The 72089-nt window shown below is 37.3% G+C and overlaps 1 protein-coding gene across 1 annotated transcript; it reads right to left on the reverse strand.

Annotated features, from left to right (window-relative positions):
• Positions 1-15678: 15678 nt before the first annotated feature.
• LOC149840502 (protein VERNALIZATION 1-like) lies at positions 15679-36990 on the reverse strand. Its single transcript, XM_090004456.1, has 7 exons — positions 36918-36990; positions 35757-35818; positions 35572-35671; positions 34910-34951; positions 27342-27383; positions 27167-27256; positions 15679-15856 (listed from the first exon to the last, which is right to left on the reverse strand). The coding sequence occupies exons 2-6, from the start codon at positions 35801-35803 to the stop codon at positions 27176-27178; spliced, it is 312 nt and encodes a 103-aa protein (XP_089860582.1). The 5' UTR covers positions 35804-35818; positions 36918-36990; the 3' UTR covers positions 15679-15856; positions 27167-27175.
• Between the last annotated feature and the right edge of the window lie 35099 nt (positions 36991-72089).

The following is a 72089-nucleotide window of genomic DNA, read 5'->3' on the forward strand; positions in this document are numbered from 1 at the left end:
GATCTGTCAAATCACATAAATTTAAGTGATTTGACATCTTTACCATTCATTGCTTCATCCCACAAGGACCTCATAGTCCTTGTGTAAATTGTGGGCGGTGAGGATGCCGAATCACTTTTATAACTTGACCTGCTCTCGGTCCATAGCATCGGCCTCATAATTAAGTTTTTTGTTTTTATCGAATTTGGCTCTCTCTTGGACCAGGTCCAATCAATTAGACTTGGTCGACAATCAAGCCAAGTCAGACCCTTATATATTTCTGGTAAACTGCGAATGCAAGGCGGTGATGTTTCCATTTCCGTCGTCAATGAACACAAAACTTCACCAAACAAATGTAATATACCCAGTTCTTACACAAGTCTCATGGGAAAAGCCCCAAATCATTGACAATGCAGCTAAATATCTGGGAGGGAAAATGATCTTTAGCGGTGCAGGAAAAATGACCTTTAGTGTCGGTCGGGGCCGCTGCTAAAGGTTATTTTCACAAAAAATAAACATTTGCGCATGATCAGCAGCGGACATTTGTCGGATAACATTGCACAAAATGTTAGTCTACCGTTTTGGGATTTTATATATATATATATATATATATATATATATATATATATATATATAGAGAGAGAGAGAGAGAGAGAGAGAGAGAGAGTATATGATGTTTTGTACCATGATACTTTATGGTACACATTTTTTTTTAAAAGGCAAGCTGGGGTTAGGCAGACCCTACCAGAACAACAACCATCCCATGTGGCAGATGTATTCTACCCTGGGTCTTCAGCTTGAAGCAGGACCCTGTTGGGATGAGTGGCCATTATCCGCTCATCTCGGCATATCCATGAACATGGGCCTGTTCGTGGATATGCCTGGGCAGTTATAAAAACAATTAAAATTTCAAATAAGCCTTTTAATAAAACCGTTTTCAAAATACCCGTTCCAATAATCTAGCTGAACCTATCTGCATAGCTGAGCCCAAAAAGGAAATTCGAGAGATGAAACATTATAAAATCATGCTCAGCACTTGATGTGCGATATACAAAGAGCACAAGCCAAAAAGCCTCTCGAAGCAAATCTTACAAAAGGCTAAAACAACTGATCTTCTTCTTCTCTCTTTTCTCATGTTTTCAAGATCTCTGCTCGGTCCCTCTGCTGCTTCGCTCATCTGTTGCGCACTCCGTCCATCAGTGGTATCAAAGCGGGTTCAGATCCTTAAAGTCTGCGGCATCCTTCTACTTCCGCCTATCAAAACCTGCAAGGAAAGCGTGACAGGTTTGTCGTGCTTCAGAAAGCCCGTTATTTTTTTTTTAACTGTAAACTTGCACAATCACAGAATTTTTTTTTTCTCTTGCTTGAGGGACTCTAAGAGAAGAGACCCGAAACTGGAAAACATCAATGTGGCTCCGGCATGGCTCGAACTGTGCTGTTTATTTTTTTTTTCAGCTTGATTTTTGTGCTGCCTTTGCCTATCTAAAAATAATCATATCTGTGAGAATAGTTTTTTTTTCATCTGTAGAAATCTACAATAAGAATATGAATAAAAAAAAAGAGGAAAAAAGAGAGAAAAACAATCCTCCGTTGATTTGTCACCGATTTTCTTTTCCGGCGACCGCTGCTATTTTATCAGTGCCCCTGACCTTTGACCAACCTTTTTCTGTTTTTCTCTCTCACCTCGTCTGAATCTGTAACCGATAGGGAAGACATCCACCGACGTTCCTGAAAAAGGAAATCAAAACAAAAACACCGGAAAACTTATCTGAGAAAACACCAGAAAACAAAGAGAACACCAAAAGTCGGCAGTCCGATCGTCGTTCTGGTTTGGGTCTTCTCTCAGAGATAGATCTGAGCCAGGAGCACCGACCCAAACACACGGCAAGGTTTTTCTGCTAGAATCCCTGGCCGAAAATGTGAAAGCACCTCTCGGCATCTCCGACGAACCCTCGAGAGAAGAGAGAGAAAAGTCGACTGAAAAATATTTTTTTCAGTCGACTTTAGAGTATTTATACCTTGGGGTGAGAAATTACCCAGAGCCCCTTCCTTTTTGCTGGTTATTCAGAAACATTGTTACTAAAAATTTAATTGTAACCCGCATATTTTTTTTATTGTTTTTGCTAAAAGAGGGTTGCGTGTGTGATTTTATCAAAATTTCACTTAAAGGCCTAAGATTATTAAATTTACAGAAACAAGTTTTTTGTTTCAGTGCTAGTTTTTTTTAATAATTCCTGCTAAAGACCGCTTCTATTAAATAAATTTTTTTTGTAATTCTTTATAGGATGAAACTGATTCGTGGTCTATTTTTTTCGTTTCTTAATAAAATTTTTATTATTAAAATAATAATAATAAAATAAATAAATTGCTATAAACAACATAAAATGAGATAGGATGGCTAGTCGTGTGTGTGCTTCTGAACTTGCCAAAACGGACAAGTTAAATGGAACAACTTTTTCAATCTGGAAAAGGAGAATACCTTTAGCTCTTACACTTGAGGGTTTGGAATATGTATTACACAAACACGTAGAAAATCCTAGATAAATAGGGTCAAAAGAGGAGAAGGAAAAATATGAAAAATACTTAAGAGATGATCTTATAGCTAGAACTATTATGTTGACTTATATGGATGATGACCTGATTAGAGTTTTTGAAGACTACAAAACAACAAATGAAATGATGGAAGCAATTGGGTCTAAATATGATACTACATTCGAAGTACATGTTCAACTACTCTTAGAACAATACAATTCATATAAAATGAAAGAGTCAGACAACGTAGTAGATCATGTAAACCGTATGTTGGTCATGGCAAAAGACTTAGCAATAGCTGAAAACATGATACCTGACAAGATGCAAATCCCAACCATCTTGAATAGTCTGCCTGTATCTTGGAGGATGGTAACCTCATCACTTAGGTTGAATACTAAAAGTCTAAACCTTAATAAATTACCTCTGCAACTTGCGATAGAGCAAGAACACATGGTCAAGGACAAAAAGTCAGAACTCATGATAGCTCAAGATGTCCCATCCAACAATCAAGTACCCTTTAAAAGGAACAACAATAATTTTAAAGAAAAAAGAAACAACAGGTTCAATAAAGGACAGTATATTAACTCCAGAACGCCTCAGAGAACTGGACCTCAAGTAAAGTGCTTCAAATATGAGAAGATGAGACACATCCAAAGGAACTGCAGGACGAAGACCTTCAACAGGAACAATATACAACATGAAAAATAGAACAACAAAAGAAGACCTGATAATAAAGAAGTTGTCTGCATGGTGTCTGAATGCCTATTTGCAAATGAGGAACTCTCAAGATGGTGGGTTGATTATGGAGTAACCTGACACATAGCTAAAAGCACAAATGGATCTGTAAACATGAAAGAATTAGGTCCAAGAGAACACAAGGTGTACATGAAAAACAACACCTACTGTGATGTACGTGGAATTGGGTCTTATAGACTTAATGTAGGTGGAACAAGTGTCCTTCTTAATGAAGTTCTTTATGTACCATCAATGAGGAGGAACTTAGTTTCTGTCTCGACACTGAATGAAAAAGGATTTGAAGTCATATTCATTCCTGGGAAAGTCACAATAGAAAAACATAGCAGAGTTCTATTTGAAGGAAATTTTGTAAAAAAACATTATATGTTTAACCTGCGTGATAATAAAAAGTCAGTTTCCGCTTATATTGATTGTGTATTTAAAATATAAGTTGTAGTATCTGAGGTAAAGAATCTCAAGAAATATGTCGTAACTACTATTTGTCAGCTAGAGAAGATATTTCTACCAGCATTTTTTGATGTTATGGAACATGTGGTCATACATTTGCCATATGAACTTAGGGTTGGTGGACCTATGCAATATCGGTGGATATACCCATTTGAAAGGTATATATTTATTAAAATTTTTTTTTCAATACTATTGAGAAATTTATTGTAATTTGAGGTGTATATTGTTGACAGATGCGTGTTTGACCTCAAAAAAAAAGGTTCGGAATAAAGCAAGAGTAGAGGGCTCTATTTGTGAGGCGTACACCTTGGAAGAAATTTCAAATTTCTCATCTATGTACTTTGAACCTCTCATTCCAACACGTTACACATACCCACTTCGTAATGATGATGGAGAACAATTAACTGTAACTGACAAATTATCTATATTTCAACCACTTGGGCATGCATTTGGCAGTTGTCGGTCAAAACTCTTGGAAAATCGAGAGCAAGACGCAGCACAAATATATATCTTTTTCAATTGCTCAGCAATCGACCCATACATTGAGTAAGTATAGTTAATATGTAACATTAAGTTCTATACGTGTGTACATGGTTCGGTAAAATAAGTTTATGTTGAGTGTAGACGATTTGATCTAGAGTTGTGAAGAAAACTTTCACAACTCACTGATGCTGAAGTACAGAAAAAACATGAAAATAAATTTAGGGCATAGTTGAAAAAGTTGGTAAGGACGATTATATACATTCTTTCCCTTTATACAACAATAAGATACTTAATTTATCGTGATCATAGTCCTTGTTTGTGCTTGTAGGTCCGCCATAGTGATGTTAAAGATCAAGAAATATGTGATTTACAAAATGGTCTATCTAAAGTTGTGCAGTGTTACAACGGGTACATCGTAAATGGTTATCGTTTCCATACAAAAGACTATGGTGTCAACAAGTCAATGATGAATAGTGGTGTGTGTGTCAAGGGTAGCAGCTATGGTGAACATGACTACTACAGTGTTATAGAAGAAATAATGAAGTTGACTTATTTAGTCACAAATAATAGCTTAACTTTATTCAAGTGTCAATGGTTTGATCCCACAACAACTAGAGTCGACAAAGTCTCAGGCATTGTGGAGGTGAATGATAAGTCAATGTTTGGAACATATGAATCATTCATATTAGCCTCGCAAGCTCAACAAGTGTATTATACTTCATATACGACTACAAGTCAGATAGAAATTAATGGTGGGCAGTTTGCAAGGCGAAGTCTAAACTATACCCCGAGTATGATCAGTTACAGGAAGACAAGATTGCTGAAGAGGATGAATACTATCAATCAGATGATATATATGATTTCTCTTATGGTCACGATGTCACACATGATATGCATGTCATATCTCCATTGGCTGATGACACATGCATGAAAGAATGTGATCCAAATGATATACAAAGTGGATGGGCGCTAAATGAAGAAGAAGAAGATGATGCCGAAGATGAGGAGGAGGAGGAAGGAGAAGACTATGAAAGTCAGACAAGTGACGATGAGTCATTCACTAGCTAGTGAAATAGAACTTGTAATACAATTTAATCTGAATGATCTAAATGATTAGAAGGAGGTGAATGTATTAAAATGTATTGTATTGATTTGAATAAATTGAAATGTATTGCGATGTTTGAATGTCTTGCATGAAGGTTTTTTCAATTTGATTAGAATGATTTGAATGTATTAAAATGTATTGTATTGATTTGAATATATTGAAATGTATTACAATATTTGAATGTCTTGTATGAAGTTTTTTTCAATTTTATCTGAATGATTAGAATGATTTGAATGTATTAAAATGTATTGTATTGATTTGAATATATTGAAATGTATTGCAATATTTGAATGTCTTGCATGAAGTTTTTTTTCAATTTGATCTGAATGATTAGAATGATTTGAATGTATTGAAATATATTGTATTGATTTGAATATATTGAAATGTATTACAATGTTTGAATGTCTTGCATGAAGTTGTTTTCAATTTGATCTGAATGATTAGAATGATTTGAATGTATTAAAATGTATTGTATTGATATGAATATATTGAAATGTATTGCAATGTTTGAATGTCTTGCATGCAGTTTTTTTCAAATTGATTTGAATGATTAGAATGTTTTGAATGTATTGTATTGATTTGAATATATTGAAATGTATTGCAATGTTTGAATGTCTTGCATGAAGTTTTTTTCAATTTGATCTGAATGATTAGAATGATTTGAAATGTATTGTATTGATTTGAATATATTGAAATGTATTGCAATGTTTGAATGTCTTGCATGAAGTTTTTTTCAATTTGATCTGAATAATTAGAATGATTTGAATGTATTGAAATGTATTATATTGATTTGAATATATTGAAATGTATTGCAATGTTTGAATGTCTTGCACGAAGTATTTTTCAATTTGATCTGAATGATTAGGATGGAGGTGAATGTATTGTATTGATTTGAATATATTGAAATATATTGCAATGTTTGAATGTCTTGCATGAAGTATTTTTCAATTTGATCTGAATGATTAGGATGGAGGTGAATGTATTGTATTGATTTGAATATATTGAAATGTATTGCTATGTTTGAATCTCTTGCATGAAATAATTTTCAATTTGATCTGAATGATTAGGATTATGGGTGGCAAAACCTGACACGACCCGCCAACCCGCCTCTTAGGCGGGTTCGGGTTTGGCTTAAACGGGTTCGGGTCATAAACGGGTCGACCCGCCTAACCCGTTTATTAAACGGGTCGGGTTCGTGTTAGGGGTATGCCAACCCTCCACCCCGGCTGACCCGTTTAATAAACGGGTTAGGCGGGCGGGTCAACCCGTTTACCCGAACCCGACCACCCGCAACTCGTATATGTTTCATTATCTAACCCTAATTTTCTAAAGTGTAATCCATTCTTCCTACTCAGCCGCAGCCGAGAGCCGAAGAGTCAGAGACCTCTCCTGAGTCTCCTCTGAGTCCTCTCCACCTCTCGTTGCCATCACGATTCACCGCACAGGCGCACACCACCACCCTCTTCTCTCCTCCCTCTTGTTCCTCCTCTTGGTTTGGCAATGGCACCCAAGCAAAGCAAGTTCAATCCAACGTTTCATCTCTCCCGCTGAAGGCACCTCATTTTTTTTTTTATCTTGAAGGAGGGGTTGGAATAAGTATGTGGTTTGTTCTTCGCTTTTTTTAAAGGTCTTCCCATTCCCATCGTTTGGCAGCACTGTCACACTGGTATATTACTGCTCTCTCTCTAGTGTTGGTTGAAACCTTATGACGGTAATGCTTGGGTCTTTTTATTTTTCTTCATAATAGGCCACCAGAAATCCGGAATCACCAAGGGTCTTCATAAGACTTATCAATTTCTGTTGCATATAGGAGCCGTTTTTTTAGTGATTTTAATCATGTGCTTTGCATACTATGATTCATGTGCACGCTGTGTTGCCAATAAATATACATTATGGGCTAAATAGATTCCAAAACATTATAAAAAGTTGCTAATGGTTTGATTTTTCTCATCTTTTTTTATGCAATGTTTTGTCATCTTGTATACGTCCATCTTCATTTCCTAAAAATTCTTGCCTGGCCACTTGAATTGATTCAACTGTGTTTTCATTGATAATTCAAAAAAACATATCCTAGTATGGCATATGGTCATGTTGATAGATGAGAATATACACATCTTCTGATATTTTGGTATCACTTCATGCTTTTTAGGTGTAGTTACCATCAAAAATTGGTGTTCAAGCTATAAGTTGGCACAAACATAAGCACATATTAGCATTTACATCTGGTCCTAATCAAATATTTGCGCACGATTTTGAAGAATTAGGTCAGTGGCATATGAAAAGTATCTTCTATGTGCTTTTCTTTTTTTCTACAATATGTTTTTCTCATTTCAGGGGTGGAATATGCATTTGGTCTACTTCTTATCCAGAGAATACAACTTCTCTAAGATCTGGGTTAGCCTCTTAAGATATATGTGTCATACCTCTGACTCAACTATTAATTTTTCCCTATGTTCTTTTACTCTATTCAGGCAACATTAAATATTACTTTCAATTAGTAATGGACAACGTTGTGGATACATCTGTTGAAGGTCCAGAAGAAATTAATTTTGAGGATGTTCGTGTTACGCCATCTACAGTATTAGGTGGAGAGAGTTCTAGTACTAGACGGAAAAGAAAACTAACCTCTAATGTTTGGGAAGCATTTAAGCAACTTCCAATTGGAGAAGATGGGATAAAGAGAGCTGTATGTGAATTATGTAACAAACCCTACCAAGCAGATAGCAAGAATGGGACCGGAAATTTAAAACGTCATATGCTTGCATGTCCAAAATTGAAAACTAAAGACATAGGTCAAATATTCCTTGCAAAATTAGAGGGAACTATGTCTTTACAAGTTTCTAAGTTTGATCAACAAAAGTATCGAGAATTGGTAACAACGATGATTCTTAAGCATGAATTGCCTTTCCAATTTATTGATTATGATGGATTTTGTTCATTGATTACCTATGTATGTGATGAGGCCAAACATATTAGCAGAAACACAACTAAGGCAGATGTTTTAAAGATGTATAAAAAAGAGAAAGACAAACTCAAAGATTTGTTGCAGTCTATTCTAGGAAGGATATGTTTAACATCTGATTTGTGGACATCTATAACTACTGATGGGTATATATGTCTCACTGCACACTTTGTTGATGAAAATTCAATATTGCGAAAGAAAATTCTAAATTTTTCTGCAATGCCAACTCCACACACTGGAATAGCTATATCTGAGAAAATTTATACATTGTTGACTGAATGGGGTATAGAGAAAAAATATTTTTGATTACACTAGACAATGCTTCTGCAAATGATGTATCTGTTGAGTTGTTGAAGAGTCAGCTTACATTGAAGGATGTATTATTATGTGATGGTGAATTCTTCCATATTCGTTGTTGTGCTCATATCCTGAATTTGATAGTTCAAGAAGGACTGAAAGAGATAGATGATTCTGTTAAAAAAGTCCCAGAGAGCATAAAATATGTGAAAGGGTCACAAGGTAGAAAACAAAAGTTTTTGGAGTGTGTTAAGCAAGCTTCTTTGAATAATAGTAAAGGATTGAGACAAGATGTCCCTACAAGATGGAATTCAACTTATTTAATGCTTGAAGGTGCTATTATATATCGTCGTGCATTTCTTCATTTACAATTGAGTGATTCAAATTACAAGCATTGTCCATCAATAGGAGAATGGGACAAAGTTGAAAAGATTTGTGACTTCTTGAAGTTGTTTTATCGTGTGACATGCTTATTTTCTGGATCTACATATTCTACATCAAATTTATATTTTCAAGAAGTGTTTCTAATTCACTTAAGCATAGTCAACGGTATGCGAAGCTCAGATAGTTTTATTAAATGCATGGCAACACAGATGAATATCAAATTTGAGAAGTATTGGAAACATCACAGTCTGATCTTAGCTATGGCTACTGTTTTGGATCCACAATACAAGCTACAGTTTGTGGAGTTCTTATATAATAAAGCAAAAGACTCTTGTGAGGCGATACAAGTTCGTGAGAAGATATTTGCTCTTTTTGATATTTATATGCAGAACAATCCTAAAGCTTCAAATATTGAATCTTCAATTCCTCTGGATAATGGTTTAGAATGTGGTTTAAATGATAACTCACTTTTTATGGTAATTACTTCTAATACATATATTTTCATTACTATATTTGTCAATGTTTTTTTTAATAAATTTTTTTTGTGTGTAGGAGTTTATTTTATTTGAGAACTGTGGGAGTGCGAATAAAGCACAAAAGTCACAATTAGAATTATATCTAGAAGAGCCTCGAATTGATTGGAATTCACAATTGAATGTTCTTGATTATTGGAGAACAAATAAATTTCGATATCCAGATCTTGCTCTCATGGCGTGTGATGTATTGAGTATTCTTATCTCCACAGTTGCTTCAGAATCTGCTTTTAGCATTGGTGGTAGAGTACTTGATCAATATAGAAGCTCTTTGAAACCTGATACAGTAGAAGCGTTAATTTGCACTCGAGATTGGTTGTTTCATGCTAATGGTAATCCATAATCTTATATTTTTTTCCTTATACAAAGTATCAAATAATTTGTGGAGTTTGATTAGTGAGTTCTATGTTACTAACTATTTTATGATATGTTACTAACTATTTTATGGTATAACAGAAAATTTAGTATTATTGGAGGAGCTGACGGAGGATATTATTGATTTGAACCCAACTGTGACCGCGAGTGCAATTGTAGAATCTGTTGAATGCTCAAATTAAAAACCAATATTTTGTAAGGTACTTGTAAAAATCTTGATACTTATGTTTTTTTTTGTTTCATATGTTGTATCTTAATAATTTAACTTACTCTTTTAATTTTTTTGTGTAGGGTCATGATCTTTGGAGGATTGAAACAATTGATAAATTGATCTTAATGTTGATTGTTGACACAATGTATCGAATGATTAATGTTTAATTGTTATTGTGATGTGGAAGTTTAATTATTTATGTTTATCTTGATGACTGCAAGACAACTTGGTGGATATGTTTGTAGTATGGTTGTAACTTGTAAGACATTGTGTTTATGTTGAGTAAGGATGTGCCTTGCTTGGTCCAGTGGCATCAATTAATTCACATGGATGATTGATTTTTAGTCATGTATTTTTTCCCTCTGTTGGTAGCTTGGTATTCTTAGTGGAATACCAACTTGACTGTTCCAGGTGTTTCTTAGCCTTACACCAACTCAGTGAGCCATAGTAATGGAATATGCTTCTGACGGTGAGCTAATGTTGAGAGATTATGCAATGCTGGGAGATTCATTGAGCTTTTTGAGAGAATATTCCCTTAGTCTTTTCTGGTTTCTTATTTTTATTTGTTTCGTTAATTGGTTTGGAGACTGCATTTTGGTTAGGCTTGAGGAAGCTGAAGAAAGTGAAGAGTAATGGGCAAACACTTGCAGTTAATGAGGTGTGTGTTCTTCCTTTTTTCTAATTCTCAGTTATCAAACCTTTTGCTATTTAAAATGCATTTTTGTGCATGTATCGAGTTATTGTATATGATGAACATGCAATTAAAAGATATAGTTTTGGCTAATAGTGAGTGTTTTTTTAATTTTCAATAGTGTAAGTACAAATCATTTTGATCAATTGCATTTTTTGCCTCCATACATCTGGAATAAGTTTGTTGTTTATTGGTGCCTTAGGTTTCCTAACCTCGCTTGTTGATCAGTTGCGTTTTCAGCTAATGTTGTTTTGCAATTTTTACTGATTTTTGAGCAGTTATATTTATGCACAGTTACTGATTAGTTGCTAAATTCCTTTACATTTTCAAGTGCCTTAACAACTTGTGCTGGATTGGAAGAATTGGACTTGGGTCAGGGAATTCATGGTTGGGTAATCAAATGCAATATGGAAGATGTCTTCATTTCAACTGCACTGGAAGATGATGTCTTCATTGTTAGGCGTGAGGATGTTGTTTTTTCTTTTGAGTTCTTCCGAAGCATGAGAACTTCTGGAGTTGATGCAAACATATACACTGTCACAAGCATACTTAGTACCTGTGCTAAAATGACCAAGTCTTGCAGTTCCACTGTTGGATTTTGAAGGGAGGGTTTCTTTCAGGTGATGTGGTTCTGAAGCCCTCATCAATGCATATATGAAATGCCAAAATATTGAGTTGTCTAAGAGAGTGTTTTATGAAGAAAGGGATAGTGGTCACAAGATTGTTGTCTCCACATGGTCAACCATGGTTGCTGGTTATGATCAAAATCGGAATACAGAAAGATGTATTGAGTTGTTTCAACAAATATCTCGAGAAGGAATGAAACCAAAAAAATATGCAACTTCAAGTGCTCTGAGTGTCATAGACTGTGAAGAACTGGGGAAACAAATACATTCTATTTCTGTTAAGGCTGGATTAACTCTTGATGTTTCTGTCGCTAGTTCATTTTTCACAATGTACTCCAAATGTGGAAGCCTCAATGAAGCTTTCCAATTGTTTGAACAAATGGTTGAAAGAAATGTTTCCTGGATTTCCATGATTGCTGGATTTGCAGAACATGGCCAGTCAGAGAAAGCATTTGAATTGTTTAGAAAGATGCAGCTTGAAGAGCTGAACCCTGATGCATTCACTCTGTCAGCTCTTTTCATTTTGCTTTGTCAATTGGTAGTTTTAGACTTTAGTTTAACTCATCAGTCTGAAGGCCAATATGATTAGACAGGTTACTCGGGTCAGTTATCGTGTCTATATTATCGGGTTGACCTGTTTAATAAACGGGTCCGCGTGTCGTGTAAACGGGTCGTGTTGACCCGACCCATTTATTAAACGGGTTAATCGGGTCGTGTCGGGTTACCCGTTTAATAAATGGGTCGGGTTCGTGTTTGCCACAGACGACCCATTTAATAAATGGGTCGGGTTCGTGTTGAGGTATGCTGACCCGCCAACTCGCCAACCCGACCCGATTGCCACCCCTAATTAGGATGGAGGTGAATGTATTGAAATGTATTATATTGATTTGAATATATTGAAATGTGTTGCAATGTTTGAATGTCTTGCATGCAGTTTTTTTCAATTTGATCTAAATGATTAGAATGTATTGAAATGTATTGCAATGTTTGAATGTATTGACAATATATTTTTATTTGTTAGAATATGGTTCGTGGAGGACACAGTCATCGAGCACCCAGTGGTAGTCAGTCAGAGCCTTCATCTTCACGGGCTCCTTCGATAGATATATTTTTTAAATAATTGTATATTTGAATAGTTGAAATTTATATTATGTGAATTTCTAACTCATTGTTCTGTAGGTGCTGTTTCACCTACACATGACCTACATACGCCGGATGCAGCGTCTTCTCAGTGTGACCAACGACAAATAATTCAAATAGTGTATATCGATGGTCGACCGTAAGTATTTCATTGTCAGTTGTTCAATATTTAACTTATAAAAAAGGTATATTGACAGTCGATTGTTAATGTGTATCTTTTTATGTGCAGTGCGAGGTTTGAGCAACAAGAAGTAATACGAGGAATTACGCCGGATGCAAGGTCTTTTCATGTTTGTTGAGCCGGAGCAATCTAGCCAAAATTACATAGCGACTTGGAGCAAGCCCATATAGAAATGGGATCACTTACCCAATCATCTATTAAATTTCTCCATCTGCACTTCATTGTGATTTGTCTCCACCTATAACTGGTATTTTGTGGCACCCTTGGACTCATCCTCTTCTATCACTTAGTTTCCTGCAGAGAGAGAAAAGAAAATAACAGCATATCGTGCTTCTTGCTTTTCTTTTATATTAATCTGTTATAATTTCATACTTGAAATACCCTTATTTACATATGAGGGGCATTTAGGTTAAGAAAAATAATAATAAACATGTCCCAGCATGGTGTTTAATACAGATTTGGATCCTGATTCAGATCCTAATAGCCTCTCACAAGTTGAGCATGTTTATCAATGGTGAACAACTTGCTTTTTTAAGTACAAAAATGTATTTGTCGTGAGGCCTTTAATAAATAAATAGTTTGTCAATCCCTACATATCTTGTCTCTATCTCTTGATCTTTGGCTTTCTTACAAATGAAGCATTGATCAATTTCAGTATGCTTTGACTTCCCATGCTGATAGTCTTACCTGCTATTCATCTTTGAGGTGACTTTAGTAGGCATTTTTAGTTATGACGTCACAGGGTGATATTCAACCAAAATCCTCTTTAACTCCTCATGAACCCCAATTCAAAGTTAACTGTGATCAAAATGCTGACAAACCATTCTCGATCAGTGCACTGGAATTGGGTTGTGGGGCTTACTTCCTAGGGAATTGTACCTATCATTCGATAGTTAAAAACGCTTGCACCTCAAAATCCATCAGGTTAAGAGTTGCTCCCATCAATGCTTAAATTAACATAAAATGATACTATTGTTCTTATAAAAATAATGATACATTTTTGAAATCTTTTTTACGTTCAAAATTCTGATTCTTGATCTTTTAAAAACATTTTTACCCTTGCGAACTTCATCTGATGTTTGCATGCTAACCTCACGGCCCTTGCATATATATATATATATATATATATATATATATATATATATATATATATATATATATATATATATATATATATATATATATATATATATATATGTGTGTGTGTGTGTGCGCGCGCACACACAAATTTCTTAATGTAAACATACAAACATCTTGATGTTTGCACAAATATTTTAGAAACTTTTAAATATAGTTGAAATCACTGAGTAGATTTGCAACATATTTGCGTGAATCTCTTGACATTCGCACAAATATATTGTGAACTTCTAAATATAGATAAAATCATTAATGAGATTAACAACATATTTGTGAGAATGTCAATAGGTTTGCGAACATATATATTTATTCAAACGTCAAGAGGTTCACACAATTATATTGTGAATCTCATTGATGATTTTAACCATATTTGGAGGTTCACATCATATTTGTGAGAACGTTAGAAGAGATTTACAAGATAAAAACATCTTAAAAGAAGTTGAGAATCAAAGTTTTAGACATGAAGAGAATTTTTGTAAATTGAAGCATTTCGGAAAACACATCATTTTACAAGAAAAATACAATCATTTTTTGTTATTTGTTACACTAAAAACAAAGTCTGACCTATCAACGGGGGGGAGGGAGGCGCAGCTAGTGCATGTCACCTTGTGTTGGGACGTCGTTGGTTCAAAACCCAATGGTATAGTTGTATAACGGGTAGGGGTGTGCCTAACCCCAGTTTTTCCTATATAAAAAAGAAAACAAAGTCCGACCATCCCCCATTAGACTTTGTTTGTGCAGTAAATGGGCAGCGTATCTCGGAAAACAACCGATGGGCGGGAAATTTTCCACTTAAGAGAGCTTGTTTGTTTGCATGCACCGTAAGATATGTCACAAAGACACGTGGGTACCAGGACATGTGATGCGATTGCCAAGTTCAAATTTTTTTCGGTGGGCACAAATATTTTAGTTGTTTAATACTTAAAACTATTTTTGACATTTTAAGTGTAAAGATATATTTTTATTGAATAACACAAAAATATTAAAATATTATTAAAAATATTAAAACAATTATTCGATCTCGGTGTTAACATGTTCGCACCTGTCACCACATACAAAATGGTATGTCGTTATGACACAGACCTTAAAGTTCATGGTGTGGGCCCCACATAAAAATTCACCTTCCTTTTTTAGACAGAGAAAGCTGGGGTTAGGCAGACCCCTACCAGTTATATAACCATACCATTTGGGGGTTCGAACTAGGGATGACTGTGGACATGAAAAAAAAAACAGGGACAGGGACCTGTCCAAACCTGTTCCGTTTGGATCGAAGATGGAGGACATAAAACGAAAAATGAACCGGGGAAGAAAGTGAAAACCAAAACCTGTACGAGATAAAGGCAAGGATGAACTTACTCGCTCCACTCTGTCCTCGATCACTGGTAATAAAATTATTAATATATTCTTATATATTATAAAATCTTTATATATATATATATATATTTCTTTACCTAAACCCTTATTCTTGTAAAATGGGACAGGATGGGAACAGAGGGATGGGGACAACTATTTTGAGACAGGGTGGGGGTGGAGACTTTGTCCCCAACACCTGCCCCGGTCCACTTCCTTTCCTAGTTAGAACTTGCAACGTCCCAACACAAGGTGACGTGTACTAACTCCTGCCAAACAAGGGGAGCCAGGCTTTTCTGGTACATCCAACAGGCCCTGTGGGTCATGATTTGGTACAGTGGATCCGGACAAGGACTATGCCAAAGCTGGTTTGATCCAGATGAGGAAGGGTTTGTCGAGGTCTGACCCAGGCCACAAGTCTTGTGCAGTTTGACCTTTTCATTATTTAAGAGCTTTCCATCTCAATGCACAGAGATAGTCACAGGCATATGAAACTATATATTAAAATTTTATTTTATATGGTGGATAGCTTATTTCATTTCATAACATTTACATGAATCTTTATCAATCTATATATACACTTCAAAGTTTACCCGAATACCCATATTAAGAGCATAACAATACGGTTGACGAAACTTCCTGCAGTCACATCCATTTGGTTCCAACCCTGCAAATTAAAACCATTATTTAGTATCAGTTGGATCCAGCATTGATCATCAAGTCGGTCCTTAAAAGGGCGTTTGAATGCCATAGATCTCTGAGATGATCCACAGACATGACATGCAGATCAAGGAATGGACCCCATGCCTTGTCTTAGACCATGGATCTCAAATCTAATGCTCCAAGCAATGTTGTCAGTATCGGTGTGTATTGGCAGAAAATCGATATGCATCACCCCTGAATCGGCTATTTTTTAATAAATGTAAAAATATTATTTTTAAATTTTATTTTAATAGTTTTAAGACGTGTCACTTTCTGATTGACACATAATGTGTTTTTATTATTTTTTGGTCGATACAGAAGGATTCACTACTTGACTATCGGTATGGTTCGATACAACTGAATAATTGGCCAAACGATTCAGGGCCAATACCGATACTGACAACATTGGCTCTGAGGACCAAAGGGGGCTCTGCTCGTTTGGTAGAAGCAGTTAGTGTATGTCACCGTGTGATGGCTCATCGCAGTTCAAAACAGGCTGGTGTGCATGTGGTTGTTACGCATAACTCTTGTAAGGCCCTGTTTGGAAACTGGTAGCTGGGATGGGAAGTGGTAGCTGCCAAATCCTGGATTTGTCTGTCAATTTCAGGCTTTAGTATAAATACATGCCACTTGCCATCCCAAATGCATTAACCAGGTGGTAGTTTGATCAACTTTTTGCCAAATGCATTGACTCCTATCCCATATCCTAGATTCCAAACAGGCCCTAAAAGGAGGTGGACTTAATCCCCCTGCTCTGCTATGGAAAAAAGAAAAAATCTAACCATCATAGATCCCACATTTTAGGCATTTCTCCCTTCCTCCAACCCATAGATCTCTAGTCAGATTTAGGGCTGTCAATGGGTCTGAATAATATTCAGGTCAATCCAAACCCGACCCGAGAAATATACAGACTAAGTTTCGGTTATGATTTTTCGGGCAACCCGACCCCACCTGACTTTTTTGCCAAATACAACCCAACCCAAGTGTTTAGTATGTATTTTAAGTAAAACACTACAACAAAGCAGTAGATTAGCGACGACCACATTCCGTCGCGAATCCGTCGCTAATCCGTCGCTAACCATGTTAGCGACGGATTAGCGACAACGAGGCGACAGTATGCTTACGCCGCGAATATTTCGACGCTAACTGGCGACGGAATAATTCTGTCGCCAGGTCTGTCGCTAATTGCGACGGAATAACGAGCGCTATATTCCGTCGCCAATCCGCCGGTACTAAACGGCGACCACGGCTTGGCGACAGATTTAATTCCGTCGCTAGATTAATATGAATAGCGACGGATGGTTCCGTCGCTAAGCCGTCGCTAGATTAATATGAATAGCGACGGAATTATCCGTCGCTAATCCGTCGCAAACACGAAAAAAAATAAAAAAATTTTATTTAAAAATTAATTACCGAGAACTGTACAATTTCTATTTCCTGTACAATTTATATTTCTTGTAAATAAAAAACAAACCACACAAAAAAATTCATATAACAAGTATCTATAATAATTAATCGTTCCACCTTAAAATTAAGAAGTTTAATTATTTACAATTCAACAATTACAATTAGGAAAAATGAAAAAAATAGAACTTCTTCAACACAGTCCTCTAATCATCGCCAAGATTTTGTGCGTCTTCTTGTTCATTGTCTTTATCTGTCCCTTCAGCTCCACTACCCTGATTATCGCTAGCAGCCTACACAAGAAAAGAACAGTCAGTATTGATAAACAAAATATAATGAAATAAATTACACACTATATGTGATTCTATCATGTGCTCATGTGTGATCTAAGGCAATAAAAAAACTCTATATGTGATTCTATCATGCTCATATGTGTGCTAAGGCAGTCAAAAAATTGAATATGTGATTATAGCATGTTCATATGTGTTCTAAAGCATCTAAAAAAACTCTATATGTGATTCTACCATGCTCAGATGTGCTTTAAGGCATGCAAAAAACTATATATGTGATTCGATCATGCTCGTATGTGTGCTAAGGCAGTAAAAAAATTGAATATGTGAATATAACATGCTCATATGTGCTCTAAGGCAGGCAAAGCCAAAATTTTATATGTGATTCTATCATAAATGATATATAACATGTTCATATGTGTTCTAAGGCAGTTAAAAAACTCTATATGTTATTATAGCATGCTCATATGTGTGCTAAGGCAGTCAAAAAACAGAATATGTGATTATAATATGCTCATATGTGATCTTAGGCAGTCAAAAAACTGAATATGTGATTATAGCATGCTCATATGTGTTCTAATGCAATAAAAAAAACTTTATATGTGATTCTATCATGCTCATATGTGCTCTAAGGCAGACAAAAAGTTATATATATATATATATATATATATATATATATATATATATATATATATATATATATGTGATTCTATCATGCTCATATGTGTGCTAAGGCAGTCAAAAAATTGAATATGTGATTATAGCATGTTCATATGTGTTCTAAGGCATATAAAAAAACTCTATATGTGATTCTACCATGCTCAGATGTGCTTTAAGGCAGGCAAAAAACTATATATGTGATTCGATCATGCTCGTATGTGTGCTAAGGCAGTAAAAAAATTGAATATGTGAATATAGCATGCTCATATGTGCTCTAAGGCAGGCAAAGCAACTTTATATGTGATTCTATCATGCTCATATGTGTGCTAAGGCAGTAAAAAAATTGAATATGTGATTATAGCATGTTCATATGTGTTCTAAGGCATCTAGAAAAACTCTATATGTGATTCTACCATGCTTAGATGTGCTTTAAGATAGTAAAAAAAACTATATATGTGATTATACCTGAGAGGGACCTGGAATCGAAGATCCCCTATCCTGAACAGCGGCCTTGATCTCATTTCGGAGAAAGGGGGCGACAGTGTATTGGAAGTAGTTATTCAGTGATTCATTAATGATCTCGCGTACATCATCACCAGAAAGAATAGTCGGTTGCTTGGAGCTTATGTCGGCGCAAGAAGTCGGTGAGCCGTAACTGGAAGAACCAATAACTGGTGAAGTGTTCATATTACTCCCAAACCCGAACACGCGACCTTTTTTGGGTTCACCTGCTGCAGTCACCCATGCTGTAGGATCAAATGATGGATGCTGAGTAGCGTCTTCGCCATATCGCTCTACCATCTGTTGCTCATATGCTTCCTACAAAATAATGTTTAAAGTATTCATTAATAATTAATGATAACATTATGATAACTTGCATATATATTGCAATGATTATTAATAGAATCAATACATACCGTTGTCGTTCTCGCCTTCTCTGATACGAAGACTCCCGTGGTCTTCCGTTTATGTGTTTCTACAAACACATCCTTATATGGTACACTGCCTCCTTTTTCTGCTTCCTGCGAAGTTAAATGACAAAAGATTTAGTACACAAGTTTGCAACAATACTTATAAAATTAATATTATATATTGATGAGTTACCATTTTCTTTAGGCGGCTCCCAAATGTCTTAGATTCACCTGTGTGTAGATGGGCTTCGGGCATCTTCGATCGATTTTGTAAAGCCTTCGCAGAGCGATTTTTAAATGCATCTCCCGCCCACATATCGCATATTTCATCCCAGTAATCTCTACTGGTAGTAATAGGATCATGGCCCTTCCACAGTAATGGATCATCTACTACGCCAGATGCTTTTTTTGCTGTAGTCTTCATAGTGTTCAGCATGTCTGCAAATCGATTGGCAGCCACCTTCTGCCACACCTTCCTTGCATCATTTTCTTCCACCGTAGTTGCAAAGCGATTCGAAGCCTACAAATATTTTCAGAAAGTTAGTAGACATTGCTTAATTAAATTAAATATGAAACACATTAACTATGAGGAATAACTGTATACCATGAATGAGGACCACAATCTGTTTAACACCTCCTTTGGGTACTCTTTCCATTGAGCAACTGGTCCTGGTAGATGTTGAAGAAGTGAATTCCTAATCTCCCGTACTACTTCTTGTGGCTCAAACCTCGTGCTGCACATGAATTGTTACACAGTAAATATCAATATAAAATATTTAAAAGATATGCAATAATTGAAAACAAAATACTTACGGTCGATTATCGATATACACTATTCGAATGAGTCTTCTTGTGCCAGCCTGAGAAGACCCTGTTTCCTGTGTTGGCTGTTGACTTGTGCGATCAACTGGTGTAGGTGGGTCGTGTATAGGCTCAACATCATCTGTAAAAAAATATATTAGAAATTCTCAGAATGTGCATTTGAACTAATCAAGCATCTAATTAGTTATATGATATACCTATCACAGGAGCCCGTGAAGATGAAGGTTGAGCCTGGCTACTACTGGATGAGCGACCACTATAACCTCCACGAACCATATTCTAACAAATAACATATGTCATACAATATATTCAAATAATTCACATCAAGTATTACAATGCATTCAAGTCATTCACATCAAGCATTGCAATGCATTCAAATAATTCAAATCATTGACATCAAGTATTGCACTAATTCAAATCATTCGTTAATTGCATAAATTATAATACATTCAGATAATTGAAATCATTCACATCAAATATTACAATGCATTCGAATCATTCGTATCAAGTATTACAATACATTCAAATAAAATTTTTAATCATTCACACCAAGTATTGCAATACAACTCACATCAAGTATTACAATGCATTTAAATAGAGGTTTGTAGTATAAGATTTTGCTCACTAGCTTGAGAATTCTTCCTTGTCACTAGTTTGACTTTCTTCTTCTTCTTCTTCTTCTTCTTCATTGTTTGCCCATCCACTTGGTACATCATTTGGATCACATTCCTCTATGAATGTTTCATCAGCCAATGGAGATATGACATGCATATCATGTGCAACATCGTGACCATAAGCGAAGTCACAAACATCATCTGATTGATAGTAATCACTGTCTTCAGCTAACTCATCTTCCTGTAACTGATCATACTCGGGGTATAGTTTGGATTTCACCTTGCAAACTGCCCACCATTCATTTCTATCTGACTTTTTTATACTCGGATATGAAGTATAATAAACTTGTTGAGCTTGCGAGGCTAATATGAATGGTTCATATGTTCCAAACCTGGATTTATGATTCACCTCCACAATGCCTGAAGCTTTGTCGAGTCTTGTTGCAGTTGGATCAAACCAATGACACTTGAATACCGTAACCCTGTTATTCATGCCTAAGTAAGTCAACTCCATTATTTCCTCTATAACACCGTAGTAATCATGTTCATTTTCACCGTAGCTGCTACCCTTGACACACACGCCACTATTTATCGTTGATTTGTTTATACCGTAGTCTTTTGTATGGAATCGATAACCATTTACGATATACACGTTGTAGCATTGCACAACTCTGGTCGGACCATTTTCTAAATCACATATTCCTTGATCTTTAACATCACCATTGCGAACCTACGCACAAACATAAACAATGATTTTGATCACGATCAATTAAGTAACTTAGTGTTGTTTATAAGTACAAAATTTATGTTAGCTTCTTTACCAACTGTTTCAACCACTCTACAAACTTAGTTTCACGTTCTTTTTGTACTTCTGCATCAGTGAGATGTGAAACTTCGTTTCGCAACTCCAGATCAAATCGTCTGCAAACCACAAATACTTATATTACCGAGTCATGTATCCACATATAGAACATAAAAGGATTTATAATTGAGTTGCATATACATATACTTACTCGATGTATGGGTCGATCGCTGAGCAATTAAAAAGAATATAGATGTGTGCTGCATCTTGCTCTCGATCTGTCAATAGCTTTGATCGGCAACTACCAAATGCATGCCCAAGTGGTTGAAATATCGACAGCTTGTCAGCTACAGTTACTTGTTCTCCATCATCGTTACGGGGCGGGCATGTGTAACGTGTTGGAATATGAGGTTCGAAGTACATAGATGAGAAATTTGAAATCTCTTCTAAAGTGTACGCCTCATAAATAGAGCCTTCTACTCTTGCTTTATTACGAACCTTTTTTTTTAGGTCGAACATGCATCTGACAAGAATATACATTTCAAATTTTAAATATCTGTCATTAAAGAGACAAATATAAAAAAACATATACCTTTCAAATGGGTACATCCATCGATATTGCACAGGGCCACCAACCCTTAGTTCATATGGCAGATGTATGATCAAATGTTCCATAACATCGAAAAATGCTGGCGGAAATATCTTTTCTAACAGACAAACAGTGGTGATGACAGAGTCCTCGAGATTCTTTACATCTGATACAATGACCTCCGATGCGCACAATGTTCTGAAAAATCTGCTCAACTCAGACAATACCCCCCATATAGGTTTGTCTAACATATCATGGAATGCTAGGGGTATCAATCGTTGCATAAAGATATGACAATCATGGCTCTTCAACCCATATAACTGTCCATCGTCAATCTTCACAGCCCGAGCAATGTTAGAGACATATCCATCTGGAAATCTCAGTTGTCTCAACCATTGACATACATGTTTTATTTGATCAGGTCCGAGCACGTACTTCGCCTTTGGTTTCAGTACTTTGCCATTATACTCTTTGAGTTCCAATTCTGGTCTTTTACATATTAATTTTAAATCCATACGGGCCTTCGGATTATCCTTCGTTTTTCCTTTAATATTCATTACTGTATTGAACACATTATCAAACACATTTTTCTCTACATGCATCACATCCAAATTATGTCGTATCAATAGGGTCGGCCAATACGGTAGTTCCCAAAAAATAGATTTTTTCGTCCAATTGTGTTCCTTCCCAAATCCATGGAAGGGTGTAGGACTGCGGGCATCTGTTAATACATTTGGAAAGTATCGCAATCCTCTTAAAATCTCTATGCCAGACAATCTTGAGGATGGACCTTCCGTTTCAGTTGTGCCTGCTGTAAATGCATTCTTTTGACGTCGGAACGGATGATCGCTGGGTAGAAATCGATGATGGCAATCAAACCAGCAAGGCTTCCTTCCATGCCTCAATCTAAAAGCTTTGGAATCCTCTATGCAGTACGGACAAGCCAACCTCCCATGTGTGCTCCAACCAGATAACATACCATATGCAGGGAAGTCACTGATTGTCCATAGAACAGCGGCCTTCATGTTGAAATTTTGTTTTTTGTGGGCATCATACGTGGTAACACCGTCATCCCACAGTACTTTTAATTCATCAATCAATGGCCTTAGATATACATCAAGATTTTGGCCAGGTGAGGTCGGACCAGGGATCAACAGAGACAAGAAAAGATTCGGATGTTTCATACACAAGCTTGGTGGAAGGTTGTATGGAGTTACAAATACTGGCCAGCATGAGTATGGAGTTGATCTACCCCCAAATGGATTAAATCCATCTGTACATAGACCGAGTCTAACATTTCGCACTTCCATTGCGAAGTTCTGATGAGTACGATCAAAGTGCTTCCAAGCTTCAGCGTCAACAGGATGCGTGATCTTGTTTTCATCGTGTCGAACTTTATTTGCATGCCATCTCATGTGTTTAACTGTCTTTGAAGACATATACAATCGTTGCAATCTAAGAGTGATAGGAAAGTAGCGGAGCGACTTGTATGAAACTTCCTTTGATCTCGTGCTACCATTGCCTCTTGTCTTTGGCTTGAACCGAGGATGCCCACATGACGGGCATGATATGTCATTTTCCTGCTCCTTGAAATACAACATGCAGTGATTTGAACAAGCATCAATCTTTTTGTAACCCATACCTAGAGCGTTGACCATAACTTTCGCACGATAGAAATTTTGTGGCAATTTCTCATTTTAGGCAACATACTCTTCACAATCATGCACAAACGGTCAAAACATGATTGACTCAAATTATACTCGGACTTCAAATTCATTAGTTGAAGAACTGCAGACAAGATAGTGTGACTCTCACAACCGTTCCAAAGTGGCTCATCAGCATCTTTAAGTAAATCATAAAATCTACTAGCTGCATCGTTTGGTGATTCTTCATCTACGGCGGTTCTTACATCACTAGAACTCATAGCAGAACCCAGTTCTGTTCCTGCAGCATCAAATATCAAATTCGTATATGGATTATCGTGCACCACATTCACCCGTGCATCAAAATCGTTTCTAAATTCTTCTCCATGAAACGTCCAGTTCTGATAATCACTCACAAAACCCTTCCTGTATAGGTGATGTCTAACGCCATGAGGTTCTACAAATTGATTATTCTTACAAATCTTGCAGGGACACCTAATCCGACCTGTGGGATCTACCGTACTGACACTCGCCGTTGCAAATTCAATAAAACTATCGACACCATCCATATATTCATGCGATAACTCATTGTCCACTATCCTACGGTACATCCATTCACGGTTTGCAGTCATTCTGTCGTATGATGTTACGAATAGTATCCTAACGAATTAAGAAAAAAACAATCAGAATGCTACGATGAAGAAAATATCAAATTTATCATGCAATATACTATGTCAAACAATAACAAGAATTTTGATGCATGCATTGATAACTTAATATTTTCATGTGCAAACTATTAATGACACGATACAATCATTTGAAGCATGCTTTTATTATAAAATTTCACATGGAAGTCAAAATCAAATTGAAAGTAACTACATGCAAGCATGGATACAATTACATCAAACATTGCAATACATCATAATCATTCATATCAAATAAATGACAAACATGTACCTGCAGCAAACACACTTCAATATCTCACTAACTACTACCATGCTTAGCATGGACTCCGTACTCCAAAAATAAGAACACTTCCATATTTCTACATTAAAATCATGCTCAGCATGATCTCCGAACTCCAACAAAGCAGTCCTAGATATCAACAACTAAGTGAGTGTGTGAACAATAAAGTGCTGCATTCAATAAATTAAATAACATGTGATACGTTTGCATCACTTACTCACCACGGGTATTTACCCGATTTGCATTGTTTTTGTCATTTACTTACCACAGGTGGCCGAGCACGAGTTGGTTCCGTTGAAAAATCTGCACAAAAACAAAACAAATTAAGTAACAAACTAACTAATCATGAAACAAGATGAAACACTAACTAAAAAAATTAAAACAACTCTAACTAATTGAAAGAAGAGAAAAGAAAAATAGTATATATGTTAAGCCAAATCTAACTAGAAGATGCTAATTTAACAAACCAGCTATAACATGTTGAACCAGTCGACTAACATAAAGTCATAGACAATTTCTAATCTGAACTACTTAGCAAAGGAATAGTAAATCAATCAATTAGTTTACTAGAAAAGATGTGAACTCCGTTTAACCACCACTATCATAAAGAATTCAAATAGCCCTAATCTAACTAACTGATTGTGAGAACATTAAATACCAATCTATCTAAGAAAAATATAATTATAAAAGACTAATAGATTGAAATACTCTAACTAACCAGATTTCAAAAAAACAAATTAAAGTAAAACTAACTACCAGTAGACATTAACAAACTAACAAATTGAACAACATGGACAACTTGTATATATACATTACAAAAAAAAATTCAACTTAAAATCCATATGGACAACATATATGCAAACTACACTTAAAACCATATGGACATCTTATATACACATATTACAAATTTTTTTTCAAGCTAATCACATGGACAACATAGGGATCACATAATAACTTTTTTTTTTTTTAAAAAAGAGATCACATGGGCAGCATAGGTATCCATAACAAAAATTCTTTTCAAAACAGATCACATAGGCAACGTAGGTATCTCATAACAATTTTTTTTTCTTTAAACAAACACATAAGCAACATAGTATTCCTACTAAAGATTTTTTTTTTCAAACTGATTTACATAGGCAGCATATTAAGTAGTACTTGAGAAAGATGAAGAATCTGCACTTGTTCTGTCCAACATTGGCAAAAGGTAGGACACATGAAACACTGCTTGCTATTTAGCAATACAGTGGCTAGCATGTGCAATGGAAAACATTTACCAACTATTGTAAATAGAAAGTATTCTTCATGTGATTTTGTGATTTAGATGTAAGGATACATTTTGAAGCAGGAAAATGGCAGGAAAACATTGCAGTTTTTTTTTAGCGGGAAAAAAAACTTATAGGATCCGGTTATGGTTTTTCAAATTTCCTGATTAAGATATGAAAATGTTTTTCCATCTCAAAGGTGGAGAAAGTTTTCCTGTCAACAACCTCACCTTAAGGGGTGTTTGCTTGTCACGGAATAGGGTGCCGCGTCACCCTTTCTGTGGATTTTGTCTGCCACAGAAACTGAATCGGACCACTCCCATTTTTCACAAAAAAGAAGGGTCCAGCATGTAAAATGACACAACCCTTTAGGCATTTTCACAATGCCATGTTTGTTTTTGACATATGGCTCCGCAAAAATGCACCGGCAGGGGGTCGACCCCCCCTGCCGGAAACGCAGGGGGTCGACCCCCCCTGCCGGAAAGCACGGCAGGGGGTTAAACCCCCTGTGTTTCCGGCAGGGAAGGGGCGTACCCCCTGCGTTTAGAAGAAGAAGAAGAAGAAGAAGAAGAAGATTACCTGCGCGTCGCCGGACGGTGGCGGGAGGTTGACGGGGAGCGGCAGCTGGCGAGCGCCGGCTGGCGATCGGTGGACGGGGAGCGGCGGCGGCCGGACGGTGGCGAGAGTCGACGGGCGGCGGGAGGGAGCAATACAGCGAAACAGGGAAAAGAGAAAGAGGGATGGGATTAGGGATTTACGCGACATTTAGCGACGGCTTAGCGACAGAAACATTCCGCCGCGAAGCCGTTGCTAAACCAAAATACCAAAAAAGCGACGGAATATATTCTGTCGCTACGTCGTCGCTAATTAGCGACGACAGAGTTCCCTCTCTAAATCCGTCGCTAAAATGGTGTTCTTGTAATAAAAAGTAGCGACAAAAACATGCAGTCGCTAATCCGTCGCTAAGTAGCGATAATAGTCTTTTCCTCGCTAATCCGTTGTGAATTAGCGACAGATTCTATCTCTAGCTAATCTGTCGCTAAGTAGCGACGGAAAAAATCTGTTGCTAATTTCCGTCGCTAATTAACAATTTTCTTGTAGTGAAAGTAAACTTTTGAAATTACACAGATCTGGGTTTAGGATTTCATTTTGGTGACCCGACAAAACCAGAATCCTACAATTTGCTACTTGGGCGGGTTCTGGTACTACACCCTAATGGGTCAGGTTACCCGATCTTTGGTTTGAGATCCGAGGAATTCAAATGCCCCATAAAAGACACAAAGTAAGGAGCTTTTAGGTTTCTGAGTTTTGCCTTGCTGGATCAACTTAGGAGAGCTTCCATTGTTTCATTCGTTCTATCCATTTGTGGCATCTTTTCCAAGCATCCATCTATCTCGAGCAACTTGAACAAAAGAAGAAGAACGAGGGAAATGAATTGAATATGATAGGCAAAATGATAGATATCCACATGTGCTGATAGTTCATACCTTCCTTTGGAGTAATTCTTTCTCAACTAGCAATGCTTGTTGCTGCAAGCATGTGAATGATAGTCAGTTATATTGCTAAACACATACAATTGTAGTCGGCTGCGTTTGAGAGCTGGTAGTTTGGTAGAAAATACCGCACTAGTCGTTGTTTGGGAGAAGGGTGTTGAGAAGGCAACTTATGGAAATGAGGAAGCACGTGATCAGATGCTCTCTCCTTTATAATTGCACATAGGCTTGGAAGCTAGTAGCTAGGATGTGAATTGAGGTTTAAGCTTTGAATTTCGTCAAATTATGACAGTGATGGTTGTTTGAAAGAAAGGCATTGAGAAGGTAACCGTTTATGGAAATGACAAAAGAGGTGAGATGGTCGCTCCTTTGCATTTACACTATCACCTCTAAAGGTGGTAGAATGATAGGTGCCAATTCTAAGAATTGATATCTTCCACAATTTCAAATGCATAAACTCCTTCCAACTCTTAGCTCCCAAACATAGCCTTAAAACTCAAATGGGTAACCATGACCTCGTATAGGCAGTAGCGGCCAATCCCAGGAACTGATCAATACCACTCTTTCACATACACGAACTCTCTGCTCCCAAACAGAGCCTCCGACTCCCAATTACCCAAGTGGCGATCAAAATAAATGGATGGTGAGGATGTCAGAACACAAATGATTGGTTTTGGACCCGGTGATATTCAAAATCACCATTGATGGTGACTTTCAATTATTTTGCATTGGACACCAAATCCCTCAAAATTCCTTTCAATGGGAGATTTGGTATCTGACCCTTGATCCACAGGATAGGCAGTGAATACTGAAAATCAATCACCTGATCTTATCTCCTCTGATCCAATGGCCAACTTGTAGACCTCTTAAGCTTATGATCAACCCAGGCCTGTCACACAAATACTGTTGGGTGTAAGAAGAGGAGAAGAGAGAATTCAAATAATGGAAAACAATGGGGACCGCTCCGTTTTGGAGTATATTTGGACCTGATGATGTGGAATAGTCCCATGTGGGCTTTATAACCTACATGGAAGCTCTTATACTTGTTTCAAAGAATAAGGGAGTGGGATGACTACCACACACACGTGCGCGCGCCCGTCGTGCCGGGTTCGGGTAATTGGCCCTTTAGGGCCATATCCTATCAGAGTCCAATGATCTTTTTGCCCAATTTTTTCTGTTTTTATTTGGATTAGATAAGGATAGATCTGTTATCCGGTCATGACCTCTCATATTCCATAACAGGTCTCTTCCATGTTTTTGTAACCGTTCGTGGGTTATAAAAATGTGGTTAGGGATAGGGTTACAGACACAGAGGAAGTCGCCTGACTCTTCGTTTTCTCTCTCCCTGCTGCTATCTTTCTCTCCCGTTTTCTGTAACAGTGGTTCCAAGAGGTTGTCTTCGAAGGACGATCTACCATCGGAGTGCACCGATCCGGATCGTCGAGGCTATTATATCCTGGGAGAAGGACACCATACCCTATTTGCACCGTATGTGGGGGTGGATCTTCTCTAAGGGGAGTACTTTCATACTCCTCAGCCTATTACATAATATTAACATCTGTTGTTTCTATTATGTTCTATGCATCTGTTTGGTCATTTGCTTTTGTCTGAATTTTGGTATTATGTGGAAATCGACATATTTGCTCCATGTTCATGTTTTGATTGACTGTTAGTCATGATTACCGTGTTGATTCATATCCTGATTTATGTCATGATGTTTATTGTGAAATGATATGATCTGAAATATGATTCATCAGTCTTAAAGAAGATTCTAAACATGTCGACTTCGTCTAGTTTTGTATCAAAAGTGGACATGTTCGGTATGCCTAAAAAGTTTGCCGGTCAGAATTTCAAGCGCTGGCAACAATACATGAAAATCTGGTTTACGACTATAGGTCTGTTATCTGTTCTAGAACTCAAATGTCTTTCGGTTTTTTAGACTAACCTTGATCTTGCTACGGTTAATGCAGTTGTAGAGTGAAAAGAGGACGGTATATGTTGTGGTTGCATTTTGTTGGCTCTGTCCAACACTTTGTTCGATGTATATTGTTCCTCGTCTACCACTGCTAAAACCCTATGGGATCAACTTGACAAAAAGTACAATACCGAAGACCAAGGTCTTGAGAAGTACTCGGTTGCCAAGTTTCTGAAATATCAGATGGTAGAGGGCAAGTCAGTCACTAAACAGGCACACGAGTTTCTGTTGTTGCTCCACAGTTTGGCTGAGGCTGATATGAAACTTCCAGAGAAGTTTCAAGTTATTACCATCATGAAAAAATTTCTTAAGTCTTGGGTAGACTTTGGTATGTCTCTCAAGCACCGTAGAGGAAAGATCTCCCTGAATGATCTTATGGTAGCCATAGCCATTGAAGAAGAGCATAGGAGTCAGAAACAGATTGTTATGCAAACTTAACAACCTAAAGTGAACATGATGACCAGATCTTTTAAAGGCAAGGGACAAAAACTGAAACCTGTAATGAAAAACCAATTTAAACCTAAGACCAAAATCCAGAAAAAAGACAAAGAACAAACTGTGCTGAAACTGTGGACACGTTGGGCACTGAGCTAAGGAATGTCCTTCCAAGAAGGCCAAGGCTCATGATACCATAGATGGAACACCTCAAGTCAATATGGTGACTGAGGTCGTTGGTACCAGCACTGTGTATCTCTCTGTTAACCCTCAAATCTATCTTACTTATGAGTCAACTGAGTGGTTGGTTGACATTGAGGCTAATATGCATGTTTGTGCTGATAAGTCTGTCTTTGTCTCATACCAGGCTGCTGCAGGCATATCCATGACTATGGGCAATTCAACGACTGCAAAGGTGTTAGGGATTGGACGCGTGGATCTGAAGTTTCCCTCAGGACGAGTTCTATCTTTACACAGAGTGCATCATGTGCCTGTAGTTAGAAGAAACATTTTAAGTGGTTCATGTCTAATTAGAGAGGGTTGTGAATTCAATTTTAAATGTAATAAAATTGTTATTTTATATTCTGGAACATTTATTGGCAAAGGGTATTTAGATGATGGTTTGTTTAAACTTCGTGTTGAACATGTTTGCAGTAATAAATTAGAGAATGATGTTTCTTTTGATTCATTGTCTAATGTTGATTATAATATACAATCATCTGACTTGTGGCATAATAAATTGGATCATGTGAATTTTAATTCTGTAAAGCGCATGATGAACTTAAAGATGATTTCTAAGCATTCCATAGATAAAACTAAAAAATGTGAAATTTGTGTGCAAGCAAAACAATGTATGAAATCATTCCATACGATTGTTAGAGATTCTGAAATATTGGATCTGGTGCACACAGATATCTATGAGTTTAATGGAGTGTTAACCAGAAATCATAAAAAGTATTTTATCACCTTTATAGATGATGAAATTAAATATTGTTATGTGTATCTGCTAAAATCAAAAGATGAAGCTTTTGATAAGTTTCTTATTTTTAAGAATGAAGCAGAAATACAAACTGGTAGAAAACTGAAAAGATTGAGGTCTGATAGAGAAGAAGAATGTACCTCTAATCAACTTAATGAATATTGCAAATATGTTGGCATAGTTCATGAGTTTACTGCTCCATATTCTCCTCAATCTAATGAGATTATATAAAGAATGAATAGAACCCTAACTGACATGATAAATGCTCTACTAGAAAGTTCTGAATTGCCTACCTATATATGGGGGGATACTCTGAATACGGCTTGCCATATTCTGAACAGAGTTCCTCAGAAGCATAAGGACAATAGCCCTTTTGAACTCTGGAAAAATAAGAAATCTAGCTTGAAATACCTTAAAGTGTGGGGGTGCCTTGCAAAGGTACTTGTCCCAGAGCACAACAAAAAGAAGCTGGGTCCCAAAACCGTAGATACTATTTTTTTGGGTTATGTAGAGAACATCAATGACTATAAGTTCTTAGTAATTAAGCCTGAGATATCTGGCATAGATGTAAACTCTATTGTTGAGCTTCGAGAAGCTACATTAATTGAAGATGTATTTTCCATGAAAGTTGGTGTACCTCAGAATCTTTCTTCTTTAGATATACCTTCAACTTCTGGTTCCATTCCCAAATATGTAGAAAGGATGACAGATGTGGGGGTTGAGTTATCTTGTTCCTATCCTAGACCAATTGAGTTTGAGAAAGTGGTTGAATAAAAAAGGAGCAAGAGACCACGGATTACCAAGGATCTGGGAAGTGATTATATCACTTACCTTATCGAGGAAGATCCTCCCACTTTTCGAGATGCAATGGTTTCACCTGAAGCATGGCATTAAAAAGAAGCCATAAAGAGTGAAATAGACTCAATTGTCTCTAATGGCACTTGAAAACTGGTTGACCTCCCTCGTGGTAGTTCCACTATTGGGTGCAAATGAATCTTTAAGAAGAAATTAAAACCAAATTGATCCATTGATAAATACAAGATGAGACTGGTTGTCAAGGGGTTCAAACAAAAGGAGGGAATATATTATTTTGACACATATTCTCCGGTTACTCGGATGACTACAATTAGGGTGCTTATTGCACTGGCTTTCATTTATGATCTCTCGATCCATCAAATGGACGTGAAGACTGTCTTTTTACATGACGATCTTGAAGAAGAGATCTATATAGATCAACTTGAGGGTTATGTAGCTTTTGGTAATGCAAATAAAGTTTGTAGACTTGTTAAGTCATTATATGGACTAAAACAAGCCCCTAAATAATAGCATGAGAAGTTTGATAATATTATTTTATCATTTGGCTTTGTTGTCAATGAATCTGATAAATGTGTTTATTGCAAAGTTAAAAGTGATGCTTGTATTATTTTATGCTTGTATGTAGATGATATTCTATTGTTTGGTTTCAATATGGAAATTGTGAATGAGACGAAGTCGTTTCTTAGTAGTAAATTTGATATGAAGAATATGGGTGTTGCAAATGTGATCTTAGGCTTAAAGTTGACTCGTTCAGTTGATGTTATAGCTATTTCTCAATCTCATTATGTTAGAGAAAGTACTTAAAATTTTTGACTATAACCAAGGGAGATTTGTAGCAACTCCATATGACCCTTCTATTCCTCTTTATAAGAATACGACTGGTGTCCCTGTATCTCAATTAAGATATTCTCAAATTATTGAAAGTTTGATGTATCTTGCAAATTGCACAAGACTGGATATTTCGTTCTCTATAACAAAATTAAGTAGATACACAAGTTGTCTAAATCGTACTCATTGGAAGGCATTGGACAAGGTACTTAGATACCTGAAAGAAACTATTTCATTGAGTTTGCATTACAAGAGATTTCCTGTCATTCTTGAGGGATATAGTGATGCGAGCTGGATAGCCATGAACTCTGAGAGTTATGGCGTAACAGGGTATGTATTTACCTTGGGTGGTGGCGCAGTCACCTGGAAATCAATAAAACAGACCATCTTGTCACGGTCTACTTTTGAGGTTGAACTCTGTGCATTAGATATCTAAGGAATGTAAGTTGAGTGGTTAAAGAGACTTCTTGAGGAACTTTCTTTAATGAGCAAACCAATTCCTGCAATATCTGTGCATTGTGATAATATGGTCATAATTGCGAAAATCAAAAGCAGAAAAGACACATCCAAGTCAAAATAAAATTTGTAAGAGAACTGATGTCTTAGTTAGTGGTTGTTGTGGACTATGTTGGATCCAAAAAGAACATAGTTGATCCATTAACGAAATGACTAGATAAGTCATTAGTCCTAAAATCTAGAGAGAGGATGGGATTGAAACCCATCAGTAGTTCATCTACAGTAGCAACCCAACCTATCTGAGTGAAGATCCCACAAAGTAGGTTCAATATGGTAATAACAAGCTATAGGGTGAACTGGATAACACCTTCTTAATGTGATACTATGTATCTGTGTATATTTCCCTGATTACTCTGAAAAGGTGTTGTACCTGCAAGTTAAGGAAGAGTTAAAACTCTGAATGAGTTCAAAGCCTTCTAGGCGAGATATTAGCAGTGCATCTCTAGAGAAGCTCACCTATGTGAGTGTGAGTGTGACTGTGTGGCCGCAGTTGAAGGAATTGGGTTATTCCTCAAATCACTCATGACACAGGATTCAAGCGCATGGCCTTTAACGCGTTGCCCCTAAAGATTACAACCAGAACTTTTATCGTGTTGTTGCTAATGGATACTCCTACACCAAAGGTTCAAGTTTAAGACTTTAGTTCACTTCGTTCCTGTGAGGGTAAAGTTAGTCAACTAAGGTAGTGGTTCAAACCGGAAGGTACCATTACTGAAAGCATGATATGTTTTGTTGCAAATTACTCCATCTTGCATCTTCGTTTCCTCTCTTTTTTTCATTCTTTTAATTTGTGGGAGAATGATGGGTGTAAGGAGAGGAGAAGAGAGAATTCAAATAATGGAAAACAATGGGGACCACTCCTTTTTGGAGTATGTTTGGACTTGATGATGTGGAATAGTCCCATATTGAAGAGTTTCAAGAATGTTGTGAGCTTTATAACCTACATGGAAGCTCTTACAATTGTTTCAACAAACAAGGGAGTGGGATGACTACCACACACACACATGCGTGCGCCCTCCTGCCCGCCTCACCGTGCCATGCAGAGCCAGTTCAGGTTCGGGTAATTGGCTTTTCAGGGTCATATCCTATTAGAGTCCAATGATCTTTTTGCCCCGTTTTTCTGTTTTTATTTGGATTAGATAATGGGTTAACAGAATGGATAATGGATAGATTCGTTATCAGGTCACGACCCCTCGTATTTCGTAACGGGTCTCTTCCACGTTTTTGTAATCGTTCGTGGGTTATAAAAACGTGATTAGGGCTGGGGTTACGGACATAGAGGAAGTCGCCTGACTCTTCATTTTCTCTCAGTCTGCTGATATCTTTCTCTCTCGTTCTCCTGAGTTTTCCCAGAAAAGGGTTTTCTGCAACAATGGTTCTGTGAGATTGTTTTCGAAGGACGATCTACCCTCGGAGTGCACCGATCTGGATCGTCGAGGCTATTGTATCCTGGGGGAAGAACGTCGAACCCTATTTGCATTGTATGTGGGAGTGAATCTTCTCTAAGGGAAGTACTTTCGTACGTTTTAGCCTATTACATAATATTAACATGTTTCTGTTGTTTTTATTATGTTTTATGCATCTATTTGATCATTTGCTTTTGTTTGGATTTTGGTATTACGTAGAAATCGACATGTTTGCTCTTTGTTCATGTTTCGGTCGACTGTTAATCGTGATTACCGTGTTAATTCATATCCTGATTTATGTCATGATGTTGATTGTGAAACGATGTGATCTGAAATATGATCTATCAGATACGGCTATAGATACAAGGATGCGACCATTTTTATGAGGTTTTAAATATGACTGTATACAAGGGGACACGATAGGGGAGCCAAAATGGAGTATCAGTGTCACATAGAGCCAGTGGACATCTAACAGCTTAAGGAAGAACTGATCTTCAACCAGCCTGCTTAATAAGACAGCCCTAATCCGGAGATACCCCAGCTGGGATAATTACACCTACAACCAAAGCAGCAAATGCAAAGCTAATCAACTTTTAAGAGTACTTGCCTTCTTTTTCAGCAAGTTGACCTGCTCTGCCATCAATTTCCTCTGCCGAGGTGAAATAACTAATAATTAGTTAGCCACTGAATAAGTATGAATCAATAAAAACACCATTTATGCTAGAATTTAATTGCAGTTGATAATGGAGAATGCAAAAATGATGGTAAACAAGTTTCCCCATATGATGGAAAACACAGTTCCAACCCGATGGGAAACATGTTTTCCATGCATTTGTCATTTGTTTCCCACAAGATTCAAATCCATTATGCGTTTGTTTCGTGACATTTCCTATGAAAGAGGCTCTCAATAATAGGAAATAGGACCTATTTACTGCAAGGGATGAAACAAACATGTCCGTCAGAAATATGTGAAAGGACCCAATAGTAACTGCAAAAAAACAGCTTTCATGTCAAAATGGGTTGACCTCCCCCCATGGGAAACATTTTCCCTCCCACGTGGGCCGTTTAAAGGAAAGAGGCTTTCCTTGAGTGAAACTGTAACCAAGCTGCCCACCGAGACAGGGATGTCTTCACAAAGCCCCCCTCAGTTTTCATGCAACAGAAGCAGTTTCACAGGAAATGTGTTTCTCACACATAGGTAGAGTTTTAGGCAACCCTGATAAAACATTTCAACATGCCAAAAAAAAGAAGTTTGAACTATGTTCTTGCCTTTCTCGAGCGAACTCGTTCAACTCCAGTCTTCAATTGGCGTTCCAGCTTTTTCAATTCCTTCATCCGCAGTGACGATAAATCTTCTCCATCTAAGTGCCTGAAAATTTTCCAAAGACACACCTGCTGCAGAAAAATTCACAGAATAGTTCTTTTGCTACTGATCATGATGTAGTTAAGCTTACTTCTGGGTTGCCTCAAGGGAATTTGCCGACTTTTCCAAGTGCTCCATTTCTGATTTCCAAAACTATCACCAAGGCCAATACAGTTACCATGATTCACCAAATTTAGCATGATTGGTAGATACCAAGAAGATGAAGTGAGATGAAGTAAAATAATAAATTGAAAGGAAAACATTATAATATGACCCTAAAATTTTATGAGCCAAACAGTCACATATCATACGTCAAAATTATGAAAAAATGAATCAGTTATGTATGTTCTACTGAAAAATAACAAAAAATGCATACTAAAATTTTGAGTGTGGATCAAGTTAAAGCTATTCGTCAGAGGTCACCCTGATGCCGTTCATTCATTTGATGAACGACATCAAAACACCCTGGTTAGACTCGGCATCTCTTAGATGGGTCAGACTTTTTTTTTAAACCATGGATGCCCAAGATGAAGGGCATCTAGAGTTTGCAAAATGGATAGCTGGAAACATTGTTCAACCATGGTATTTTGAATGTTGTTCATTGCATGGATGAACGGCATCAGAGTGACCTCTGACGGGTTAGTGTCAGAGGGCACTCTGACCTGATGCACGCTCTAAAATTTTGAAGCAGCTTTGACCACAAGGGCTCCTCCCTTCTCAGTTAGGGTGACCAATGTTGTCAGTATGGTTATCGGCTCCGAATCGTTTGGCCAAAAGATTCAGGTGAATATGCTGATACCGATTCTCAAGTGAATCGTACATATTTTTTGTATATTTATTAAAAAATAGTCGATTCAGGTTAGTATCGTATCTAATTTCTGCTGATACTATACGTATCCACCGAGACAGGCCGATATTGACAACATTGAGGGTGAATAGTTTGTCGCCTCCCATGGGACAACCACTGTTCAAAACTTGTCATCCCTTGCCACAAGGTCGAAATTGGGTGTGCTCCAATTAGGTTAGGTAAGGGCATTTCAAGGGTTTTACCAATCAAAGGCTTGCCAATGCGCGATCAGTGATTGAGGGGCTTTCTCTTGGCTAAGTCAAAAATAAAATGGGTGAAAGATTCTAGTACAAAATATGAGTTTTGTCAACTGGCAATTTCTTTTTTGACGGGCAATTAATTGACTCATTCTAACCTTACGCTACAGTTTGAGGAGTAAAGAAGCACTTTGTTGGACATATTTACCTCCACATTTCTAGCGTCTTGGTTTTGGCTTTCATGCACTTTTTTTGTACTGCGGTAACGTGAGATTGTCCTGGTTATGCTGCACACGATAAAATAGAAAACAATAAGCACAAATAGGTAATCAAGAAACGATCAGGAATCTATCACTCTTACGAGTAGTTTGATCTTCTGTCCCTGCGCGATTTCAGACAGAAATCATGCTGGGAACGGGGATATAAAGGATGCGGCAGACGCGCAGAACGCATCTGCCACGTCCTTTTTACTCAATAATTTTTGTTTCACCCTTGTTACGGTTAGAACGGAGACGGAGGAACATTAAAAAAAAATGTTGGGGAGGGTCCCCCTACTCTCTCTCTCTCTCTCTCTCTCTCTCTCTCTCTCTTGCAGCCAGGCGGCACCGGGGGTCACCCATGATGGTGGTGAGGCTGCTGGCGAGGCCTCTTCCCCTTCTTCATTCTTTCCCCTCTTTGTTCTTCGTTACTCTCTCTCCCCCTTTTTTGTTCTTCTTTTTAGTTTTTCTTTTTAGTGCCTAGTTCTTTGTTCTTCTTAGGGATTTGAATAAAATTTCTTAAATTAGAGTTTTTATAGTTAATTTGATTAGGTTTTTTTTCTTTGATTAAGGCTTTGAATCAAAATTTTAAATTAGGCACTTTTATAATTAATTTGATTAAGGTTTTCTTTGATTTGTTTCGAGTTTTTTTCTTGATTTTCTATGATTAGGGCTTTGAATCAAATTTTCTTAATTAAGAATTTTTATACTTAATTTGATTAGGGATGATTTTTTTTTCTTTGATTAGGGTTTGAATTAATACTTTTTTATTTAATTTTATGGTTTATTTTAATTTGGTTTTTTTTTTGTTTATTTATGTTTTATTTTTTACATTCTCAAAACCATTAAAGGTAAAGACGCCTTGTGAGGTTCTACATAACAAAGAACCTCGATATAATCATCTTCGGATGGGTGTCTTTGTTATGCTTTCAATATCCATCAAACACACAAGTTTAACAATCGTGCTCGAGAAATTCACTTTTTTAGGTTATCCACATGGTCAAGTTGGTTATTTTGTCAATGACCTTGACACTCATAATTTTTTTGTATCTTGGGATGTCTAATTGTACGAAAATGTTTTCTCATTTCAAGGTCATGACCCCCTGATAATGATGATAGTCATGTTCTACCCCTACCAATATTTGAGCCTTCGAGCACAACGTTACCCGACACACAATCCTCACATGTGCTAACCAATCAAAACATCAACCCCAACCCAGCTCTAATCTCATATATGGTAGATCCATCTCCCATTCCCATCGACCCCCAAATCTTTGACACCCAACACGTTAGTAGGACTCACCAACCACCCTCATATCTCAAGGAGTACAAATGCTATGTTGCTCATGTGCTTCAATTAGAATCTTTGTCTGGTGCAGTTTTTTGAACTCGCTACCCACTTAGTCACCATCTTAGATATGATAAATTTCTCACACTCATTGTATTTTTTTTTTGCTGCCATTACCCAAAATTTTGAACCAAAGACCTTTTCCCAAGCCATAAAACACCAAGAATGACGTGATGTCATGATCACAAAAATTTGATCGCATGAAGAGAATCAAACTTAGTCTGTCATGGATTTACCTGAAGAAAAATGACCTATAGGATGTAAATGAATCTATAAAATCAAGTATAAATCTGATGGATTTGTTTAATGATACAAAGCATGTCTCATCGCAAAGGGGGTATACCCAGATTGAAGGTCTTGATTATAATGAAACATATTTTCCAGTAGCTAAACTAGTTACTATTCATTGCCTACTTGCATTTGCATCAATACAGAATTGACATCTTTTCCAAATTGACGTTAACAATGCTTTCCTTCATGAAGATCTACAAGGATGTCTACATGCAAATGCCTCCCAGGTTTTGCAACCAGGGGGCACCACATGTTTGTCGATTCCATAAGTCTCTCTACGGACTTAAACAACCTTCCATAAATTGGTTCGCCAAATTGTCCTCCTACCTAAAGCAAGTTGGTTTTGTTCAATCCAAGGCAGACCACTACAAGGAAAACGTTAATTAGCGATGGCAATTTGCGACAGAAATAATTCGTCGCAAATTAACAATGGATTAGTGAGAGAAAGATATTTGTCGCTAACCTTTATAAAATTAGCGACAGAAACTAATCTGTCGCTAATTCATCGCTCATTAGCAACGGATAATCGATGGAATGCTTTCTGTTGCAATATCTGTCGCAACTTAGTGACGGATCAGCGGCAAAACCTTTCTGTCGTTAGGTCATCGCCAAATAAGCGATGACCTAGCACCGGCATTTTACTGTCGCTAATTTTCCCGTAAATCCCTAATCAGAACCCTTTCTTTCTCTTACATGTTTCATCTCTCTCGCCCGATGCTCCCCGGCCCGTCGCCCCCCGGTCCGCCGCTCGTCGCCCTCTCGACCGCCGACCCACGACCGTTTCCTGGCGCTCCCCCTTCGCCGACCTCTGTCGCCCTTCTCAGCAGGCACCACCGGCAAAATCCTACGAGCAGAGCCATCGCCGCTGTCGTCGACACACCGACGATGTCTCGATCACGGTCCCCCATGCCATCCTTGTCACCATTGTCTTTCTCGGCGTCTCCCAGGTAAATTCTGTGACCCCCTATCGCCTTTTCCTCTTTTCTTTCGGGATCGCCGACAGCGGGTGGCCCCCTGCGTTGTTTGATTTCTCCAACAGGGGGTGGCACCCCCTGCCTCGCTTGTTTTCTGGTAGGGGGGTGGCCCCTCTGCCTTACTTTTTTCTGACAGAGGGGTGGCCCCCTATGTTGTTTGATTTCTCCGACAAGGGGTGGCACCCCCTGCCTCACTTGTTTTCTGGTAGGGGGTAGGCCCCTGTCTCAATTGTTTTTCGGCAGGGGGTGCCCCCCTTCCTTGCTTCTTCTTTGGCATGGGGTCGCCCCCCTGCCTCTCTTTTTTTCGGTAGAGGGTATCCCCCTTGCCTTACTATTTCTCAGGCAGGGGGTGCCCCCCCTGCTTTGCTTGATTTCTCCGGCAGGGGGTGGCACCCCTCTGCCTGGCTTGTTTTTTGGCAGGGGGTACCCCCTACCTTACTTGTTTTTCGGCAGGGGGTGGCACCCCCTGCCTTGCTTTTTCTTTGGCACGAGGTCGCCCCACGTGCCTCATTTTGTTTTTAGGTAAGGGGTGCCCCCTGCCTTACTATTTCTTCGACAGGGGGTGCCCCTCTACTTTGCTTGATTTATCTGGTAGGGGGTGGCACCCCCCTGCCTGGCTTGTTTTCTGGCAGGGGGGCACCCCCCGCCTTACTTGTTTTTCGGCAGGGGGTGGCACCCCCTACCTTTCTTCTTTTTTGGCAGGGGGTGCCACCCCCTGCTGGAGAAATCAACAACGCAGGGGGGGCACCCTCTGCCTTACTGTTTCTCCGACAGAGGTAGCCCCCTTGCCTTGTTGACTGATTTTTTTATTCGGCAGTGGGTGCCTCCTGCCTTACTGCTTCTTCGGCAGGGGGTGACCCCCCTGCCTTTCTTGATTTCTTTTGCAAGGGGTGGCATCCCTTTGCCTAGCTTGTTTTCTAGCAGGTGGTGGCCCCCCTGCCTTGTGTTTTTCGACATGGGGTAGCGGGTGCCTTGTTGACTGATTTTTTTTTCTTTTCAGCAGAGGATGACTTCATTTTAACACAGTGTATCTTGCAGATTTCTCAATGAATCTCTCTTGTACCCCTCCACCTGTGGTAAGTAAGTGACAAAAACAATACAAATCGGGTAAATACCCATGGTGAGTAAGTGATGCAAGTGCATCACATATTATTTAATTTATTGGATGCAACACTTTACTATTCACACACTCACTTAGTTGTTGATATCTAGGACTGCTTTGATGGAGTTTGGAGATCATGATGAGCATGATTTTAATGTATGAGAATAAAAGTGTTCTTATTTTTAGAGTACGGATTTCATGCTAGGCATGGTAGTAGTTAGTGGGATATTGGAGTGTGTTTGCTGCAGGTACATGTTTGATATTGTTTTGATATGAATGATTTAAATGTATTACAATGTTTAATGTGTTTGTATCCATTCTTGCATGAAGTTATTTTCCATTTGATTATGTCTTCCATGTGAATCTGTATCATGAATATTTTGTTTAAATGAATGTATTGTTCTATGTAATTTGATTTCAAATTTGTAAATATCCATGTGATGTGTATAAATATGATGTGATGGTGTATTGCACGTGAAAGTTTAAACAAAAAATTGCTCACAAACAATCACCAAATAAGAATTAATAGATAAATTAGATATTTGTTTCATCATGGCATTATTAAGATTTTCTTTTAACTTGTGATGATAATATCTGTAATATTATAGGACAAAATGGTTGCAAACCGTGAATGAATGTATCGTAGGATAGTTGATAATGAGGTGTCGCATGAATATATGGATGGTGTAGACAGTTTTATTAAATTTGCAACGGCAAGTGTCAATACAGTGGATCCCACCGGTCAGATCAGATGCCCTTGCACGATGTGTAAGAACAATTGATTTATAGAACCTCATGGCGTTATACATCACCTATACAGGAAGGGTTTTGTTAGTTATTATCAAAATTAGATGCTTCATGGTGAAGAATTTTGAAATAATTATGACGCAACGGTGGATGTGGTGCACGATAATTCATATGTGGACCTGATATTTGATGTCATAGGACCGGAAATGGGTTCTACTTTGGAACATAGTATTGCACCAACTGGGGTAGAGGAAGAAGCAACAAACGATGCAACTAGTACATTCTATGACTTACTTAGAGATGTGATGAACCACTGTGGAATGATTGCGAGAGTCACACTATCATGTCTGCAGTTCTTCAACTACTGAATTTAAAGTGCAAGTTTAATTTTAGTCAATCATGTTTTGACCGTCTGTGCTCTATTGTGAAGAGTATGTTGCCCAAAGATGAGAAATTGCCACAAAATCTCTACCGTGCGAAGGTTGTGGTCAATGCTCTAGGTATGGGGTATCAAAAGATAGATGCTTATCCCAATCACTGCATGTTGTATTTAAAAAAAAAATGGCAGATCATCTTCATCATATAAACATCCTCGGTTCAAGCCAAAGACAAAGAAAAATAGTAGCACAAGGTCAAAAGAAGTGTCATATAAGTCACTCTGTTACTTTCCTCTCACCCCTAGATTGTAACGTCTTTATATGTCTTTGATGACAGCTAAACAAATGATATGGCATGTGATGTCTTCTTTTAAATCGTTGTAATTTTGAAAAGATTTTTAAATGTAAAACATGTGAAAACCAGACATCAAATAATAAAAACTGGTTCTCACTAGTGGATGAGACCGGGTCGAACTCAGGGAACAGGAATATTTTGTATTCAAGCACACAATTCTAAACTATTCTTTATTGCTGAATTATTGAAATGTAAAATGTTAAAGAAAAGTAAAACAACTAGCTATTACAACAAATGAATGCCCTTCGCAGAGGGCGTAAAGTGCAATATTTACAAACCCAATTAAAATTCTAAGTCTAAACTGAAAAGTAAAAATCTTCTATCTTCGTACTTCGTACTTCGTGTCATGTAGTCTCTTCTGCTCCAATCTCGTGCAATCCTGCACAAGTCAAAAGGACACGAGCAGTACAAGAGAAAGAAGTAGACAATAGCTAAAAAGGAACACAAGTATTACACCCAAAGTAAAATGATTACTAACTACTAATTGACTAATTACTCTAATGACAAAGTAATTAACAATGCTAATTATTAGATTTAACTAACACTAACTAATGGTTTAACTAATTACTAAGTATTAATGGACTATACTAACAATTAGTAGATTAAGCTAAACAATGATATACTAATGAACTAATCAATTTAGCTATGAACTAATACTTGTTTAATCAAGGCATCAGCAATTTAAAACTCAGCAATTCTCAGTAAAATAACAAAGCTCAAATATGATCTAATTATCTTTCAATGAAAACTTTGCAATGAATTCATTAAGAATTAACAGTGAATTTTAGAAAAAAATGAACAATGAAACTCAGCATTTCACTGGATCTTATCAGTAGAAAACTATTCTCTATACCGAGTGATTTGATTCAATGTATAACAAAGAATTCATTGAAAATATGTAGTAAGTCTGATCATATCATTATTCTCCATTGAAAATTCTAAAAACAGCAACACATGACTCAACTAGCAGCTATTCTCCATTGACAGAAAAAAAAACAATATATCCTCCTTTGGAAACACCACTGATGTCAAATATCTTCACGATAAATGTGAAGTTTCCTGCTGAAACAAGAGATTCCTGCAAATGGTTAACAGAAGAGGGATCCACCGGAATATCATAAAACTAGATCCTATTTCAACAACCGATTATTGAGTAAACATCAATTAGCCACCGGAGAATCAGAAAACTGAATTACAATTCAGTCACTGGAAAAAAAAACAGTAAAACAGATTAAAAAATCAGTCTCTCTCTGGTTAACGCAGGGGATTTCGGCAACATCTACAGCAACTCCATAGTTTCAATTGCATACATCTCTCTTTTAAGAAGAATTTTTTTTTAAAAAAAATTAATCACCGGAAAAGTTATCGCCAAAAAAAAATCGATCCAGATGATCGATACTACCTAGAACAGATTTTTTTTTTATTTATTTTATTTTCTGATATAAAGAAACTAATTCACTACATCTGAATCAAGAATTTGATCAGATCATCAACATTTATTCATCAGAACAGCATTCCGGCAGAATACTTGTCAATCGCCGGAGTTCTTCACAGAATTTTTTTTCTTTTTATGTTTTCTTTTTTTTTTCCAAATTGAGATTCAGCAGATTATCATTCAGAAAGAATTAAAACGAAGAAGAAGAAGAAGACTAATTGGAAGAAGAAGAAGAAGAAGTAGAAGTAGATGACGACTCACCGGGAAATGAAGGAAGAGGTGGCTTCCACCTCGTGCGCTGCCACTGATTGAAGAAGCTCCTTGCCACCGGATGAAGAAGATCGGCTGCTGGAAGAAGAAGAAGAAGTAAGAATCCGGCAACTGGGAAAAGGGAACAAAGGGAGAAAATCAGAGGGGGAAGAGAAAAAAATTTTGGCGCACAAAATGAAGCCCCGATCTATTCTGTTTTTGGGTTTTTAAAATGGTTCAAACCTGTTGGAACCGGTTTGTAACAACAATTATTCAGTTTCAAAACTTCCAAACCGGTTCCAGCCGGTTTGGTTTTCAATTTTCTTTTTAGAAATACAAACCGGTTCCAACCGGTTTGTATTATTATTATTTATATATTTTTTTTCAATTTTCCATTAATTTTCAAAAATTACAAACCATATAATGGTTTGTTTTTATTATTATTATTAATTTTTTTTTCAAAAGTAAAGAAAACCGTATGAATCGGTTTATTATGAAAATTTTCAAAAACAAAACTATTTATTTATAAAGAAACTTCAAAAACTAATCTACTATATTTTTTTTCTTTTCTAAAAAAAACACAAACACTTAAAATGAATATAAAACTATTTTTCTCCAATTTTTTTCTTTTTTTCTTTTTAATAAAAACTAAAACCAACTACAAAAACTAAAATAGGCATAAGAATGTAAAACAAAACTATTTTTCATGCATTTTCTAATTTTAAATCATTTTAGCACATTTACTCAAAAACTAACATAAAAATGGGTTTTTGAAACATTATTTTATAAAATCATGCATATTTAAATGTTAATAAACCCTGAATTATATGCATGATCAAATACCCCCATGCTTATGTTTTGCTAGTCCTCGAGCAAACTAGAAAAATGCAAGAAATCAAACTATCACCTAACTCACTTTCGTAGGAATCACGGTTGCATTTAGCTCATGCAACAAGCCCTTTCAACCCCTGGGTTACGCCAGTGGACGAGTAAGGTCTCGTGAGGGTTTGCAGTGATGCTACCTACAAACATCTTTGTCATGTATGCATAATATTACACATTCTCACAATCAGTAGGTAATCAAAGAGTTTATTTTCACAAATATTTCCTGTTATTTCAAAATCACAATATAATTAGAATCTTTTATGTACCACCACAGAAAAAGAATTTCTTTCACTTTTCTAAATATCACAATTATTTATGTTTTATTCTTAGAAAATCCAATAAAAACATATTATTATTTACTTATCCTCACTCATATGTTTTCTGCACAGGTTTTCTCAATCGCACTTCTAAGCACTGAACTTTTCTCTCTTTTTTAGCTCTTTTCTCAATTTTTTCATTTTTTTTTCACGCTTTTTCTTTTTGCGTATTCATTCTTCTCTTATAGCTTGCGTGTGGTCTGCTTTTATGCCTTGTGCAATGTCAATATCTTCTATATTTTTTTCAATACATACAAAAAGATATCAACTAAGACATAAAAGTGACTTCCTTCATTCACCTTTATAACATGAGATTCAAATATTTCAACTTGTATCTGTTCTCAGTTACTTAGGATCACAAAGTTTTCCACTCTTCTTTTCGAAAATGGAACTAAAAGTTTCAACTTACATCTAAGTTCCATCTACTAAGGATTGTGGAATTATCCAAACAACCTAACGCATGCTATTTTTTTTCTTTTGAGCTCATTTTTTTACGCTTTTGTTCATTTGCTTAGTTTTTCAAAAATACAATTGTGCATATTCATATTTATGATTCAAAATAAACTTTAACATGTATCTATCATCATTTCCTCGAAATCCGCATAAACAACCATAATTTTTAGATCTATGTCAGAAAAAAATTTCGTGGGGCTTAAAAATCCTCTAAAAACATTAGATTTGAAATAACATTCATATAAGTTCAAACTCTTTCTTTAAAAATCTACTTTTCATGAGAAATGTGTAAACATGTGCAAGAACGTAGACAAAAATATTCTGGTGAGCTACTACACCCTCCCCCATGCTTGAATTACACTGTCCCAGTGGCATTCCCCCATGCTTATGTGAAACTAAGTGAATGCACATGAGATGAAATCAATGAGGGAAAGAAAGTAAACTCAATGAAATCTAAAATGTGAAAATATGCCTACCCTGATCATGGTCTATGAATTATGCACATGAACTATATGAAAGTACTAAAAAATTTGCTTTTCTATGAATATTTACAAAATCTTAAAATATATACAAACATGTGTGAGTCCTAAACTTCTAAAAGATCAACATCCTCAATGTCTTGTCCTGTCACAGTATCTGAGATATAAGGCTTCAGTCGTTGCCCATTTTCTTTAAAAATAGCACCCGTGCGAGGGTCAAAAAGATCTATCGCTCCATATGGAAACACCCTATGCACAACAAATAGACCATTCCATCTTGACTTCAACTTACCTGGAAAAATATGAAGACGCGAATGATAAAGCCATACCTTTTGCCCAAGCTCGAACTGTTCCCTAACGATATATCGATCATGAAAATGCTTAATTCGAGCCTTGTAAATCTTTGCACTCTCATAGGCCTCATTACGCAATTCCTCTAACTCACTCAACTGTAATTTTCTCTCGACTCCAGCTTGGGTCATATTGAAATTGAATTTTTTTATAGCCCAATATGCTATATGTTCTAACTCAACAGGAAGATGGCAAGGTTTCCCGAAAACTAATCGAAACAGTGACATACCAATTGGGGTCTTAAAAGCAGTCCTATAAGCCCACAAGGCATCATCAAGGCGCTGAGACCAATCCTTGCGGTCTGGTCTGACTGTCTTTTCAAGAATCTGCTTTATCTCCCTGTTAGAGACTTCAACTTGGCCACTGGTCTGCGGGTGGTAAGGTGTAGCAATCCGATGATGCACAGAATATTTCCTAAGTAAAGAAGCTACCTGCACATTACGAAAGTGCGTACCACCATCACTGATGATCACTCTAGGAACTCCGAACCGACTAAAAATGTTGTGCTTGATAAATCGAAGCACCTCTTTATGATCATTGGTTCGGGTGGCCACAGCCTCGACCCATTTTGAAACATAATCAACCGCCACTAAAATATATGTAAATCCAAACGATGGCGGAAAAGGACCCATGAAATCAATGCCCCAAACATCAAAAATCTCCACAATCAGAATAGGTAAAAGAGGCATCATGTCGCGCTTAGTAATGCGACCTGTTTGCTGACATCGCAAACACTTCCTACAGAACTCGTGAGCATCTTTATGAAGTGTGGGCCACCAAAATCCAGACTGAAGGACCTTTGCGGCGGTCTTCCGACTAGAAAAATGACCTCCACAAGCTAAAGAATGACAAAAGGATAAAATGGAATGATACTTTTCTTCGGGCACACATCTCCGAATCATCTGGTCCGGGCAGGATCTAAATAATTCTGGTTCCTCCCAAAAATAATGTTTCACTTGCGCAAAAAATCTATCTTTCTCATTCCGGTTCCAATGCGCAGGATACTCTCTAGTAACCAGAAAATTTATGATATCCGCGAACTAGGGTAAACGCTTGACATGAAATAACTGCTCATCCGGAAAGGAATCAACAATCTGTCCTTGATCAATAGATGAATCTATAGTCAGTCTAGACAGATGATCTGCTACAAGATTTTTACATCCACTCTTATCTCGAATCTCGAGATCAAATTCTTGTAACAGAAGAATCCAACGAATGAGACGCGGTTTAGCATCCTTTTTACTCATCAAATATTTCAATGCAGCATGATCTGAGTAAATGATAACTTTGGAGCCTAACAAATAAGATCGAAACTTCTCAAGTGCAAATACAACGGCTAGTAACTCCTTTTCTGTGGTGGTATAATGCATTTGTGTGTCAGAAAGAGTCCTACTAGCATAGTGAATAACATGAGATCGTTTCTCAATCTTCTGTCCTAAAATTGCTCCAACCGCATAATCTGAAGCGTCACACATAATCTCAAAGGGCACTGACCACTCAGGAGATCTGAGAATAGGAGCAGTGGTCAGTGCTTCCTTTAGGGCTAAAAATGCCTTCAGACAGGCATCATCAAACACAAACGACTGGTTTTTCGACAACAGGTTACACAACGGTCTAGAAATCTGACTAAAATCCTTAATGAACCGTCTATAGAAACCTGCATGCCCTAAAAATGAACGCACTTGCCTCACAGAGGTCGGTGGAGCTAATCTGACAATGGTCTCCACTTTGGCCTTATCGACCTCAATACCTTTCTCGGACACAATATGTCCAAGAACAATCCCCTGTTGTACCATGAAATGACTCTTTTCCCAACTAAGCAATAGATTTGTCTCCCTACAACGCTGAAGTACACGATATAACTTTTGAAGACAATCGTCAAAAGAAGAGCCATAAACCGAGAAATCGTCCATGAAAATCTCAAGGACATCATCCATCATGTCAGAGAAAATCGCCATCATACATCTCTGAAATGTAGCCGGGGCATTACAAAGCCCAAACGGCATCCTCCTATACGCAAATGTACCATAGGAACAGGTAAATGTTGTCTTATCCTGATCCTCGGGATGAACGGCCACCTGGTTATATCCGGAATATCCATCTAAAAAGCAATAATATTGCTGGCCTGCAAGTCTTTCTAAAATCTGATCGATGAACGGTAACGGGAAATGATCCTTCCTAGTTGCACTGTTCAACTTCCTATAGTCAATACATACTCGTCATCCCGTAGTAATCTTTATGGGAATGCTCTCTCATTTCTCATTCTTCTCCACAGTGAGCCCAGACTTTTTGGGAACAACCTAGGTAGGACTCACCCACTGACTATCGGAGATGGGATAAATAATCCCAGCATCTAACAATTTAACTACTTCCTTCTTCACCACTTCTTTCATGTGAGGATTTAGTCTCCTTTCCGATTCTCTTGAGGGTTTAGCTCCCTCATCCATAATGATCCGATGCATACAAAAGGAGGGGTCAGTCCCCTTTAAATCCGCAACAGACCATCCAATAGCTTCCTTGTGCTCATGCAAGACCTGTAACAACTGATGCTCCTGTGAATCTGTCAGGTTTGCAGAAATAATAATTGGGAGAGTCTGCTCTTTTCCTAGAAAGACATACTTGAGTGAAGCTGGTAAAGGCTTCAACTCCAACTCTGGGGGACTCTCTATCGATGGCTTTGCGGGCTTCTCAGCTAACTCTGGAAGTGGTTCGGAATGCCAAATCCCACTGACATTATCTGCCTCACTATCTATCATATCAAGGCGATCCTCTTTGAATGATTCATCAACCTCCTCTTGAGGTGGATCACTCAACAACCAATCATGCTCAGCTTCTATAACATCCTGAATGATATCAACATCAAAAGAAGCTTCCTCAGTATCAGACTCCATCGATGCACAAAAAATGTTCATCCTCATTTTCCTATTTCCAAATGAAACATCCATCTCACCAGTGCGGCAATTAATGCACGCATTTGCAGTAGCTAGGAAAGGGCGACCAAGAATAATAGGAGTCTGTCTGATGCTATCAACTCCCTCCATATCTAATATCATGAAGTCGACAGGGAAATAACAATCCTCCACCTTGACTAAAACATCTTCTAGTACCCCTCTCGGGACCTTAATCGATCTATCCGCAAGTTGAAGCGTCATAGGTGTAGATTTCATTTCTTTCTATCCAAATTTGTCATAGAAGAAACCCGGCAAAATGTTAACATTTGCCCCAAGGTCAAGCAAAGCACGGTCAACAGTGATGTTTCCTATGACACATGAGATGATAGGGGTCCCTGGGTCCTTAAGTTTAGGTGGGGTTTGGTGTTGCAATACTGCGCTTATTTGCTCAGTCAAATATATTTTCTTTTGCGCATGGGACCTCAACTTCCTTTTCTGTGTACAAAGCTCTTTGAGGAACTTTGCATATGCAGGGACTTGCTGGATGGCATCTAGTAAGGGGAGGTTTATATGAACGTGCTTGAATATCTCAAGCATCTCTTGCATGTTTACTCCCGACTTACCTAGAACTCTCGGTTTCTCTAACGCCTCAGGAAAGGGGGCTTTGGGAATATGGGTTGTGGAAGGCTCAAATGGAAGAACCCTCTCGCTTTCCTGAGGTAAAACATTAGGGACAGGCTGCTTCTTACTTATCTTCTCTCTTTCTTCTGCAGCCTCCCTCGAATGGTACTGCTTCCCACTTCTAAGGGTTACTACTGCCTGAGCTTGCTCTTGATGTATATCTGTCATATGCAAACTCTGCAGAGGTTCTTTCCCCCTAGGGTTAACTATAGGCTGACTAGGCAATGCCCCCTCACTTCTCCTGCTAAGTGCTTCAGCGAGCTGCCACATTTGAGTTTCTAATTTTGCAATCGACTGGGTATGTGAGCTCAAATTCGCCTTAATATCTGAAAATGCTTGTAGCATTTTGTCCTCGAAGGACTGACTATGCGAAGGCTCCTGAAAATGGGTTTGAGTATAAGCAGGTTGGGTTGGAGGATCATTGGATCTGTGAAATCCAGGTGTATAACCACCTTGCCTAGATTGACTCTGGGAAGAGTTAGGGGCTTGGGCCTGTGAGTTACGCCATGAGAAATTTGGATGGTTTCGCCAGCCCGGGTTGTAAGTATTGGCAAATAGATTGGGTGCGGGCCTAGCGAAGTTTTGAGCCATCTGAGCTTGCTCTTGGACAAACTCAGGATACTGTGGCGCAGCTGGACACTGGAGAACATGGTGTGCAGGACTCGCACACAACGCACACACCTGCATGGCAGGAGAGGGACCCAACAATAATTGATCTAATTTCTGGGATAGTTGGTCTACCTTGTTGCTCAACTCAAGGTTCATCCCTATCTCAAAAATACCTGCCTTCTTAGCGCTATCCTGTACAGGTGCAACTCTATCAGACCGTGAAGCTGTCGCATGGTGCATCAAATTCTCGCTTAATGTCTCAAAGAGCAACCACGCTTCATCCTCACTCTTAAGCATGAAAGTGCCCCCACATGCGGCATCAACCATTTGACGATTCTTCTCAGTAAGACCGTCATAGAAATATTGCACCAGTTGCCACCTAGGCACTTGGTGGTGGGGACACTTGCGGAGAAGATCCTTCATCCTCTCCCAAGTCTCATGGAACAGTTCCCCCTCTATTTGCGAAAAACTGGTGATGGCCTTTCGATACTGATTCGTCTTACCGATTGGGAAATATTTTTTTTAAAATTCTCTTTGCATATGTTCCCATGTGGTAATTCGAACTGTATCTAACGCCTTCAGCCAGTGTTTGGCTTTATCCTTCAAAGAGAAGGGAAACAAGGTCAACCTCATAGCATCATCTCCAAAGTTGTTGATTCTCACTGTCGAACAAATCTCTAAGAATTTGTCGAGATGACGATATGGGTCTTCATTGCTAAGGCCATAAAATGAGGGTAGCATTTGGATTACACTGGCCTTAATCTCAAACTGATTCGCTCCTACATCGGGTCTTGTGATGCAGGAGGCGGGAGTATAGGTGTTAGGCATGAAGTACTCCCTAAGGGGACGAGTAATCTGCTGATTCTCAGCCATGGTTGCAGATCTTTGGGCTCTCCTAATAAGGGACTCGGGGTCCTCAATCGGCTCTACCAACTCAGGGGCAAGTGAGCGTCGCCCTTGCATACACCTCTTACTAGACCGGTGTAGCTCACGTCCTAACTTTGGGTTTTCTACCTAACTAACGCACTAAGCGGCCAAACCACGCAAACCACAAAGCGGGTAAACTAAAAACAAAAACTAAACAAACACCACACAGTTACACATAACAGAGATTATGCAAAGAAATATAAAATCTATGTGTACGGTACCAATCGTACACAGTCACCTCTAAGGGGATCCTAATAGGTGGGCTGTGCAGAAAAGTAAGCTCTTCTCTAAGATATGCACATATGTGGTTCTAAACCTAAATGCAACACAAACACTAGGCAATAAAGTGAATACTAATATTACGCTGTTCCCCGGCAATGGCGCCAAAAATTTGATGTCTTCTTTTAAATCGTTGTAATTTTGAAAAGATTTTTAAATGTAAAACATGTGAAAACCAGACATCAAATAATAAAAACCGGTTCTCACTAGTGGATGAGACCGGGTCGAACTCAGGGAACGGAAATATTTTGTATTCAAGCACACAATTCTAAACTATTCTTTATTGCTGAATTATTGAAATGTAAAATGTTTAAGAAAAGTAAAACAACTAGCTATTACAACAAATGAATACCCTTCGCAGAGGGCGTAAAGTGCAATATTTACAAACCCAATTAAAATTCTAAGTCTAAACTGAAAAGTAAAAATCTTCTATCTTCGTACTTCGTGTCACGTAGTCTCTTCTGCTCCAATCTCGTACAATCCTGCACAAGTCAAAAGGACATGAGCAGTACAAGAGAAAGAAGTAGACAATAGCTAAAAAGGAACACAAGTATTACACCCAAAGTAAAATGATTACTAACTACTAATTGACTAATTACTCTAATGACAAAGTAATTAACAATGCTAATTATTAGATTTAACTAACACTAACTAATGGTTTAACTAATTACTAAGTATTAATGGACTATACTAACAATTTGTAGATTAAGCTAAACAATGATATACTAATGAACTAATCAATTTAGCTATGAACTAATACTTGTTTAATCAAGGCATCAGCAATTTAAAACTCAGCAATTCTCAGTAAAATAACAAAGCTCAAATATGATCTAATTATCTTTCAATGAAAACTTTGCAATGAATTCATTAAGAATTAACAGTGAATTTTAGAAAAAAATGAACAATGAAACTCAGCATTTCACTGGATCTTATCAGTAGAAAACTATTCTCTATACCGAGTGATTTGATTCAATGTATAACAAAGAATTCATTGAAAATATGTAGTAAGTCTGATCATATCATTATTCTCCATTGAAAATTCTAAAAACAGCAACACATGACTCAACTAGCAGCTATTCTCCATTGACAGAAAAAAAACAATATATCCTTTTTTGGAAACACCACTGATGTCAAATATCTTCACGATAAATGTGAAGTTTCCTGCTGAAACAAGAGATTCCTGCAAATGGTTAACAGAAGAGGGATCCACCGGAATATCATAAAACTAGATCCTATTTCAACAACCGATTATTGAGTAAACATCAATTAGCCACCGGAGAATCAAAAAACTGAATTACAATTTAGTCACCGGAAAAAAAACAGTAAAACAGATTAAAAAATCAGTCTCTCTCTGGTTAACGCAGGGGATTTCGGCAACATCTGCAGCAACTCCATAGTTTCAATTGCATACATCTCTCTTTTAAGAAGATTTTTTTTTAAAAAAAAATTAATCACCGGAAAAGTTATCGCCAAAAAAAAAATCGATCCAGATGATCGATACTACCTAGAACAGAATTTTTTTTTTTATTTTTTTTTTTGATATAAAGAAACTAATTCACTACATCTGAATCAAGAATTTGATCATATCATCAACATTTATTCATCAGAACAGCATTCCGGCAGAATACTTGTCAATCGCCGGAGTTCTTCACAGAATTTTTTTTCTTTTTATGTTTTCTTTTTTTTTTTTCCAAATTGAGATTCAGCAGATTATCATTCAGAAAGAATTAAAACGAAGAAGAAGAAGAAGACTAATTGGAAGAAGAAGAAGAAGAAGAAGTAGAAGTAGATGACGACTTACCGGGAAATGAAGGAAGAGGTGGCTTCCACCTCGTGCGCTGCCACCGATTGAAGAAGCTCCTTGCCACCGGATGAAGAAGATCGGCTGCTGGAAGAAGAAGAAGAAGAAGAAGAAGTAAGAATCCGGCAACTGGGAAAAGGGAACAAAGGGAGAAAATCAGAGGGGGAAGAGAAAAAAATTTTGGCGCACAAAATGAAGCCCCGATCTATTCTGTTTTTGGGTTTTTAAAATGGTTCAAACCGGTTGGAACCGGTTTGTAACAACAATTATTCAGTTTCAAAACTTCCAAACCGGTTCCAGCCGGTTTGGTTTTCAATTTTCTTTTTAGAAATACAAATCGGTTCCAACCGGTTTGTATTATTATTATTTATATATTTTTTTTCAGTTTTCCATTAATTTTCAAAAATTACAAACCATATAATGGTTTGTTTTTATTATTATTATTATTTTTTTTTTCAAAAGTAAAGAAAACCGTATGAATCGGTTTATTATGAAAATTTTCAAAAACAAAACTATTTATTTATAAAGAAATTTCAAAAACTAATCTACTATATTTTTTTTCTTTTCTAAAAAAAACACAAACACTTAAAATGAATATAAAACTATTTTTCTCTAATTTTTTTATTTTTTTGTTTTTAATAAAAACTAAAACCAACTACAAAAACTAAAATAGGCATAAGAATGTAAAATAAAACTATTTTTCATGCATTTTCTAATTTTAAATCATTTTAGCACATTTACTCAAAAACTAACATAAAATTGGGTTTTTGAAACATTATTTTATAAAATCATGCATATTTAAATGTTAATAAACCCTGAATTATATGCATGATCAGCATGCAAATGAAGTTCGACATGATGAAGACAAGATCACATATCCTGTTGACGTAGAAGCTTAGAGGCACTTTGATCGTACTCATTAGAACTTTGCTTTGGAAGTGAGAAATGTTAAACTAGGTTTATCTACAGATGGATTTAATCCATTTGGGGGTAAGTCAACCTCATACTCATGTTGTTCGATATTTGTCACCCCATACAACCTTCCTCTAAGCTTGTGTATGAAGCATCAAAATATTTTCTTGTCTCTATTGATCCCTGGTCCGACGTCTTCCGGCCAAAATCTTGATGTCTATTTGAGGCCATTGATTAATGAACTGAAAATACTATGGGATGATGGTGTTCTCACGTACGATGCCCACAAAAAATAAAACTTCAATATGAAGGTTGTTGTTTTATGAACAATCAGTGACTTCCCTGCATATGGTATATTATCTGGTTGGAGCACACATGGGAGGTTAGCATGTCCGTACTGTATAGAGGATACAAAATTGTTTAGATTGACGCATGGAAAGAAGTCATGCTGGTTTGATTGTCACCGTTGATTTCTACCCAGCAATCATCCATTCCGATGACAAAAGAATGTGTTTTGAGCATGCACAACTGAAATGAAAGGTCCACCAACAAGGTTGTCTGGCATAGAGATTTTAAGAAGATTGCAATACTTTTCATATGGACTGACAGATGCCCGTAGAGCAACACCCTTTATTGGATTTGGGAAGGATCATAATTGGATAAAAAATCTATATTTTGGGAACTATCATATTGGTCAATCTTATTGATACAACATAATTTGGATGTCATACATGCGGAGAAAAATGTGTTTGATAATGTGTTTGATACAGTAATGAACGTGAAAAAGAAAATAAAGGATAATCTGAAGGCATGTATGGATTTAAAAGTGGTATGTAAAAGATCAGAATTGGAACTCAAAGAGTACAATGGCAAAGTATTGAAATCAAAGGCAAGGTATGTGCTTGGTCCAGATCAAGTAAAGTTGGTATGTCAATGATTGATACAGTTGAGATTTTCAGACGACTACATTTCTAACATTGCCCAGGCTGTGAAGATAGACGAGGGACAATTATATGGGTTGAAGAGCCATGATTGTTATGTCATTATGCAACGGTTGATACCCCAAGCATTCCATGATATGTTAAACAAACCTATATGGGGGGTATTGTCCGAGTTGAGTAGATTTTTTAGAATATTGTGTGCAACAGAAGTTGTAGTATCTGAGGTAAAGAATCTCGAAGAATTTGTCGTAACTACTATTTGTCAGCTAGAGAAGATATTTCCACTAACATTTTTTGATGTTATGGAACATGTGGTCATACATTTGCCATATGAACTTAGGGTTGGTGGACCTATGCAATATCGATGGATGTACCCATTTGAAAGGTATATGTTTATTTAATTTTTTTTTTCAATACTATTGAGAAATTTATTTTTATCTGAGATGTATATTGTTGACAAATGCATGTTTGACCTTAAAAAAAGGTTTGAAATAAAGCAAGAGTAGAGTGCTCTATTTGTGAGGCGTACACCATGAAAGACATTTCAAATTTCTCATTTATGTACTTTGAACCTCACATTTCAACACGTTATACATGCCCACCTCGTAATGATGATGGAGACCAATTAACTGTAACTGACAAATTGTCTATATTTCAACCACTTGGACATGCATTTGGCAGTTGTCGGTCAAGACTCTTGGAAGATCGAGAGCAAGACGCAGCACAAATATATATCATTTTCAATTGCTCTGCAATCGACCCATACATTGAGTAAGTATACTTAATACGTAACATTAAGTTCTATACGTGTGTACATGGTTTGGTAAAATAATTTTATGTTAAGTGTAGACGATTTGATCTGGAGTTGCGAAAAAGACTTCCACAACTCACTCATGCAGAAGTACATAAAGAACATGAAAATAAATTTGTGGCATGGTTGAAAGAGTTGGTAAGAATGATTGTATACATTATTTCCCTTTATACAATAATAAGATACTTAATTTGTCGTGATCATAGTCCTTGTTTGTGCTTGTAGGTCCGCCATGGTGATGTTAAAGATCAAGGAATATGTGATTAACAAAGTGGTTCGTCTAAAGTTGTGCAGTGTTACAACGGGTACATCGTAAATGGTTATTGATTTCATACAAAAGACTATGGTGTCAACAAGTCAACGAAGAATAGTGATGTGTGCGACAAGGGTAGCAGTTATGGTGAAAATGAACATGACTACTACGGTGTTATAGAAGAAATAATGGAGTTGACTTACTTAGGCACAAATAATAGCTTAACTTTATTCAAGTGTCAATTATTTGATCCCACAACAACAAGAGTCGACAAAGTCTCAGGCATTGCGGAGGTGAATAGTAAGTCAAAGTTTGAAGCATATGAACCATTTATATTAGCCTCGCAAGCTCAACAAGTGTACTATACTTCATATCTGAGTACAAGGAAGTCAGATAGAAATGAATGGTGGGTAGTTTGTAAGGTGAAGTCTAAACTATACCCCAAGTATGATCAGTTATAAGAAGACAAGATTGTTGAAGAGGGTGAATACCATCAATCAGATGATATGTATGACTTCTCTTATGGTCATGATGTCGCACATGATATGCATGTCATATCTCCATTGGTTGATGACACATGCATGAAAGAATGTGATCCAAATGATATACGAAGTGGATGAGCGCTAAATGGAGAAGAAGAAGATGATGACGAAGAGGAGGAGGAGGAGGAAGAAGAAGAGTATGAAAGTCAGACAAGTGATGACGAATCATTCACAAACTAGTGAAATACAACTGACAATGATTGTATTGTATTGATTTGAATATATTGAAATGTGTTGCAATGTTTGAAATGTCTTGCATAAAGTTTTTTTCAATTTAATCTGAATGATCTGAATGATTTGAATGTATTGAAATGTATTGTATTGATTTGAATATATTGAAATATATTGCAATATTTGAATGTCTTGCTTGAAGTTTTTTTCAAGTTGATCTGAATGATCTGAATGATTAGAATGATTTGAATGTATTGAAATGTATTGTATTGATTTGAATATATTGAAATCTTTGAATGTCTTACATGAAGTTTTTTTCAATTTGATCTGAATAATCTGAATGATTCGAATGTATTGAAATGTATTGTATTGATTTGAATATATTGAAATGTATTGCAATGTTAGAATGTCTTGCATGAAGTTTTTTTCAGTTTGATCTAAATGATTAGAATGATATGAATATATTGAATTGTATTATATTGATTTGAATATATTGAAATGTATTGCAATGTTTGAATGTCTTGCATGAAGTTTTTTTCAATTTGATCTGAATGATTTGAATGTATTGAATTGTATTGTATTGATTTGAATATATTGAAATGTATTTCAATGTTTGAATGTCTTGCATGAAATTTTTTTCAATTTGATCTGAATGATTAGAATGATTTGAATGTATTAAAATGTATTATAATATTTGAATGTATTGCATGTCTCGGATATTTTTCAAATTAATTATGTATGTTCGATAGGTATAGAGTTATGAATTGAATGCACATGTAACATGTTAGAATTATTTGAATGTATTGCAATATTTGAATGTCTTGCATGAAGTTTTTTTCAATTTGATCTGAATGACTAGAATGATTTGAATGTATTGAAATGTATTGTATTGAGTTGAATATATTGAAATGTATTGCAATGTTTGAATGTATTGCCAGTACATTTTTATTTGTTAGAATATGGTTCGTGGAAGACACACTCGTCAAGCACCCAGTGGTATCCAGTTTAAGCCTTCATCTTCACGGGCTCCTTTGATAGGTATATCATTTAAATAATTCTATATTTGATTAGTTAAAATGTATATTGTGTGAATGTCTAACTCATTGTTCTGTAGGTGTTGTTTCACCTACACATGACCCATCTACGCCGGATGTAGGGTCTTCTCAGTGTGACCCACGACAAGTAATTCAAATAGTGTATATCGATGGTTGACCGTAAGTATTTCATTGTCACTTATTCAGTATTTAACTTATAAAAAATGTATATTGATGGTCGATTGTTAATGTGTATCTTTTCACGTGCAGTGCAAGGTTTGAGCAGCAAGAAGTAATACGAGGAATTACGAAGTCATTACTGCATCATCTTCCAGGACCAGTAGCGTAATAGAAAGAGTATCCGAGAGAGATGCTGGACAACTTAATTTCTTCATTCATGGTATGTAATTATTTATCATAACAAGCAGTGTTTTATATTTATGTGTGCTAACATTTTGAAAGTATTTGTAGGCCTCCCAACGCTTCACGAGTGCAAACGAGGAGAAGGACGCGAGGATAGTGTGGCAGAAGATGGTTGCCAATCGATTTGCCGACATGTTACACAATATGAAGACTGCAGCAAAAAAAGCAGTTGGTGGGATAGATGATCCACTGCAGTGAAAGGTCTATGGGTCGGCTACTGTCAGGAAAGATTATTGGGAGGGCATGTGCGACAAGTAGGGGAGCAATGATTTTCGAAACCGCTCAACAAAGGCTGCACAAAACCGAGCAGTGATGCTCGATGCACATCTACACACAGGTGGATCTAGGACTTTTGGCAGCCACCAAAAGAAAATGGTAAGTCATTAATATATATATTGTCAAATTTGTAAGTATTTTTGCATACTTATTAATCGATTTTTTATATCATGTCACATTGCAGGAAACAGAAAAAGGAAGCATTGTGCCTTATAAGGATGTTTGTTGAAACACATAAACGTAAGAGCACGGGAGATTTTGTATCAGAGAAGGCAAGAGCGACAACGATATGTATTTATTGTATTAATAAACATTGTAATATACAAGTTACTTTGAATTATGTTATCATAAACATTATAATTCTTAATTATTAATTCATATTCTAATTATTACTTTGTAGGAGTCATACGAGCAGCAAATGATACAGTGATATGACAATGACTTTACTCAGCATCTGTCTTTTGATCATGCAGCATGGGTGACTGCTACAGGTGAACCCAAAAAGGGTCGTGTGTTCGAGTTTGGGAGTAACATGAACATCACACCAGTCGTTGCCTCGTACAACCCAGACTCACAGAGTTCTCCCGCCATCATCAACTCCCAACGTCCTATTGACCCTACTATGTCTTGGGATGGTGTTTATCAGCGTCTTGAGGACAAAATGCAACACTTTTTTAATGATGTTATTCTCAACCTTGTCTGTAATGAGTTGTGCAACTTTTTTCAAGACAGGGGAACTTCATCTGCATTCAACATGAGCTCAGGTGCCCGTCAGGTATACATGATTGAATTGCTATAATTTTTTTCTTATAATTTTGTTAATGTCCTTCAGTTTATTACTATTCTATGTGTCATTCAGCCATTTACTTTGTTACATTAGATTAGGTGGATTGCATATAACTTATTTCATTATGTTTTGTTTATAAATACTAACATTTTGGTTCTCTTTTGTAGGATGCTGGAGATGATCAGCGTAGAGGAGCTGATAGCGGCATGGAAGAAGGAGAAGATCGAGAAAATAAAGAGGATGATGCCCAAAATCTTGGCGAGGATTAGATTTTTTTGTTTAATTTGTTTGACAAACTTGTAACTAATTATAACTTCACAAGGACTATACTTGGTAGTTAAAGTTTTCTTAACTTAGCATTTCTGTTTAATTTGTATGTATTTTTTATTTGTATTATTTTTTTATAAACAGAATATATGAATTGTACGAGAAATTTTTCTCGAGTTTCAAAATATTTCAAAAAAATATATAATTTTTATTACAAATTATCGACGGACATTATAAGCAGTCGTGGGTTTGCTGCAGAATTTAAGTTGTCGCTAATTTTCATCACCAAATTAGCGACGGAAATCAACGATGGATATGCATCTGTCGATAAATGGTAGCGACAAAAATAGCAACAGATTAAATTCCGTCGCTTAACCAAATCGGTCTCCATTTAACGATGAATTCGCGACGTACATAATCTGTTGCTAGGCCATCGCAACATAGCGATGGATTAGTGACAGAAAAATTCTATCGCAATTTAGCGACTAGGGTTATGCGACGGATGCTATCCGTCGTTATTCCATCACAAAGTCCATCGCAAAGATGTACAACGATGGATTAGCGACGGATAACATCTGTCGCCAATACACGTTTTTCTTGTAGTGGACTATTTCTTGTTTTCTTGCATCGATCAACACAGCCAAATGTTCCTCTTAGTGCATGTTGATGACATCATTCTAGCTGACAATAATCAATCTCAAATCCCTGAGCTCAAATCACATATCAATTAACAACTAATTTTGCTTTACAGATCTTGACAAACTCAAATATTTTCTGAGAATCGAAGTGGCTCGATCCAAACAAGGTATATTTTTCTATCAAAGATAATATGTCCTTGATATCTCGGAAGACATGGGCTATCTGGGAGTCTAACCATGTCTATTTCCCATGAACCACAATTAAAGTTCAGCAATGAAGATAGTGTTCTTTTAGCCGATTCGAGCAGATACATGTAGTTGATTGGGCGTCTCTGACCATCACCGGGCTCGATATCTTATTTTCTATCCATATCTTAAGTCAATGTTTGACTGGAGCCCCACAAACCACATATGGAGGCTGCACTTCTATCTTAAAGGTACTCTTGGACAGGGTATCCTCGTGTCTCCCAACAACAAACTTGACATCATCGGCTATTGCGATTCAGATTGAGCTTCTTGCCCCATGACCCTCCGCTCCATTTTTTGGGTATTGTGTTAGTACAAAATTCATTCCCACGGCCTCATAATGTACCTACAATTTTAACAGAGGCATTCGGCAGCGAGCAATTCTCTGTTGAAGTCCAGGTTGGGCGTATTGGAACTATCATGTAAATTAAGTGATTTACTCATCACGTATTTTACTATTTGTATTTACCTTGTAATGTTACCAATGTATATTACTGATAAATCAGGAAAGTCGATCCTGATAAATTGTCTGTATTCTGTTCTCAAGATATCGAGAATCAAGGGATCAACGTTATCTCAAATGTAACGATATAAGAACTGTATTGTATCTGCCTCATTTGGAATAAAGAAATATCATAAATTGATTTTCTCCATCTCTCTTGCCGTCTTACAGCATGCGATCGACAGTATTTTTTTGTTATGTAAAATGGCAGCCTAAAATATCACATTTTCTCATGATATTATCAAAATATATATTTGATAAATAAGCCCATCAAAGCGTGATGAACGTGATGACATACTAATTGCTGGGAAGTACCTGAAGAAAAAGGACTCTTTAATAAACCAATGTAGCATAGACACACTAAAAAAGAAAAAGAGGAAATTTCGTTTTGAATAATGGAAAATTATTTACTATAGGAATTAAATAGAGAAACTTGAAGCAGCAATTATGGCAATAAGAAATCAATTCATAGAACGAATATAAATGAGATACAAAATAAAGATTGAAGAGTTTGAATCATACCTTTTCGTTGAAGCGAAAGCAAAAAAAAAATGGTGGATCGATGATGCTCGCTTTTGCTCAACGGATGTGTGCCCTCACTTGGAGAGAACGACAATTCCCACGAGTCCAAATGCTCCCCAATGTCTTCTTCCCTTTGCTTTGCATTGTGCACACATTGTGCACCGTGTTCCTCTTTTATTTTCAGCAACTACACAGTCTCTCTCACTCTGTGTGCCATTCATCTCTCTGTCTCTCACGCTATTGAAAGAGTTTTGAGAAGATGGGGAGGTGGGTGGTTTCCAAACTGCCCCCTTCTCAAATGGTGGGCCGGGTCGGGATCTCGCCCATCATGGGCGGACCCGGTACCCAACTCAACATTCTTCCACTCGCACGTGATGGGAAGAGATCTTAGAAGAAAGAACAGTAAACTTGTTCAGATGGTGAATAACATCGGGTATTCATACTGACAAATGGACCGTGTGACCCGTGAGCTTAGAGAGTAGAGGCATATTATGTACCAGTTAGTGTAACATAATAGCCTAAACCTGCAAAGAATAAGATAAAACAAGGTATACCTGCACAAGCCAGGTAAGAAGCTCACTGTGTCCTAGATCAAATATATTTTTTCACATTCTAGCATATTGAATCCCTCTGCACATATTATAGTGCTAAGCTATGCTAGATAAGGCCTTCCATTATGTCACATGTTTTATCATAAACCCAAACATCCTCAGGATGCTGTAAAATAAGCTAGCTTTTAACATGTGCATAATCTGAAAATGTCAAATGATCTTCCTTTCCAACTCTTATTCTTTGAATCAAGATAAGTTGTTTTCCCAGACATGTTCTTTTAGGTTGAATCATACATAGCCTTAAGCAACATGCTAAAGTAGCAACACTTATCTTTCTCCTTAAAATGAGGTCAAAAGTCAATAAGGACACTAAAATATATATATGTGTGTGTGTGTGTGTGTCAAGGGCTCACACAATGAAGAAGCAAGGATCATTCTTCATTTCTTTTTGTGGTCGACTTAAAGGTATGGTATGACTCACGTATTACGGCAAGATAATCTCACTCTAATAAGTATATGTATACACCATAAATTCTCTGTCGTACAGATCTATACTAGTTCAGTTCCTCCCCGAGAAACTAACTTGAGTCCTTCAGGATGCACATTCTCAAGCAATGTCTATCTAAGTCCTCAGATCTGGTCAACCAGGTTACCCTTGACATTTAGATAGCAAGGTCGGTCTCTCCATATAGTTAAATATACACGAGACATCATTCTAACCTAGTTAGGGTGATGTATCCCATATACGTATATATGGCAAATATCATAACTCATTGTACTCCCACTCTTCTGAGTTATTATCATATGATATCCCCAAAATCCGACATGCTTATTAATTCAGCAACTTTGGATTTTGTTACATCTCATCTCAGCCCGTCCATAAGCAGCGTCTGAGGCGATAAATCCGTGTGAAAAGATTTATCTCAAACCTGGTAGCATACTTATATAGATGTGCAACATGCTATACAATGATCATAGAAAGAAATAGGAATAACATTAGCATATCAAATCTTACAAATACCCATAGATTTTACATGTTTAACATAAAAATCCTTATTGATTGGCTTAGTAAAGGGATCTACCACCATATCTTGGGTATTAACATATGCCAAGGCAACCTTGCCTTTAGATACAATATTGCACATATACTTGCATATAGTATCAATATGTTTGGTTCTATTGTGAAACTTGGGATCCTTAGTAAACGCTATTGTCGCTTGATTATCACAGAATAAAGTCACTGGCAGTTTTGCTTCAGAAGAGAGTCCCAAATGTTTGATGAATCTTCTTAACCAAACACATTTATGCACTGCGAACGAGCCTGCAATAAATTCAGCTTCCATTGTGAATCAGGCTACACACGTCTGCTTCTTGCTACACCAAGATATAACACCATTGTTCATCAAGAACACATAGCCAGACGTAGACTTATGCTCATTAGGGTCTCCGCCCCAATCTGCGTCAGTATAGCTTACCACACACATGTTACCACTATGGTAACAAAGAACTGAATTGGATGTGCCTTTAAGATATCTCATAATCCTCTTGATAGCCTTTCAATGGGTTTGTCCTGGATTAGCTTGATATCTACTCACCAACCCTACTACATAACATATGTCAGGTCGGGTGCACATCATAAGGTACATATGGCTGCCTACTGCACTGGAGTAAGGGACTTTGAACATAGCTTCTATTTCTTTAGATTTCTTTGGACACATCTTAAGACTTAAATCATTCCCTTTTGCAACAGGAGTATCTCTGGGTTTACAATCTTGCATATGAAATTGTTCTAAGACCTTCTTTATATATGACTCTTGTGAAAGAGAAAGAAGTCTTCTTGAATGATCTCTTTTAATCTCTATGTCCAGCATAAAACATGTTTCACCCATGTCTTTCATTTCAAAATGAATAGAGAACCATTCTTTAATGGTTTTTAGAAACTCCAAATGATTACTAGCCAATAAAATATCATCCATATATAGAATTATAATTACAAATTTTGGACCTTGACGCTTAAGATAAACACAGTGGTTTTCATCAATCATAGCAAAGTCATTGCTCATGATGGTCTCATGAAACCTTAAATACCACTATTTGGATGACTGCTTTAATCCATAAATGGATCGTTTGAGCTTGCACACTTTGCGCTCAAAACCAGCAGTAATAAACCCCTCGGGTTGTTCCATATATATTTTTTCATCCAGTTTTCCATTAAGGAATGCAGTTTTAACGTCCATCTGATATAATTATAAATCCATATGTGACATTATGGCTAACAAAAGGCGAATAGAGGCTAATTTGACCACATGTGAGAATGTTTCATCATAGTCTATCTCTACCATCTGTGTGTATCCTTTAGCAACTAAACGAGCTTTATATCGCTCGATAGATCCATCAACATTACTTTTAATATTGAGAACTCATTTGCTACCAATAGGTTTTCTTCCTTTTGAAAGATTAACAAAATCCCAGACCTCGTTGGATGCCATGGAATTCATTTCCTCTTCCATTGGCTTGTGCCATTCATCCCTTTTAGAACAAGACAAAGCATCTCTAACACTTTGAGGTATCTTATCATCTTGGAGCAAAACTACAAAGTCTTCTCCTTCAATTTGGAATCTTCGACGAGGAATTCTCTTCCTCAAACTCTTTAGAGTTGCCAGATCTTCATCAAAATCAATTTTCACTTGAGTGTTACTCTCACTATCCAATAGTGGTATAGACACATCCTCTTGTGTCTCTAAAACATGATGATCAATTTCTTTAGATTGATCTTCATCATCCAATTCATAGATCTGGAAGTGATGCTCTATCTCTCCTCTTTTAGGAAAGCCACTTTCAATAAATGTGGCATCTCTAGAATCTATTTCAGAAATACTCCCATCAGTATTCTCTCCTAAGAACACATATCCTTTTGAATGTTCACAGTATTATATAAAGATACACTTCTTTCCCCTATGACCCAATTTTTCATATTGATGGGAAAGATTATGGACATATGCAGCAGACCCCCAGGGTCTGAGATAAGCCAAATCTGGCTTTCTGCCTTTCCACAATTCATAAGGAGTTGAATAAATAGATTTAGATGGTACACGATTTAATACATGAGCGGCAGTCAACAAGCAATCACTCCAAAAGGAAATGAGTAAATTTGCCTGCGTTATCATGGACCTGATCATTTCTAAGAGGGTCCTATTCCTCTTTTCTGCAACACCATTTTGTTGCGGAGTTCGATGAGTAGTTAATTGTCTATCTATCCCTTTATCATCACACAATTCCTTGAATTGTTCAGATAGATATTCACGTCCATGATCTGTTCTCAAAGCCTTGATCCTACGATCAAGTTGATTCTTCACCATGTTCATAAAGGATCTAAAGCAATCCAATGCTTCAGATTTATGTGAAATTAAATACACATGGCTAAATCGTGTATAATCATCAATAAAAGTGATGAAATAAGAAGCTCCATGTCTCGTTGCCACATTCATTGGTCTACATATATCTGAATAAATTAATTGAAAAGGATAGGTTGCTCTAATTGCCTTTTCAAAAGGCAATCGAGTTGCTTTTCCAGCAAGACAATGCTCACATATAGGCATTTCAATCTTCGCAAGGGATCCCAAAAGACCCTCTCGTGCGAGCCTATCCATTCTCTTTTGCTCTATATGTCCAAGTCAAGCATGCCATATAGATACATCCACATCCATATTATTAGCAGTTGAAACAAGAGAAAAGCATTCATCACTAACATTTAAATTTTTAAGTTCAGTGTCCAACATATAGAAACCATTCATCAAGAAACCAGAAGCAACTAAAGTATGTCCACAAAAAATGTCAACATTGACATCTCCAAACACAAGTTTATAGTTTAACATAGATAAAGCAGAAACTGAAATCAAATTTCGTCGAATCTCTGGAACATGCAGAACACCATATAATAATAAAGATCGCCCTTCTCGCAAATCCAATTTGCAAGTCCCAATCCCTTTGAGTTTTGCTTTAGTGTTGTTCCCCAGGAACAACCACTTCGAACCAGATGACATCTTTCTGTATTCGACGAAGTTTGTGCGGTCTTTGGTCACATGGTCGGTGGCTTCTGAGTCTACAATCCACATAAGATTAGATTCAATAATTAGTGCACAACTACAAACATTTGCACAAAAAACAAGAGTCATAAGAGAATGTACCTTCTCCTGCTCATGACATTCACGAGCATAGTGACCCAAATTGTCACACTTAAAGCATTTTGCATTTGCCTTATTTTTCTTGCTTTCACGCTTCCTAGAGCGTTGATAAAGCTTATTTTCTTTCTCTTTGTCTTGTCCCTTCTTGTTACCCTTATTTAACCTCCTTGGTCCATAAAATTTTTTATTAAAAGAATTTGGCCTTTTAGAGCTTTCTACCACATATGCCCCCATGCTAGATGATTGAGTCGCCTCAAGGCAATCATTTTCCAGCTCTACATGACAAGCGATATCATCGAAAGTCTTAATACTTTCGTTATGAGTCATATTAATTTTCATATGCTCCCAACTGTGTGGCATGAAGCGAATCACAACCTGGACCTGTTGTTCATCTGTAAGGGTATGCCCTACACTATTGAGCTCTCTAATCATGTTTGAAATCTCCCTGAGATGCTGGCTCATGGTGTGTTGAGAGGACTTTCTGTATGAATCAAGCTTGATGGTCAGCCTCCTTAGCTTTGTGACTGATGTTCCCCCAAACTTATCTTTAAGGGTCATCCACATCTGTTGAGCAGTCTTATAATGCTCAAATTGGTACATTATGTCATTCTGTATAGGACATAGCATAGTGACATGCGCAACAGTATTCATGCGCTTCCATTTCTCATAAGTATCCATGTCCCTACGAGATTGTGCCCCATTACCAATTTCAGGTCGATCCATAGTATGGTTGAGAGCCTCCAAGGTCTCAGCCTCCTCTAGTGTAAACTGAATCTTTCTATGTCATATATCATAGTTATCACCATTTAGTTTTTTAATTCGTGCCAAGTCCATTATTGACTTACTTGGTGCAGCCATGTTCTTAAAAAAAATAAGAGTAAAGCAATGCGCAAAAATGTTATTCAAGCATGTTATGATCTAATCATTAGCATATCTATATGCAGTTATAATCACACGATTAAATAACATATAATTTTTTATAGGGCATGGAATCGAAAGATCACTACGTTTACAATCATCTCCCACTTTCCTTAAGATGATTATATTTACCTAAACTGTATTATGACTATTTGAATCAGATATCAACTTATTGAATAAGTACTTCCAAAGTACTTAAAAATTCATCGTATAATCAATATAATTATATCAAATTCATACACATTCATGAATAAAATATATAATAAAACAGATTCATGAATGCCCGGCTCATCCGTGGCTCCATAAAATTTATGGCTCCAACCATTAGCCAAAATGCCTCGACCCACATGGACCCTGGCCATGCCAGGGTTCAGCCCAAAAAATAAATTTTGCAGCCTGTGCTGCAGTGCCAAGGAACTCGGCCTGCGGCCTGTGCCGCAAGGCCGGTCAGGTCGGGCTACGCTTGTGGCCTATGCCGCAAGGCAGAAAGTAAAGGTCTGTGGCTTGTGCCGCAGGGCCGGGTTAGGTCGGCTAAGCCTGCGACCTATGCCGCAAAGCTAAGCGCGTAAAAGAACCTGTGGCCTGTGTCGCAGAGCCGGGTGAGGCTAGACAGAGCCTGTGGCCTATGCCGCAGGCTGGGAGCAAACAAAAAAAAACTTGTGGCCAGTGCCTCCGCAAGACCTCGGCAGGCCTGCAGCCTGTGTCGTAGGGTCTGGCCCAAGGTCAGGCCTGCTCCGCAATAGGGCTGGTTGCAGCCCAGGTCTGCGACTTAGTCGCAGTACCTGCGGCTGTAGCAAACCACCTCGCCGGAGGCCAGGCCAACCCCCTAGCCACAAGGCCGATGGCAAAAACAAGCCCGTTAACCAGGCCTGCGGTCTTGTAACAACAGGGCAGACACAAAAAATGTGTGGATCTGGTCTGGGCATTAAAACTGAACGATCCCATGCCAACACAATAAAAAAATATTTTTTCTTATCGTAAGACTCCCTACCGCAAGCGTCCACCATGAACGCATAAAGTCCCGACCAAGAACAACGAAGGGATATTTCTGCAAATGAAAACGGCATAAAAAAAAACTTAGCTCTGATACCAATGAAGAGTTCAAATCATACCTTTTCGTTGAAGTGGAAAAAAAGAACAGTGGATCGATGATGCTCACTTTTGCTCAACGGATGTGCACCCTCACTTGGAGAGAACGATGATTTCCACGAGTCCAAATGCTCCCCAATGTCTTCTTCCCTTTGCTTTGCACTGTGCACCGTGTTCCTCTTTTATTTTCAGCAACTACACAGTCTCTCTCACTCTGTGTACCATTCCTCTCTCTGTCTCTCACGCTATTAAGAGAGTTCTGAGAAGATGGGGAGGTGGGTGGTTTCCAAACCGCCCCCTCCTCAAATGGTGGGATGGGTCCAGATCTCGCCCATCATGGGCAGACCCGGTACCCAACCCAACAAAGATGAAAAATGTGAAGTTAGGAAAATGTGCAAACATGCGAAAACAAGATGAAAAATTGGAAAAGAAGTGTAAAAAGTATGAGAAAAACACACTTTCCCTCTTTCTAAAGTGATTAATGAAAAACTTTTGTCATGTTCACAAGAGAATTAATCTCTTAGTTTTTATGTTAAGAGGGCATTAATTTAGTTTTTATTATTGCTTTTCCCTTGGCTCTATCCTCCATAGCATAATCATTAACCCCGGGAAAATCTCTCTATATTTTAAAAGATCTATTTTTTCTCGAGAAAATATCATATATGCAACGATATATAAAAAAAGTATTAACACAGTAAGCACATAAATAATACACAAAAGTTGCAACTAATTGCGTTTAAAACACTAAAGAAGTAAAGTTGTGTTCAAGTACAATATTTTCAAAATAGGCATCTTTTTAAATATCGTGCTTTTCAACATAATATCGGTCGTCAAAAATATCATGTTAGATCACTATATTTTCAAATTATCTTCGATATTTTTTATGGTGTTAAAGCTACCACCAAAATTGTCGGTTGCACCAACGGGGTGAGTAACGCTACCATAGATGCACAAGAACATAGTGTTGGTAACACCTCCCATTGGCACTAAGCATTTTTGTGAGCCCCACTGTGGCAACGCAAACAACGATCTCTCTTTCTTTCTCTTTCTTTGTTGAAAGATAGCCCCAAAATGAACACGACCACCTTCCTTTCAGCAGAATTGCATCGTGTTGGTTGGGAGACGGGAGGGCGATTTTGTTTTCGCGGATTGTGGCACAAACGCTCCTTCTGCAATACACAAAAGCACCCTTGCGATTTTTTTCCATAATCAAGTATCCTAGAAATTTAAAGGAGCATAAATCTAAGTCTGTCGCAAAGATATGAGTATATCAGGTGTGTGACAAACAATTTGAGACATGAGCGTAATCCCTTGTGCAAACTGAAACGTGAAAACTCCCTGGGACCAAAGGGGTAATCTCATGGAGTTTTACGTTGCCAGGACAGTGACTGTAAGTATGGCAGGTAGAGCCAGCACGGTTAGGTATCTTATCTTAGGGGCAGTTTCTGTTGGCATTTTCAGCCATATCAAAAACAAAATTAAAAGGCGTACCTGAAGACGTCATAGAGTGTGTGTGCTTGGCATTCTCCTCAGTCGGTCGATGCCCACGATGAGTGCAGGCCTAAGATCGACGGTGAGCAGGACCCTGAACCCAATTTAAGCTTAATACGAGTTAGGCTAAAGCCATGCAATGTCACTCATCATCTATTGCAGCCAGCCAGCCCTTTATATAGTGGAGGAGAGAGGGAGATACACTGAATGTGGACATTTCACATACATGTAACCTCCTTTCTTATGGCATTAACTACCCTCCACTATGATGTCCACTGGCCCACTAGTCTTTTAATGTCAAACCGGGTCACCCAATGAGTTAGACCCCTATCCAAATGTCCAACATTCTCCCACTTAACCCATTAACACTAAAAGTATATTAAATCGAGGTTTATATTGTTATCTCGATTTAATTCTTCATGTGGGTTCACATGCTACTCTTTATCACAAGAATGAATCATATGAGTCATAAAGATGAACACTCCTTTATGAAATATCATATTTTCATGTATTACACTACAATTCATGTTCAATGTTTTAGCATGCTGAAATTACCTTTATGAATATGTTGGTCTCTTACCTATTCTATTGGTTCTTTAATATTGTTATTCTGTTACTCTTTCTAAACCATATGCCATGATTATTCTTAATGATTTCTTAGTTGAGACAGGAGAAAAAGTCTCATTATAATCAATGCCCTCTATATGTGTGAAACCTTTTGCAACAAGCATAGCCTTGTACCTCTCCACATGACCTTTAGAGTATGTTTTGGTCTTATGAACTCATTTACAACCAACAGGTATAACTCCATCAGGTCGAGGTACAAGATCTTACACTTGATTCTTTGCCAAGGAGTCAAGCTCTTCTTTCATAGCATTGATCAAATGTGTTGATTTTTCACTTTCAATGGCTTCTGTAAAGGTGAAGGGATCATCCTAAATATTTATAAAATTATTGGACTCTTGAAAATACACCATATAATCCGGATGGATAGCAGATTTCCTGGTCCTCATGAACCTCCATACAAGTGCTACATGTGGTTTAAAAAGAACTTATGTATCATGTTGTTGTTGTATATCCTCATCAACAACTAACTCTGTTTGGGATTGATGTTCATTCACCAGACTTTCGCTGACATTATCCAAATGGACAATGACAGGAAAAACTAGGTCTTTATCTTTAGTAGGTATGAAACCTAAATCCTGCATTTTCTCAAAATTAATATTTTGAGATGCATCGATCTCAAATTCAAGAAATCTCGCTTTATCTGTTTCCACTATCTGTGGTTTATGAGATGAACAATAAAACCTAAAGCCCTTTGACCTTTCTGGATAACCAATAAAAAATTCACTAGTCAACTTAGGATCAAAAGCTTTTATATATGGGTTATACAACTTAGCTTCAGCTAGAAATCCCCATATGCACATATATGACAAAGTAGGTTTTCTACATGTCCATAACTCGTAAGGAGATTTCTAAACAACCGTCGTAGGAAGCCTATTCAAAATATGTATTGTTGTCCTAAGAGCTTCACCCCAGAAGGTCAAGGGAAAGTTTGAGTGATTCAACATCGCTCGAACCATTTCTTTAAGCATACAATTTCTTCTTTCAGCTACACCATTCTAGTAACTACTATGAGCCATGGTATACTGAGGTAATATGCCTTCCTCTTTTAGAAATCGCGCTAATAGCCCTTCCTTTTGTTCCATCTCAGTGAAATAATCATAGTATTCATCACCTCTATCAGACCTGACAACCTTAATAACTTCACCAATTTGTTTCTCTACTTCTTTCTTGAAGTCATTAAAAGCCTGAAAGACTTCTGATTTTTCAAATAATAAGTATAGATTCATATACTGTGAGTAATCATCTATAAAGGTGACAAAATATTTTTCACCCATATAACACGGTGAAAAAGGGTCGCACACATCCGTGTTCACTATCTTCAACTTTTTATTATTGTGTTTGACATCTTTCTTATATGTATTAGACTGCTTAGCCTTTATGCAGTCAA

This window comes from Nuphar pumila, chromosome 4 (assembly GCF_984573655.1).
Source record: "Nuphar pumila chromosome 4, dmNupPumi1.hap1.1, whole genome shotgun sequence".
In the NCBI taxonomy this organism is placed as follows: domain Eukaryota; kingdom Viridiplantae; phylum Streptophyta; class Magnoliopsida; order Nymphaeales; family Nymphaeaceae; genus Nuphar; species Nuphar pumila.

Bases quoted from the DNA above. Each gene is read 5' to 3' on its own strand.
- LOC149840502 (XM_090004456.1), bottom strand. From the start codon at position 35,803: ATGGAGCACTTGGAAAAGTCGGCAAATTCCCTTGAGGCAACCCAGAA. The intron at 27,384-34,909 runs GCAAGTACTCTT...ACATGCTTGCAG, and splicing joins TCAACTTGCTGAAAAAGAAG to CAACAAGCATTGCTAGTTGA. The intron at 27,257-27,341 runs GTATGAACTATC...CTTTTGTTCAAG, and splicing joins AAGAATTACTCCAAAGGAAG to TTGCTCGAGATAGATGGATG.